At 43.9% G+C, this 60,349-nt stretch overlaps 1 protein-coding gene across 2 annotated transcripts; it reads left to right on the top strand.

Moving 5' to 3' along the window:
- The first annotated feature begins 17,071 nt into the window (after positions 1–17,071).
- Positions 17,072–59,424, top strand: TTF2 (transcription termination factor 2). 2 transcript variants are annotated; one of them, XM_047784911.1, is made up of 23 exons: positions 17,072–17,133; positions 17,385–17,487; positions 19,412–19,498; positions 29,111–29,177; positions 30,609–31,610; positions 31,920–32,034; positions 32,780–32,962; positions 36,065–36,192; positions 37,585–37,666; positions 39,269–39,388; positions 42,038–42,188; positions 43,066–43,171; positions 45,181–45,362; positions 46,083–46,236; positions 46,497–46,588; positions 47,971–48,053; positions 48,978–49,111; positions 50,615–50,785; positions 53,117–53,175; positions 54,416–54,566; positions 55,686–55,768; positions 57,473–57,547; positions 59,077–59,424. In XM_047784911.1, the coding sequence occupies exons 3-23, from the start codon at positions 19,446–19,448 to the stop codon at positions 59,219–59,221; spliced, it is 3,336 nt and encodes a 1,111-aa protein (XP_047640867.1). In that variant the 5' UTR covers positions 17,072–17,133; positions 17,385–17,487; positions 19,412–19,445; the 3' UTR covers positions 59,222–59,424. The 2 variants fall into 2 exon arrangements, with proteins under 2 accessions (XP_047640867.1, XP_047640866.1); XM_047784910.1 differs by lacking the exon at positions 17,072–17,133 and adding an exon at positions 17,239–17,305.
- Positions 59,425–60,349: the final 925 nt, after the last annotated feature.

Genomic DNA, 60,349 nt, shown 5'->3' with positions numbered 1-60,349 from the left:
AGCAGCTCCATGCAAAAGGGGTTACTAGTTCCTGTCCTGCAGGACCGGAAGAAACTGAAGCTCAGAGAGGTTGGGTTTATCCAAGATCACCCAGCCACCTGCAGAAGAGTGAGAGCTCAATATTAGGTCTGCTGAAAACAAGTCCAGAACTCTTTTCACAATAAACATTGTGCTTAAATCCATTGCTAGTGGAAAAATCTGGTGATGGTGGTATCTGCCTCATACGGTTGTTACGAGGGTCAAAACAGATACTTAGATGAAGATAAGTGTTAAACCATTTCAAGTCATAAATGAAAGTCATCATGACCCAAGTCTGTCCAGACCTTACCTGTCTGTGCACAAACGTGAAATTAAATCAACAATAACAATCCAAATTGTACTGGCTTTTGCCCCAGGCTTACTCAGAGTCTTGGTCATCTATAAAATGTTCTTCAACCATTTCTGGGGCTTCCCTAGGATACTGGGGATTCCTATGAGCTCACAAACTAGTCCCCTCCCGCATGGCTTCCTGCTGCTCTGCTCGGATCTATGGGCTCCCACTGCAGTGGTGATGCTGGAGCCCATGAGATGCCAAAACTGGATGGTGGTAAGCAAGGGAAAGTGCCTAACACTCATTCTGTCTTTGCTTTGTACTCTGTTCGTATTACGAACAAATCCAATCTCTAAAGATTCTCTTGTGAAGACAACTCCTTTATCTTTGGCTCAATATCTCCTTTCACCAGAGTCCAGACACAGCCAGTCGGAAACCAGTTTGGGAGACAGACTTTATGTTCCCCAGGAACCTCGGTGACATCTCCATCCCAGGCCTCCTGCTCCTGCAGGTGGGTCTTGCAAACGGTGCTTGTGGGCACCTCCCCCTCATCAAACAGGTCCAGAGAAGTCTGTATTCCCTGTAGGCTCGGCTTGGGTTTCTGTTACACTGGCTATTAATTTTTTACCCTCTAATGTGGTAAAGTGCTGTGAGCGTTGAGAAATCAGAGACAGTTTCACAAAGGAGATGTCATTTAAACTTTAAAATGTCAGAAAATATCTTGACAGGAGAAGCTGGAGTAAACAGTAGTCTGGGGACAGAGGTAGCTCCATATAAAGCATAATATGCAGAAGAGCTTTGGTTTGATTTACGCATCAGATTTCTGGAGGCGAGCAATGGGAGATAAACATGGAAATGTAGTTAATGAGAACTACGGGTGGTGTGGGGCAGGAACAGAGATCACAAACATGTAAGAATCTGGACTTTCTAGGAGTTCCCGTCATGGCGCAGTAGTTAACGAATCCGGCTAGGAACCATGAAGTTGCAGGTTCGATCCCTGGCCTTGCTCAGTGGCTTAAGGATGTGGTGTTGCCGTGAGCTGTGGTGTAGGTTGCAGACGCGGCTCGGATCCTGCGTTGCTGTGGCTCTGGCGTAGGCCTATGGCTATGGCTCCGATTCGACCCCTAACCTGGGAACCTCCATGTGCTGCAGGGGCGGCCCAAGAAATGGCAAAAAGACAAAAAAAAAAGAATCTGGACTTTCTTTGGCGGACAGGATGAACCACTGAATGTTATCTAGTAGGGAAAGAACAGTTGACCTTTAGGAGAACTGAAAAAGCAGCAGCACTGATGATGGATGAAGGTTGGGGTGAGGGCTTTTGTTGTACTAAGGCAAAGCCAGGTAGCCATCCTCAGCAAACTATCTCTGCTTTCCTAAGTTGCACAATGGAGATCAAACCAATTCTGTGAGGTTTTGAGAACAAAGTAGAATTATCAGAAACTTTCTAGTATTATATCAAGTTCATAGAGGTAGCCAATATGTATCTGTTAAATACAATGACACATATTATGAGATTCTTCTTCTGTTTAATATGTATTTGTTAACTGAAATTTCCTCCTGAGAAGCATAGAATTAACTTACTTTCTGTTTATCTTTTTGATACTTGCTTTTATGTTTAAGTTACTTGTTAGACATTTGGTGTTGCTGGGAATTACCTTGGTGGCTCAGTTGTTAATGAATCCAACTAGGATCCATGAGGATGCGGGCTGGATCCCTGGCTTTGCTCAGTGGGTTAAGGATCTGGCATTGCTGTGAGCTGTGGTGTAGGTTGCACACTCGACTCAGATCCCACGTTGCTATGGCTCCGGCTCGATCCCTAACCTGGGAACTTCTTTATGCTGCAGGTGTGGCCCTAAAAAGAAAAAAAAAAAAGGAATTTGTAGTTCTTCCATGTCATCTCTGAATCCAAGGCTTCTTCTGCACCAGCCCTGAGTGCCACATAGAGATGTTTTGACTGGAGACATTTTTATTACGTTAAACCATTTGCTGAGATGGAAAACCACACAGGATAAGGAATTGTTAATAATTTCATGTGTGGTAAATAACCAGTAAATGGAAACACAAATTCATTATGGCTAAAATTGAAGAGACTGACACTATCAAACGCTTGTAGGAATTTGGAGCCACTGGAATTCAGTACATTGCTGAGGGTAATGTGAATCTGTTCAACTATTTTGTGAAATAGTTTGGTAGCTTCTAATAAAAAGTAAATATACACTGACCCTATGACCTATCAATTCCACTCCTTGCATTCAGCCACTGCAAAGGATGGAATGCCTGTGTGCACCAAAGGACGTACACAAGAATATTTATAGCTTTATTCATCCTTGCTAAAAGCTGGAAACAAACCCATTGTCTATCAATAGGCAAGTGGATAAATTGCAGTTTATATATACCATGGAATAGGGTACAGTGAGAAAAATGAGCTGCTGACATTCATGACAATATGGATGAGCCTCACAGTATTGTTGAGTGAAAGAATCCAGATACAAAAGGATACGTACTAGGGGATTCTACTTATTTGAAGTTCAATAGTGAGCAAAACGAATCTATGGTGACAGAAGTCAGAATAATGATTTCCTCTGGCAGGGACAGTATTGATGGGAGGTGGCATGAAGGAAATTTCTAAAGCAACTGAAATGCTTTTTATCTTTAATTAGATGGTAGTTCCATGAGTGTAGGCATATGTAAAAATTCACTGAGCTGTCTTAAGATTGAGTACTTCACTGTATGTAAATAACTGAACTTAATAATACATAGCTTAATAAGTATACAAATATTATAAGAATACATAACTTAATAAGCAGCTTACTTATGTAAATAATTCAAACCTGAGTATTTTTAAAAAGCATCTTTCCTTCAAAAAGTGTTTGAGAACCAGCCAGGTAACCAACACAGAGAGAGGGATTTCATCTCTGTTTTTTCTTTTTGTGGCTGCACCTGTGGCATATGGACATTCCCAGGTTATGCCACAGCCAGGGCAACACCAGATCTGAGCCGACCTTGCCGCAACACCAGATCCTTAACCCATGGAGCCAGGCCAGGGACTGAACCCGCATCCTCACAGAGACAACGTCATGTCCTTAACCTGCCGAGGCACAACGGGAACTCAGGGATTTTAATATACAAGAGAAATAAGATTTCTTTATTCCACAAGTCACTTCACATATTTAACAGGTGCCAAGACATACACGAGGAGGTAGGCATGCAGAAATAACTGACACCACCCATTTCCTCAAAGAGGAAAAGAGTTACGGAATCATGAGGATTGGATCTTTGTGACAAACCTGTGAAGAAACTACAATCCAGGAAAAAACAGTTAAGTCCCATGCCTCGGGTCACTGAGCATGTGGGAACATTGCCTCCATCCCCCATCACAGGGTGTCCGCTCCCTCTAGGACAGGTTCTGCCATCTCACGATGAGCAAAGAGCCGTATGCACAAGGTAACAAGAGGGTCATCGGAACAGAAAATAATGCCAGGTGCTGGGTTTGTCACATGCTCTCTAGGTGCCTGTTGGCCCTACGAAGGAGAGAAGGATTTGGACTGGAGGTGCAGGGAACTGCTTTGCATTCTGTGCCCTAGCTTCCACAGATTTCCAGTCAGCTCAATGCATGTTGATTGCATGGCGACTCTGTGCTGCCTTACGATGCTGTTCACATAGACAGTCAAGAGCATGTTTTTGTTATAGTCTCCCGTGACCGAAGGCAGAGGCTCTGAGTTCTTAAGTTTGTCTTTAGGGAATCTGTGTGTTGTTTAATAGTGTGTTGACAGCAGCTCTTTGTACCATCTTACCGGCAGCGGGAAATTGTTTGAAGATTCTTCTGTTCTTGATACCCAAGATATGACCAGCTCAATAAAAGGATGTGAGTGTCAGAATGGTCTTTCCTCCCTGTGTGTGGGCCTTAAAACTGACAAATGGGGGAGTTCCTGTTGTGGTGCAGCGGAAACAAATCCCACTAATATCCATAAGGATGCGGGTTTGATCCCTGGCGTCACTCAGTGGGTCGGGGATCCGGCATTGCCCTGAGCTGTGGTGTAGGTCGCAGATGCGGCTCAGATCCCGTTGCGGTAGCTGAGGTGGAGGCCGGCAGCTATAGCTCTGATTTGACTCCTAGCCTGGGCATTTCCATATGCTGTGGATGTGGGCTTAAAAAGAAAAAAAAAATTGACAAATGGGAATGCATGTGTAAGAAGCATCACTATTGCAGCAAAAAAAAAAAAAAAAATTTTTTTTTGAGCGGTGTTACAGAGGTGGCTGTGGGCTTGGCCTTGGCTTCCATATTGAATAAGGGTTACTGGCTGTATTTAGTGTCAGCTCCTAATACACATGTCTAAATTCCTCGCGTGATTGAAGGAGGGTATTTATTCAGTGTCGCATGAAATATACATCATTCAAATGCAGTAAATCAGGAGAGGTCCCACCTGGCAACAGAAGGCTAAATGGTAATTGCAATGTTTAGTAACACTTCCACACAAAAGAAATAGTCAACAGATACCTCCTCACAAGGAGTAAGCTGCAGGGAGATGAAATTGAGGCTGCTAACTACTCCCTCTTAGGATCTTCCAGTTTGCCTTTTTGGTCTTTTTAGACTGTATGCTCGGTGAACCCTTCTGGTCATTTCGTAGTCAGAAATATGAGCTCTGGATTTAGATGTTAGGTTCAAATCCTAATGACATTACTCACTGGCTGTGTAATCTTTGGCAGTTAATCTCTTTGCCTCCCTTCCTTCATCTGTAAAATGGAAGGAATATCCATTACTTCATAGACTTGGTTGTAAGGGTTAAATGAGATATGCATGTGAAGAAATGAGAACTCGGAAATGTTAGATAGCAGCATTATCATCCCTGACAAGCCGACCATTTTAATCCTTTCTGCTCCTGAACCGGAAATGAGTACCTGCAACTTGCTTCTCCTAATTTTTAGCACACTAGTGGAGAGATGGGGTATGGGAAGGAAATGCAAGCATGAGCTTTGCTACAAAATGGGACCACTGCCTGGGTCCACAGTTCAAGGGGCTAATTTAGGGAAAGATACGTGTAAAGTTTCAGGAAAGCATCCGGATATCAAGGTAATGTGGACAGGGGGCATTTAGATAAAATTGTCTGAGTGCTTTGCAGTTAAATGAGAAGCCAGCGTCGTTTAATCCAGGAGTTCCAAGTGAAGATATATAAATATATGGGAATTAATGGGAAATGAAATCACCAGAGACTCCTATCCTGAGGTACTTTATACCTGTATTAATTAGCTAATTCAATTTACATGTAGATTTGAGTGCAAATGGCACATTGAGAAAACAAATGTTGTGGCAGGTAGCAAAGAATTAGCCTGGGGATTTGTGTTAGTTAGTCTGCTCTGGCTGCCATAACAAAATACCATAAACTGGGTGGCTTAAACAATGGAAATTTATTTTCTCACAGTTCTGGAGGCTGGGAAGTCCCAGATCAAGATGCCAGCTGACTGGCGAGGGCCCTCTTCCTGGCTTGTAGACTGCTGACTTCTCACTGTGTCCTCACCTGACATGGAGAGAGAGAAGGAGGGAGAAAGAGAAAGGCAGGAGACACAGGCAGAGAGAAAAGCTCTGGTCGTGAGGACACTCATGCCATCTGAGGGCCCCATCCTCCTGACCTCATCTAAACCTAATTACATTCCAATGGCCCCACCTCCAAATACCATCACATGGGAAAGTAGAGCCTTGTCATATGAACTGGCGGGGGGGGGGGGGGAACCACAATTCAGTCCATAGAAGAAGTGACAGTGTAATGAATGAGTCAAACTGTCGTTTGCCCTGTACCTGGGCTCTTCATGCCTGTTTACAGGATTCAGATGGAGTAAGTTCTTTGAGCGCTACAGGTTTGGTCTTTTTTTGGTGCACAAACACCCATTTGAGTAGGGTGTACAACTTAAAAGCAAAACCACTCAAGTATGCAGAATTTCCCCACCTACCACTTAACTGTGCTTTAGCTCTTCCACCAGAAACAGGTGATTACTGGAGTGGCAGAAATGTGTCATCATGAAAAAAGTCTAAGGATGAAGAGGGATTGCTTAACGCAGTGCTCTGGGTGGGAATACAAAGAACCTGGAAAGGCATCCTCTATGGCCAGTCATGAGTATAGCTTTGGTCTCTCCTGGACCCCAGGAGAAGTGCTGAGAGTTGGAGGGAGGGGTCAGAGGGGAAAACAGGTGAAAAAGAGGAATGGGAGAGAAGAAATGGATAATTACCACATATGAGTGAGAAAGTAGAAATAAAAGCCACAAACCACAGAAAGAAGAACCTCTCAGCCCCCGCCCCACTCAGGCTCTTCTCTGGGGCTCAGGTGGGTCTCGCTGATGCCCTGCACCTGGTGCCAGCAGCTTCTGAAGGAAGAAGGCTGCAAGCTTGCAGGACGAAACCTTTCCGATGCCAGGGGAGGCAGCAAGCCCCATGGCATGGAGGGTGAGGCTGGCCATCTCTCCAGAAGAGCTGAGCAAGTGAGTTGCGGTGACTATGTGTGGAAACAGGTCTGCCAACCTAGAGTAAGTGGAAGTCAGTCCAGGAAAGGGTGGGTGAGAAAGTACTAAAGGAGAACTGAAGAGCTCGGGGGAGCTGGCTCTTTTGAAGGGGCTGTCCTGGGCTACCCAGGAAGGCTGCCTCAGATCTTCATCAAAAGAGTTAATAACTATTCTTCTTCTCATCGTTGGACCTTTGCAAATCCCTCCCTTAGAACTTCCTAGCCTTCATTCAAATGTGTCTAAAGCTCCAGAGAGGACCAAGAGGGAGAGGAAGAGAGTGGCGGGTTAGATAAGAAGTGAGAAGTGACAGAGGCTCTGAGGCAAATTCATGAGGCAGGAGATAGTGTGACTGAATCTATCACTAGCCCAGCGCAAGGCAAGAGCTGGCGACGTCCTGAAGAACCACACATCCCCCCTGTGGCTTCTCGGCTGCTTCCTGTGCTGCTCACCAAGGAGAAAAAAATGGCCAGGTTGACCTCACTTCCTTTTCTGCTAGGCTTTGCAGGCTGGGACATCAAGGGACAGCCATAGATAGAGCATGCATGAGCTGCAGCGAGGCATGAATGAGATCTCGCACCTGACCGAAGGACCAGCCCCGAAGCCTGAGGACTAAGGTGCTGACCTGGCGGAGCTCTCTCCAGGTGGTGCTAATGGGTCTGCCTTGGTCAGCATTTTTCCTGGCGACGTGAGCGAAGCCAAATCAAGCAGGCTTGACGAGTGTTCATCTGACACAGAGTCAGGAGCTAGTCCTAATAAGTCAGGTGACAGGAACAAGATTCAAAGAGATCTAGACAGGTTGAAATGATGGAACCAGACTACCGAGCTGAGAGTGAGAATCCATAGGGCAGTGCAAGCAATTAGATGCACCAGGTAAGGGAGACTTCAGTTCACGTGTGAGAGATGAAAGCACTGGTTTCAGGTGATTGCACGCTTGATAGAAATGACGAGCATGGCCTATTTGTGAGAAAAGAGAGAGAAAAAGATTTTGCAGCTCTACACTTCATACAGGAAGGCCTATGCAAAATAAAGGAGATAATTATCCCATAGTATTCATATTGAATCCTATTCGAGATGCCTCAAATTAAGCAAACATTCTTTGAAAAATGCTGGTGAGGGGGTCTGGCGAGAAGTCACTGAAGCCATTGGAGCAGTTTCTCTGAGGAATGAGAAGACATGTGGAGTGTGGAGAGGATGAGATAGGCATCTTCAAATATTTGAAAGTGACATTGAAAGGAATTAAGTGTATGGTGCGTAGCTCCAGATGACAAGTGGAACTTTCAGACAGAAAGACAGATTTCCACTCCATGTGCATTAGAATTAATTGACATTTGAGATACCCAAATAGAGAACTTGCTGTGACCAGATGTTTCTATGCTGACTCCACTAGGGATGACGTGGAAGAGGCTGGGCGGACACACCAGGTGACTTTAGGGTCTGTTCCACTCTGTGGTTTAATTTATTTCTCTTAAAAGGTATGTCTTGCACTTTGGTGCACCAGGTATACAGAGAGTGGTGAGCAAGACAGAAACTGCTCCCTTGGCATCTGTGGATGTAATTGATGGAGGAGACAGACAATCAACAGGCAAGGAGACGACTTCCTGGAAACTACATGTTATGTGGAGAGTAAACAGGGTGCTGAGATAGAGAATGATCAGGAAGGCCCTTCGTAGACCACGGGGTCCGGGAAAGTCTCACTGAGGGGATACTTAAGTGAGACCTAGAGATTGAGGCGTTGGGCTTTTAAAAAACCAGGGACGGCAGCTCAGGGTGTCGCAACGCCAGATCCTTAACGGAGCAAGGCCCGGGATCAAACCCACATCTTCATGGAGACTACATCAGGTCCTTGACCCACTGAGCCACAATGGGAGCAACTCGTGAGTTTTTAAGACTGCCTTAGTACTGAAAATTACCAGAAAACAGAGGCTGTTCTGTTCCAACCCCTGGGTTAATGCAGAAGGGAAATGTAGGGAGAACTAGATGGAATTCTGTTAGATTTTCCTCCGTCTCTAAGAGCTGAGCCTCTAGGGAGGCTCAGATCATCATGGCAGAAAGCTCTGGAGCACTGGGCCGTGTATTCATCCTCAACTTGAGACCCTGGACTCTACCCCAGCGTCACTTGTTGCCTTCCAGAAGAAACACAGCTTGGGGTGACTGCCAGCAAACACGTACAGAGCCGCAAGAGGCCTTGAGATTCCAGCGTGTCTGCAGTTTCTAGAGAGGCAAGGGTTTTAGAAAACAGTGAGATGTGTCCTTGCTTTCTAGTAATGTCTGGAACTGGAGTTGAGGATAAGGTTAGAATGAAGCCACGTAACTAGAATACAGTTCAGGGAAAACAGATCTTGCTGTCAACCTGAAATTAGATACCAAAAAGGAAATGGGAGGAATTAAGAAAATGAAAGAAAGGATTACTTACGGGAAGGTCAGGATTAAATAGCTCGATTAAAAAGCGAGTTGAAGAGGTGCTGTGGTGAGGTGTGGAGATGAGGGTCCATCACTGCTTTATCTGACGTTTAATAGTATTTCATGCTATGTAGAAACATGGGGAAAAAGAAAAAAGCTACCAATAATCCTACCACCTTAAATAAGCATTAATTGTTTTGGTGGCATTTATTCCATTATTTTTCCTATGTGTCTCTGCTTTTAATGGTCTTTATTCATTTTTTTTCCCTCTCAAGTCATGAAAGCAATACATGTGAGTTGTAGAAAATGAAAACTGGACCCATCGTCCAACCTAAATGGAATATAGTCTTAAAAGTTAATAGTTTGTTAAAAGAAGTGAAAAGAAGGTGTGGTGTATATATACAAACGCTAGACCACTACTCAGCCATAAAAAGGATGAAATTTTGCCATTTGCACCAACAGGGTTGGATTTGGAGGGCATAATGCTAAGTAAAATAAGTCAGAGAAAAACACTGTATGGTCTCACTTATATGTAGACTCTTGAAAAAAGCCTTTCAAGACCTTTAAAAAAGAGGAAGATGATGGCTAATAAGCACATGAAAAGCAGTTCAACATCTATCATTATCAGGAAATGCATATTAAAACCAAGATGAGATACCCCTTCACAGATGCTAGAATGACTATAATAAAAAAGACAGTAAAATATAACAAACGAGTGAATATAACAAAAAAGAAGCAGACACAGGTATAGAAAACAAACTAGCAGTTAGTTACCAGTGGGGAGAGGAAAAGGGTGAGAGGAAATATAGGGTGGGATATTAAGAGGTACAAACTATTAGGTTTAAAATAAGCTATAAAAGAGTTCCCGTCGTGGCGCAGTGGTTAACGAATCTGACTAGGAACCATGAGAATGCAGGTTCGATCCCTGGCCTGGCTCAATGGGTTAAGGATCTGGCGTTGCCATGAGCTGTGGTATAGGTTGCAGACGCACCTCAGATCCTGTGTCGCTGTGACTGTGGTGTAGGTCAGCAGCTACAGCTCCATTTCGACTCCTGGCCTGGGAACCTCCATATGCCACAGGTGCGGTCCTAAAAATATTAAAAAAAAAAAAGAAAGAAAAAGGGAAAAAAAAGGAAAAAGCCTTTCAAGACCATTAAAAAAGAGAGAGGAAGATGATGGCTAGTAAGCACATGAAAAGAAGTTCAACGTCTATCATCATCAGAAAATGCATATTAAGGAGTTCCCGTCGTGGCGCAGTGGTTAACGAATCCAACTAGGAACCATGAGGTGGCGGGTTCGGTCCCTGCCCTTGCTCAGTGGGTTAACGATCCGGTGTTGCTGTGAGCTGTGGTGTAGGTTGCAGACGCGGCTCGGATCCCGCGTTGCTGTGGCTCTGGTGTAGGCCGGTGGCTACAGCTCCGATTCAACCCCTAGCCTGGGAACCTCCACATGCTGCGGGAGCGGCCCAAGAAATAGCAACAACAACAACAACAAAAAAAGACAAAAAGACAAAAAAAAAAGAAAATGCATATGAAAACCGAGATGAGATACCCCTTCACAGATGCCAGGATGACTATAATAAGTTGGTAAGGATGTGGAGCACCTGGAACTTTCACACCTTGCTCTTGGGAATACAAAATGGTACAGTCACTTTGGAAAACAGCCTGGTAATTCTTTAAGTTACACATAAACTTAGCCAAGAAGAATGAAAATGAATGTGTACATACAGATTTGTTGATGTTTATAACAATGTTATTCCTAATAAACCCAAAGGGACATCAATCCAAATGTTTATCAACTGGCGATGAATATGATGGAATACTACTCAGCAATAAAAAGAGTGAAACACTGATGCACGTTATAGCTTGGATGAAACTCAAGAACATGCTAAACGAAAGAAGACTGAGGCAAGGGACTACATATCCCGTACTTTGCTTATAAGAAATGCCCAGAAAAGGTAAATTTATAAATACAGAAAACAGATCAGTGGTAGCCTTGGTGCAATTGACCCCACACAGATTTGAGACAAGTTTCGGGAGTGATGAAAATGTGCTAAAACTAGACTGTGGTGAAGGTTACAAAACTTTATAAATTTGCTAAAAAGGTACTGAATTGTACACTTACCAAAAAATAAAAGTTGGTGAAGGAGGGCCTGCTTTAAACCATTTGAAGTCATATATATATATATATATATATATATATATATATATATATATATATATATATTTTTTTTTTTTTTGGTCAAGCCCATGGCATGTGAAAGTTCCTTGGCCAGGGATCGAACCTGCACCACTGCAGTAACCTGAGCCACAGCAGTGACAATGCTGGATCCTTAATTTCTAGGCCACTAGGGAACTCCTTGGGGATAGTATTTTAAGGCCAGTGAAATTTGGTACCTAATACAAAATACTAGTACAACAAAGGAATTTGTAAAGTCTCTTCACTTTTCCAGGTATAACCAAATTTGCCCTTATTATAGTTTCATCCTGACTGTGCCTTTATCAAAGGGCAAGTTTAGAATGATCATATATTTGAAAGGCACAAAATAAGATGTGATCGAAGTAGTACCACTACATATTGTTAAATGAAAAGAATGAAAACGGCAGAAGAGGCCTTGTGGTTTGTTTTTATGTTAAAATGCTGCTACCTAGTGATCATTTATAAAATGGCAGGACTTGGTTTTTGTTTTTGTTTTTTGTTTTTTATCTTGGATTTTTTGAGCACGTCTACAGGATATAAATATCAGAACACTTGGCTATGTATAGATTTAATCTTTGAAGGAATCACTGAATAATTTATGCTTCAGAAAAATACTGTGGTGGCAAGATGGCTTTGGGTCTTGATCTGTGTGGTGTCAGCTTTGTGACTTTAGCGGGAGGGGGGTGGGGAGTGGGCGGAAGAGTCACCTTTTATTTCCAAAGACAGGCTCCAAGGAAGTGGCTAATAGCATGGCCTTGGGGCAAGCCCCTTAACTACTCTAAACTTTGGTATCCTATTCTTTAAAATGGGGCTAAAGGAACAGCCACCGCCTGGGTAGCTGTGAGAACTGCATGGAAGAATGCTTATAAAAGCACTTTTCTCAAAAGATACCTCAGAAGTTAGGTTACAATGATGTTTCCCTATGGTGATAACATGCCTCACGGGGAAAAAAATATACTTTACTATTTAAAATTAGTTACGCCTCCCAAACACAGGCCAAAGCAATGAACAAAAACCCAGAGGGATCTCATTCAGAAGTATACTTAGATTATCAGCTAATTGGAAAAACATAGCTGGACAATTTTATATTTATTTATTTATTTTTGCTTTTTAGGGCTGCACCCACGGCATATAGAAGTTCCCAGGCTAGGGGTCAAGTTGGAATTACAGCTGCCAGCCTACACCACAGCCACAGCAATGGGGGATCCGAGCCACATCTGCAACCTACACCACAGCTCACAGCAATGTCGGATCCCCAACCCACTGAGCGAGGCCAGGGATTGAACCTGCATCCTCATGGATATTAGTTGGGTTCATTACCGCTGAGCCACAACAGGAACTCTGACAATTTAATTTTTAAAATAATGAGTAAACATTAAGGTTGCCTAGAAATTGGGATTTTTAAAAAATTTTTATTTTATTATTTATTTTTATTTTTATTTTTATTTTTTTGCCTTTTCTAGGGCCACTCCCGCAGCATGTGGAGCTTTCCAGGCTAGGGGTCGAATTGGAGCTGTAGCCACCAGCCTACACCAGAGCCACAGCAACGTGGGATCTGAGCCACGTCTGTGACCTACAGCACGGCTTAAGGCAACGCTGGATTCTCAACCTGCTGAGCAAGGCCAGGGATCAAACCTACAACCTCATGGTTCCTAGTCAGATTCGTTAACCACTGCGCCACGATGGGAACTCCAGAACTTGGGATTTTACACATAACTTGATATTTGGAATTGTTGATTATTTCAAAACACGTACAGTGACAGCGACGTCAACGGGTGAGTGTTTTAGCTGATACTCTCACCACCCGATATCTCATAGATGTCTGTTCTGTTTCTTATGTGCCAGCCAGTACAAGGCTGGCCTTATAAAATACAACTCTTTCATTACCCCAAGAATTAACACGGGAGTTCCATGGTGGCTCAGCAGGTTAAGAGTCCGTGAGAATGTGGGTTCGATCCCTGGCCTCACTCAGTGGGCTAACCATCCAGCATTGCTGGCAACTGCAGTATAGGCTGCAAATGCAGCTCAGATCCAGCATTGCTGTGGCTGTGACATAGGCTGGAAACTGCAGCTTCAATTCAACCCCTAGCCTGGGAACTTTCATATGCCATAGGTGTGACCCAAAGAAAAACAAAGAATTAAAGTGAGTCTTTACACTTCGGATTTTATTCCACAGGTCAGAGAACCAGGCTGATTAATACCACGTAAAACTAAAGAGTTTCCTCGATTGAGCTTTTAATTTTCTTAAGATGTCAAAACATCCAGGTGATTAATCTTAGATTTTATTTTCCATGCAGGTGTTTTGGTGTTGCTTATACATTGCAGCTTTGTGTTCAACAGCTTTATTGAAGGATAACTTAGCAGAGAATTCACCTATTTAAAGGGTGCCGTTCCCTGAGACTAAATGTATGCCTGTGGTGGCCATTACCACAATCCAGTTTTAGAACAATTCCATCACATGCTCTACGTTTGACCAGCCCATGGAGAAAGAATTTATTGGCTCATTACCTGTGGATTTAGACTGTATAGCTCTAGGACCTAGCCTAGGCATTCATTTTGACTTATTCAAGTTTTAAAGAAAAACAAACTCAAACTCAACTTTACTCAGAATAGAGGTCCACAAGGCACATTCACCAAAGGGCTCGCCAAGAGTCTACAGATGAATTAAGGCTATAAATTATGCATAAGTCAATATAAAGAGTTTTCTGGTGACTTAGCAGTTAAGGATTCCACATCGTTACTGCTTGTGGCTCGGGTTTGATCCCTGGCCTGTGAACTTTTTTTCTGCCTGTTGTGGGCATAGCTCACGCCCTCAAAAAAAAGTTAAAATACACACACTCATGTATGTATATATATATATATATTTTTTTTTTTTTTGGAGGGGGGCATGCCCGCTGCATGTAGAATTTCCTGGGCCAGGGATCAAACCTGCTGTCAAAGTTGCAATCTGTGCCACAACTGTGGCAACTCGGGATCCTTAACTTGCTGTGCCACATTCCTACTGCATGTATTTTGAAAAAAGTGTATATTGTATAATTCACTGTAATTTATGCTGATGTTACGGCCACCTTAAAAAAAAACCTATTCGTATTTTCACTTTTTTTTTTTTTTTTTTTTTTTTTTTTTTTTAGTGGCTACACCTCTGGCATACGGAAGTTCTCAGGCTAGGGGTTGAATCGGAGTGTCAGCTGAGGCCTACACCAGAGCCACAGCAGCACCAGATCTTAGCCACATTTGCTTGCTGCAACATGGGATCCATAACCCACCGAGTGGGGCCAGGGATAAACCTGCATCGTTACAGACGCTATGTTGGGTTATTAAAGGGTTCCCAAGCCACAATGGGAACTCCATGTATTTTCACTTTTATAAATATGATTAGATGGGATAAACTTTCCAGATCTTAAATATTTTGTTCTAGCAAATCCCAAATTTATGGAAGAAATATTCCCCCTCTCTGTGATTTGGCTCTGCATACTTTCATGGAGTTGGACCTGACGTACTGGATTAAAATACTTGCAGAGGAAGAGTTTCTTCCTTAACAGGATATTTAAGAGGCTCCTATTTTGTTTTTGTTTCAAACATTTATTATTCAAGAGATAATTATCATGCCCCTTGTCCTGGAATGACAGTATTCATGGTCTACTTCTCCTAATACAACATATATTAAATATGTTCATAAAAATCTTTCAGTTTAAGGATTTTTGTTTGTTTGTGTTTGCTTTTTTAGGGCCGTACTTGTGGCATATGGAGGTTCCCAGGTTAGGGTTTGAATTAGAGCTACAACTGCCAGTCTATGCCACCACCAGAGCAATGCAGAATCTAAGCCTTGTCTGTGACCTACACCACAGCTCATGGCAACGATCCTTAACCCACTGATCAAGGCCCCATATCGAACCCAGATCCTCATGGATCCTAGTCGGGTTTGTTAACCGCTGAGCCACGAAGGGAACTCCTTCCATGCAAGGATTATAATCTGGGAATAATGAAAATGCCTGTTTTTTTGTTCCTTTTTTATCTCTGCATTTATAAGTGTTACAGAGGAGATAGTTATGTATAAACTAATTCCACTTTGCTTCCAGACATATCTTTATCTAGTCCTATGGAGTTTACTGCTAACCCCAGTCATCTTGACATTTAAATACTATTTTAGGAGTTCCCCTCCTGGTGCAACAGAAATGAATCTGACTAGGAACCATGAGGTTGCAGGTTCGATCCCTGGCCTCACTCAGTGGGTTACGGATCCCATGTTGCGGTGAACTGTGGTATAGGCCAGCAGCTGTAGTTCTGATTTGATCCCTAGCCTGGAAACCTCCATATGCCGTGGGCGCAGCCCTAAAAAGGCAAAAAGGCAAATAATACTATTTTACACTGTTATTTAAGTGTCAGTATGTACTAGTTCAGTCTCCAAATACTGAGAAAACTCTGTGATTAGAATAGTTTTCTTAAACTTTGTGTATGAATAAATGAATTTTATATTTCTCAAGCACCTAGTGTCCACCCACACTGGACACACAAAAAACTATTTAATAAGTACTTGTTTAATTAAAAAATGACACCTCAGGTTTGTCTTCCCTCCTCTGGATTCCCTATGACATTTACATCTATCATATAGCCCAGATTTCCTAGAACTTGCAGAATTTCTGTCCTACTGTCTCCATAAGTACAGCTGCACATGCCACACCATATGTCAGGACATATGGTCCAAAGAGTTGTAAGATGAAGCCATCTCTATTGCAATAAGTGTCTGATGTCTGTTTCTTTTTGTTGCCTAAGAGATCCGATTACATTTTCAAACAGCCCCCTTTCTTTTAACTTATCCTCGGTTTTTAATATTACAAAAGCCTACTGGTAGAAAAAGTCTGATAATACAAAATGTACCAAATTAAATTCCCTTTCACCAAAGGTCATCTATTTCTCCCCTGTCGTTTCCACTGTGACACAACTCAGGTCTCCTACTGAGCGCCTAGAGAACATTCAGTACACACAGGAGGCAGCTGCGTGGTCCGCTGGCACCTGTCCGCAGACGGTCCACTCACTAATTCTCTGACCTGGGGTTAGTTACTCAGAGTTCTAGGAGTCTACGGGTCGGTAAAATGCCCATCTCACCAGGCTGTCGAGATCGAACCCAGATCTTCATGGATCCTAGTTGGGTTTGTTAACCTCTGAGCCACGGTCAAGACGTGTATGGGTAAGCATTTTGGGTTGTGGGGTCCTGGAAAAGTCTTTAAGCTTGCTCTGCCATAGTCCCGTCAGTTCACCATGTAGCTTTAAAGGATGCCCCCATCGACCCTCTCTCTCACCCCAGAGACCCAGCAAGAAGGCAGAGCGCCCACCAACCAAGGGCCCCAGCTCGCAGATGACTATGAAATTCCAGGCGCTCTTGGCCTTCGGGAGAAGGGAGTCTTCTTTGCAGAGCTCTTCTCTACAGTTTCTAACGCCTGCTTCCTTTAGGGCCGCCTCTAGGTCTTAAATAAATGTAAGCCAGAGTCTCCCCGTTGACAGTCCTGTTCTTTTCTCTTCCAGGACCTGCAAAGCAAAGCTTCCCTAAGCCCGGAAGCTTCGCCAGCCTCCAAAGCTCTTTCCAGCTTCGGCCACGCCCCATCAACCAAAGACCAGGTCCACCCTCCCCCTCGCCTCAGTTCGATTTCGGCGCGAGGCAAACCTGAGGGCGGCTGTGATTGGCTGGAGAGAAACAAACTACCGTCTGATTGGCTGATAATAGCCATCAGCGGGTAACTAAGGCCGCGGGGATGAATTATGGGGGTTAAGACTCGGGGAGGTGGGTGACGATTGGTTCCTGAATGAGGAGGGCGGAGTCAAAGGCGGAAGCACGCGTTGGGTTGGGGTAGCTTGGGGAAGGAGAAAGAAGGAGCAGGATGGAAGTGGTTAGGTGTCCGCAGCATGGTAGGAGGTCAGGGTCCCAGGGTCTTTCGGGATCTGTCAATGTAGTGTGGTCTAACTATTGTCGACCTTCTCTTCTCAGGCACTTTATGCTTTCTGAAGACCGGCGTCCGCGATGGCCCGAATAAAGGAAAGAGCTTCTACGTGTGCCCGGCGGACACATGCAACTTTCTGAGGGCTATTGAGTAGGTCTCGAGCTGGGCACGATTCCCTGCGACCGCGCGCCGCCTCCCCGGTGGGGTCGCGGACTCCCCTCTGGCCAGCGCCATTAGGACTGGGAGAGCTGGGACCCCTGGTCTGTGGAGCCATGGCCCTTTAATTAGTTGGTAATCTCAGGACAACTTGGCATGTTAGGGACACGCCCCGCTCTTGATTGCAGTGTGACCCAAGGCTGGTTACTTTGCCTCTCTGGGCAGCCAATTCCCTCATAACATGGAGGATCGACTACAGCTGGATCCTTCTGGTCCTTTCCAGTTCTCGGTTTCTTTTCGCCTGACAAGCCTTGATCACTCCCTTCTGATCAGACATTACCCCCTACTCCATTTAAAGTGAGGACATAGAGGCATAGCAGAAAATAACTGGCTCCAGCTTTACACTAGTAGTAGTCGGATTGACTGGCTCTTTTAAAAGTAGGGTTCTCTGCATTTAAGTGGTGAGATTGTTAATCTAAGGAAACAAGTTACTTTAGGGATTAAGGCTGAAAGAAACATCAGAAATCTGATTCGGCAGTCTGGTTTTTACAGAGCTGAAAGTGAAGCCCAGAAATATTAAGCTTCTTTTTGGAAGTGAGGAAAGTTAATACTGTTCTCATAAAATGTTGTTAATGTTTTCACAGTACCAAATGTTGGAAGTCTCTATGCGAAATTTTAAACTGTTATATCTTAACCATTTTTTTTCCTACTTTCTACTGAACTTGGTAGAGAAAAAGTATTTTTCTACATATCATGTAAGGCACATAATGGATATCAATATTGGAAAATAATATGTTTTTTTCAACACATACATTAACTTCTCGTTTCCCCCCCATGATTTAGATGATTTGTATTTTTGTTATGCTTTGAAACTAAGTGGGAGATTTTTGTCCTTTTTCAGATTTAGAAAATAAATTTTTAGTAAAATATTTTCTTTGCCTTCTGTAAGTTGTTTTTCCATTTGACAGAAATTACTAGGATCCAGTTTAATTAAATACAAAATGATTTTATTTAAATCAGTGTTAAATCTTAGAGAAGGGACCAAACCAAAAAAAAAAAAAAACACCTGATGCTATCAACACCATGTCATTATGTCAGGGTTTACTATTTATTTTTAGTTTCTATACATGGCTTCTTAGGTTCAGTACCTAGCTCAAGTTTCATGAGACACAAAAGCACATTCAGATTTATAAGAACTAAACATTAATGGAAGTGTAAGATTCTGTTTTAAATGAAAAGAAACATGCCTTTTTATAGAGTACTACTTATAAGAATGTTCTCCTGTACAAACTAGTACAATGGTATTTGACTGACTCAAAGATGATTGCTTGATAAATTTGACTTACTTGGAATGTCTGGTAACCAGAATATAAGCAAAAAGACAGAAAATGCCACAGGTCATGTGAGAGTATTTTAGACCGTCTCCTAAAACTATTTACTCTCAAATATTGTACATAAATTATCTTTCATAATAAGAAGTTGGAAGGGAGGAGTTAAACTTAGACCAACAAGCATGAAGAAAATCAGTAGAGTGTTTTGCCAGAATGGGTGTGTGACAAAGCTGAGTGACAGCTAATGGGTTATCAGAGGAAAGAGGATGGAAGAATCTGGGGGAAAATCCACAGCCTGGAGGTATCCCAGTATAGTGGTTATGTAGCACAGTATTGCTTCACACTTTTGAATCATCAGGAGAAATATAGATATATTTACTGTTCTGCTTTATTTGGGGGAGTGAAAGATGAGAGCTCGGCCCTTTCCCCAGAGGAATGCGCAATGTACATAAAAGTGTGAGATCTGCAAACCCAGTGGAGGTCAAACATGGGTCCTTAAGTTTAAAACCCATATTTTGGGTTTAATTTTAGGATATTGGCCTCTATGCTTTGCCTCCTAAAACACAATTTCAATTTTTTCCCCCTAGCATTCCTGTTTCTCACTGTTTATTGCATGAAGACATGGTGGTAGAGCTTCAGGGCCTGTTTCTACCACAGGGCAAGAAAGAATACAGGTAAGTGTTCGAAAAGAACATCTAAGTGTGTTTGGGGGTTTTTTTGTTTTTTGTTTTCCTTTGCCTGGAGGAGTCAAGGAGTTTCAGGATTGACTCTTCACAAACAGTATTTCTCTATGTATAGAGTATCTTCCGGGCTGTCACTCCCTAACTCCTGAGCTGCTGGTTGATCTGAGAAGCCTGACCTCTGGCTAATTTCTGGATGACCTGCTCCACCTCTCTCCCTCTCCAGCCCTTAAGTAGCTAATAACATCAGCCCACCAGCAGTCATTAAGTTGCACTAATTTAACTTTCTCATTCTGCTGGTAGAATGAAGTAATGTATAAAAATGTCTAATGTATGTTAACTCAATAAATGTTTTTTTCTCTTTTGATGAGAACTCAGAGAAAGGGCAGGGAGGTCTATATAGATGGCAGCTGATATTTGTCATGAGTAATGAAAAATAAGTAGGAATTCACTAGGGGCACAAAAGGGGACATATTTAACAGATCGATGTCCTGCATTAGTGTACAGAGGCATGAGATAATTGTAAGCATTTGGTTCGGGGATGGTTGAGCATATATTAAAGTGAAGACTTCAGAAGATAACACTGACCAGGAAGGCAGGGGCTGGATGTAATGCTTATTGTATGCTACTCTATGCACTTTGTTGTTGGTATATTCTAGATCGATCCCACCCCCAATATAGGCATTCAAGGACTATCTTCACACTTTTCACATAACTGAAAACTGTCTATACCACTGAATTAACTGTGTTAGGCATGTAATAGGATGCACAGTTCAACTGGTTGAGTTTTTGGGGTTTTTTAATCGGATGTAGTTGATTTACAATGTTGCGTTAGTTTTTGTACAGCAAAGTGATTCAGTTATACATATTATACATATGTATAAAAGAAGCCAGACACATGTACATACACTCGGAACTGGTAAGGAAAAGAATTTGAAGAAGAACATATGTATTTTGTATTCTTTTTCAAATTCTTTTCCCTACCAGTTGAGTTTTGAGAATAACCAAGATCCATCCTTATAACCAAGATCTCCATCAAAATATAAAATATTTATTTTCATTATCCCATTAGGTGCATTGTATCCCTTCTAGGTAATCTTCCCACCCATGTTAGCCAACCCCTGTTTTGATTTATACTGTATGTATGTATTCTTTTGTGTGTGGCTTCTTTTATGTAACAGTATCTGAGAGATTCATCCATGTGCTTGTGTGTATTGATAATTCATTTTTTATTATTGCCCATTTGCTTTCCGTGTTAGAAATACCACAGTTTGTTTCATGTGGGTTTTTTTTGCCATTTCTGTATATCTTTGATGATGTGTCTGTTTAAAAATTGTGGATTCGCAAACAGTTATCAGAAACAGTACAGAGAGATCCTCTGTAGACTATACCAAGTAGTAATGTTTTGCAGAATTTAGTATATCACAAGTAGGATATTGGTATTGGTATTGATGTAATCCACTGAACTCTTTTGTAAAGATAGTTTTACTTGCACTAATTTGTGTGTGTGTGTGCATATACATTTAGTTCTATACAATGCTATCTATCACATGTAGTTTTGTGCAGCAATCATGATATTGAACAGTTCCATGACTACAAGATCCCTCTTGTTGCTCTTTTATAACCACACCCACCTTCCTCCTGTTTGCCTCTGTTCACCCCTGACAATGGCAAATCTGATCTCCATCTCTAAAATTGTGTCATTTCAAAATGTTACTTATGGAGTTCACATCATGGCTCAGCAGTAACGAACCCGACTAGGGTCCAGGAGGATTCAGGTTCGATCTCTGGCCTCGCTTCGTGGGTTAAAGGATCTGGAGGTGCCACAAGCCGTGGTGTAGGTCATAGACCCAGCTCGGACCTGACGTTGCTATGACTGTGGCATAGGCCAGCAGCCGTAGCTCCAATTTGACCCCCTAGCCTGCGAACCTCCATATGCCGCACCTGTGGCCCTAAAAAAAAAAGTTACCTGCACGGAATCATACAGTGTAACTTTGGGGGATTTTTGCCTATTTTTGAAGTTGCATTGTCATTTGTTATTAATTGGAAGCGTTCCTTATGTATTCTCTGTACAAGTCCTTTGGCAGAGACGTGTATTGTGAATGTCTTCTCCCAGTCTGTGGTTTTCTTTTTCTTAACTCTTTCGAAGAGCAGAGGCTTTTCATTTTTATGAAGTCCAATTTATCATTTTTTATTGGTTTATGCTTTTTGTCTTCTCTTAGAAATCTTTGCCTACCTCAGGATCATAAATTTCTCCAATGATTTCTTCTAGAAGTTTTATATTTTTTTTTTCATTGTTTTTTTTGCTTAGTCTGTGCTCTACCTCAAATGATTTTAGGTTACCTTATGAGATAGGAGTTCATTTATTTTTCTGGATAGTATGGAATGAATGTTTGTTTCAGCACCCTTTTTTTGTGTTTGTATCAGACAATTTCAATTTTATTATATATCAACTTCAATCCTTCCAGTCTTTGAAAACGCTCATTTCTATAAGTTGAAGGGGAAAGAAAGGACCTGTCTAATATAAATTAAAGTATTAGTTAACATCAAAATACCAAACACATCCACTAAACCCAAAAGCTTATGTTAACCTGTACTCAGAATTCTTTGCCATTCAGGTTGGCTAGATGTTTGCTTATATTTAGGTCTATTGAAAATTTAGGAGTTCCCGTTGTGGCGCAGCGGAAACGAATCTGATTGGGAACCGTGATGTTGTGGGTTGGATCCCTGGCCTTGCTCAGTGGGTTAAGGATCCGGTGTTGCCGTGAGCTGTGGTGCAGGTCGCAGACATGGCTCAGATCAGGCATTGCTGTGGCTGTGGTGTAGGACAGTGGCTGTAGCTCCGATTTGACCCCTAGCCTAGGAACCTCCATAGGCCGCCTGTGCGGCCCGAAAAAGCAAAAAAAGGAAATTTAGCAGGCCCGTTGCTATGGCCAATGTACAGATCCAACTTGAGCTTGTTCACGTCTCTGCCAGCACCCTTTTCTGAAGACTTGCCTTTCCCCATGGAAATGCTTGGCACCTTTGTGAAAAATCAGCTGACTGCCATGTGTGGATCTATCCTGGACTTGCTCGTCTCTTCCATTGGTCTCTTTGCCTGTCCAGACACAGTCAGATAAGATCGTGTTTGTCTCCCAACTTTGCTTTTCACGATGGGCTGTTCTAGGTCCTTGACAGTTCCATGTAACGTGTAGAATTGACTTTTAAAATTTTCTCAGAAAACCCTTTTGGGATTCTACTGAATCTACATAGATCAAGGTGGGGAGAGCTGACATCAGTATTGATCTTCAGTCTACGAGCATGGTGTATTTATGACTTTTCAAATTTCCGCATTGTCGAATCATTCTTATCATAGAGTACCATACCCTTTTAGTTAAATTTACTCCTCAGTGTTTATGTTTTTTGAGACTCTGATAAATGGAATTTTTAACAACTTCACTTTCCCATTGTTTTCTGCCAGTACAAGGGGGCCAGTAGGCCTTTGTGCATGAAGTTAGGAAGGTCTAACACGTAAAACCGTTTGCAAACTACTGGGAGCCCTGTATTGTATAGAAATATCTTTCTGCGTGGTAGGAAGCCACTGAAGAGTATTTGGTCCAATTTACATTCGAAGAAGAACCATGGAAGTTAGATTAGAAAGGGAAGCTGGAGTTCCTGTCGTGGCGCAGTGGTTAACGAATCCGACTAGGAACCATGAGGTTGCGGGTTCGATCCCTGCCCTTGCTCAGTGGGTTAAGGATCCGCCGTTGCCATTGCCGTGAGCTGTGGTGTAGGTTGCAGACGCGGCTTGGATCCCGCGTTGCTGTGGCTCTGGCGTAGGCCAGTGGCTACAGCTCCGATTTGACCCCTAGCCTGGGAACCTCCATATGCCGGGGGAGCGGCCCAAAGAAATAGCAAAAAGACAAAAAAAAAAAAAAAGAAAGAAAGTGAAGCTGGTGGAGGCAAGGAGCCCGCTGAAATAATAGCTACTCTTGAATGTCTACTACATGGCATATTCATCACCTCTTATGTTCACAGAATCTGCTCCAATAGGTTTCACTATCCCTGTTTTACACACAGATGAGAAAACATTTGGTGAGGTTAGAACAGGAATGTGGTCCCATGGTTATGATGTGGCATTGCTGGGCTTTGAACTTCGGTCAAACTGATTCCAGGTGCACCCACTTTCTCTAAGCAAAGATGGGTTTGGATTGAGGCCATGGCCGTGGAGTTGGGTGCACTTAGACTGGAGGACGCTTGCTGAAAGAGCACAGCTACGGCATGTTTCCTGGGGGGGCATGTTAGCATATTCTTTCCTCCGTTTATCAACTGGGGTGGTGGTCGTGGTAGCCCCGACTTCCCTGGGTTGTGAGGGTTCAGTGGCGTCACATGTACAATGAGTTTAGGTCAGTGTTTGGCACACGGTCAGTGCTCAAGAAATGCCTGCCTTCTTGGGGTTGATGGATGGTGAGTTTACCATAAAGCGAGACCAGGAAGGAAAGGTAACATCATAGAGGGTTGGGTTGTGTGGCTTACACATACAGCTTTGGACTCACTGTGTCCTGTGTATGTGTGAAACCAGCTGGAAAAGTGGGTGTGCAGCTCAGAGGGAAGATCTAGGCTGAAGAGACACTTTTGAGAATCTGTCTTTAATATTTTTCACCCTAGGTAGATGAGGCTGAGGGTGGGGGGGGGTGAACTTAATTTTGAAGTAGAGAAAGGATGCCAAATGTATTTCTTTTAGCTCAAATCTAGAACAGTTATTGGGAGGTACTTACTAGAGCTTTAATAAGGTTGTTTTAGGACAAATAAAATATAGTGCTACCATACACACCAAATTAAAAACAAACAAACAAAACCCCCAGCAAGTACCCTGATAGGTGGTACAGGCTGGAAGTTTAAACAGAAATAGGCTGTGTTTCTATGGGTGATGACTTCCTTAGCAGACAGGAAGGCATCTAACCAGAACCCCTGTGCTCTGGAGAGGGACAGAATGTCAGGGAGCACAGCCTTTCTTTCCCCCAAACCAGGTTTTCTCTTTGAGAACTTAAAGTGCTTCGCATCCTTGAATTAATACCATCATGTTTAACGTTCAACCTCGCTGGGAGACAGGTGCAGCAGAGTGATGGAGGGACGGTATAAACCCAAGTAAGACTGAGATGCCCATGTTTCTTCCCTTGGACTGAAGCTGCTTTTGTGTGTAGTTCTCTAACTGCAACACCAGATGGTACCACTCCCCAGCATTTGACTGACCCTTCTGCTGTGACCCTCTGTGCACCATAAAGGAAAGTCTGATAGTTGCTCAGTAGCACCAGGGGGAAGAACGCTTGTCCAGGTGTGAGTGGTGAGGCACACCTGGATATACGGATGCGGGACGTGGTCATCCAGCTCCTGAGTTGTGTTCTCTCTTCTCGCCTCTCTCTTAGCTTTTATTCTCAAGGATACGGAGGTCAAAGAAACACGTTTTTGTTCTTTAAATAACTGGTTGTAGTGGGATGTTCAAAATCCCTTACTTTTAAGAACACTTGACTCTTTGCACGTCCAGGAAACCCCTTGTGTGGTTGGTTACTGGGTAAAATCGGCGTGGCCGTCATCTAACCCAGTGACGATGATGTAGGCTCATGACAGGGAGGCATTTGGGTGTGAGCCAGACCCATGCAGAGGGATCTGAGGCCCCAGTAACTCATGAAGAACCCCCTTCAATGAAGCCAGCGCTTTCACGAGGTGCTATAGCGTATTATGCCTTGTGCTGGACAATAGAAGTCATCCTTGAATGGAGAGGATATTAGCCTTTTCTAATGTGTGAAGCAATGACTTTGCCCAGCTTGCTGTCTGTCTTATCATTTTTATCCACAGTATTTTTTTTTTACTATGTGCACTTTTAGTACTTTTATGTAGTCAAATTACTAAATCCTTCATCTCTCAGCTGCAGGGTTGTGTCATTCCCTTTTCACTTTAGGGTTGCAAAAATATTCGTCCCTTTTTTCCTATAGTTTCATTTTTTTACATTTCCATTTTTGTTCCATCCTGAAGCTTTGGGTGAAAGAACGAGGTGGAAATCCAGCTTTCTGTTTCTCCATTGGTGCATGTAAAGAAGTGCACTTATATTCCTAAGGGCCCTGTGACACAATTGGGATAAGAGTTGGACACACGGAGAGTGGCGAAGAGTTTGATGTGCAAGTTCAGATGCTAAATGGGAGGTGATTAAATGCCAGCTGCTTCTGTGACTGTGCGACCTGTACTAAGAGATAAAGGCTGATGAAGCTTTCTGAGAAAGTAGAGGAATTGACTTGAATTTGGTCTCGAATGACCTTTAGCTGATTTCATCATTATTGTTAATAATTTGTATCCTAGAAAATAATTGAATCCACTGTAGAAATTATGTTCTTTTCTCATAGAGGAATTTGCTTCCTCTTTGAGGATATATTTCCACTGCTTTCTCTGTTGATTTACAGTTTAGTAAACATAACAAGCTTTTTATCCTAAAGGCCGAGAAGCCCATCCAGACTGATTTTAACAGGAATGTAGGTAGGGGCATTTTTAGCACTGTGCCTGCCACATAGCTGATGCTCAGTGTGTGTTGTTTTCTTCCCTCTTTCTCCAAATCTTGCCCTTCTCCTGATAGTCCATGAGGCTCTTAATAAACTATTTATGATCCCCAGCCCAGCACAGTGGGTTAAAGGATCTGGCATTGTCGTGGCTGCAGCATAGGTCATTCAGATCTGATCCCTGGCCTGGAGACTCCATATACTTCGGGATGGCCAAAAAAGAAAAAAAATTAGATTAACTGTCTATAAACTGTACTTTCAGTAATGATTTCAAGGACTTTATATACTTTAAAGCTGCAGTTTGTTCTTATTTTCGTAAGTAGTGGTATTCCCTAGAAGGAGCTAGTACTTTGAATTTTTATTTTCTAGTACTTTGAATTTTTATTTTCTGGTACTTTGAATTTTTATGCATTCAAGCCATTTCAGAAATTTTCAGAACTCTACATTCAATATAGTATCCTACTGCAGTAAGAAAAGTTAAAGAGACCAATAAATGTTTTTAGAAATTGTGAGCTTCGGAGTCCCCCCTTGTGGCCCAGCAAGTTAAAGACCTGATGTCTCTGTGAGTATGCAGGTTCAATTCCTGGCCTGTCTTGAGGGTTAAGGATCCGGCATTGCCCTAGGCTATGGTGTAGGTCCCATGTGTTGCTTGGAGCTGGTGTTGCCATGGCTGTGGCATAGGCCACAGCTGCAGCTCTGATTCAACCCTTGGCTTGAGAATGCCCATATGCTGCAGGTATGGCTGTAAAAGAGAAAAGAAAAAAATTGTGAGCATGAATGGGAAAATGATGAGCTTGTATAAGAGGGGCTGGTCTTGTTTTCCTTCTAACTTGACTTTTATCGAAGTTGTCTTTTGGGGGCTGGTTATCTTTGCTTCTGTGTCCAAGTGAAGTAATGGTATTGAGGGGCCAAGACCTGCTCAGGATTTGTTTTGAGTTAGGACTCAGACTGTTAGGATTCGTATTGTGTGTCCCAGAACTAACTTAAGACATTAGAACAAAAACAAGAAATGAGATGGAGAGAAAGCAGAAGGAAGGAATTAATCAGGTAAAATTGACTTTAATGAGTTAGAAAGCAGCAAAAGGAGACTCGATGAATAAAATCTGGAAGCTAATGGATGAAGAAAAATAAAGAGGGCTCTAATACACAATATGAGATATAGAGGGTTGCCCCTTCTGTATTCGGATATATTGAAACACATGTAAAACGACATATACAGAAGGTTATTCATTGTGATAAATTGCTTTTAATGTGGAAGGATTGGAAACAACCAAACTCTCCATCAAGAGGGGTCCGATTAGTGGATAAACAATGAGATCCTGTTGTATAGCACAGGAACTGTATCTAGTCACTTGTGACATGACATGATGGAGAATAATGTGAGAAAAGAATGTGTATATTTATATGTGTGACTAGATCACTTTGCTGTACAGCAGAAATTGACAGAACATTGTAAATCAACTATACTAGAAAAAGTAAAAATCTTTAAAAAAAGAGGGGTCTGATTAAATAAATAATGGAACATCCTTATAGTGGAAAACTGCAACTGTGTAAAAAACTGTGCAGCCATAAAAAAAAAATAAGGAAATCCTTTCTGTATTTGTTTTTATGGAAAAATCTCCAAGACATATTCTTAAGTTAAAAATAAATCAAGCAAGGTATTTAGTAGTATGTATACTATGCTACCCATTTGAGTAGAAAAGAAAAAATAAGAAAGTATATTGTTTTGATATGCATTAAAAACATCTCTGATAAGGCAAACATAAAACTAATGGAAATGGTTACTTGGGAGATATGTGAACTGAACAGATAGGAGAGGGCGTTTTTCACTGCCATTTTATGCTTTTTGATTGCGTATATTTCCTATTTAAACAAGTAAATAAAATATGTATTTTGAAAGCTCTTATTTAACTGAGTAAAAGTTTTTGAGGAGTCATTTAGGGTAAGAGAAAAATGAGTTGGTTCTGTTTAATTCAGCAATGCTTAACTATTTGGTACAAGAGTCAAGGCATAGTCAGGAATGAAGAGATCGTATGTAGTTATCACCTTCTAGTTGCTGAAAATATAGTGGGGCAGACAAGTGTAATACAACCCAATACAACAAAAATACAGAAGCAGTGCAATGAATAAACGGGGCAGGGAATTGTGGGAAAATTTTGCAAAGGATTTATGTCTTGAACTGGGTGTAGCGGGACCTGTGGGACTTTGACAGCTGGTGATGGGGGAGCTGGTGGGCGAATAGGGATAAGGAGGACATCTTTGGATGGAGGGTAGTACACCTGCAAAGTCTGGTTGGATGGAGAGTACCTGGCTTGGTTTGGGAATGGAACAGTGTAGCCATTTCAGCGTAGCTGGAGTGTAGGGGGTGCTGTGTGAGCAAGGACTGCCTGGCACTAGGATGTAAGTCTAAAAAAAGTAGATGATTGAGAATATATATACAAAAGTAGATAGGATGGAATAATACAGCACATGAGCTTCGGTCACCAACTCATATATATACCCTACCTACTCCAACTCCCAATTCCTGCCAGATTTTAAAAAGATCCTAGATAATGTCATTCCTTCTGTAAATATTTCAATATGTAGCTCTAAAAGATACGGACTTTTTTTTTTAACCACTTGGAGTATGGATTTCCAGTAGATTCTTAAATGTTATAAGCAGTTTATTTCTTGGTTGTTTTTGTTCATTTGTTTACACAAGATCCAAATAAGGTCCACAAATTGCAGTTAATTGATAGGTTTATTAATTCTCTTAAGTAATTCCCCTAATTTTTTTTCTCCTCTGATTTGCTTGTTGAAGGAATCAAGTAGTTTGTCTTAGAGCATTTCCTGTTGTTGAGAGTTTGCAGATTACATCCGTGTGGTCTAGTTTTATGCTTCCTCTGTTTGTGTTTCCTGTAAATTGGTCGGTCATTGGAAACCAGGAGTTTGACCAGATTTGGGTTAGTTTTTGTTTGGTTTTGGCTTGTTTGTTTTTGTTGGTTTACTTTATAGGAGATGTTATGGATGAAAAACAAATTTATCTCTTGCTTTAGTGGATTCTCACAACCTTGATTATTTGTGTTTTTCGCTTCATCAGGCTATTGTTCCGATGCACTAGAAGTAAGGCAGAGGGGAAGCGGTGGTGTGGAAATATCCCATGGCAGGTAGGAATTATTCATCTCTTTTCAAACCTGATGGTGTTGAGACTATTTAATCCATCTATTTCAGGCATCACCTGAGAGGACCTTGAAGTCCAATATAAACCGGTTGGTCTTCATTATACTGTCTCTGAAAGACAGTTCTGTAAGCAGGGTAGACCCTGTTGGGACTTTTAATGTCAAAGGACTTTTAATTTCAAAGGATTCCAGTTATAGTCAAGAGTTAATTATTTGCCTCCCTTTTTTACTTAAATATTTTTCAAGGTCTTAAATATAGTCAGTATTCTCCTATTTTAGGGGAAAACTTAGATTTACTTGACTAACTTCAATATCTTTTTTATAGACTGATACCTCCTTGATGTTGGTATAAATTCAGTGTAAGTCATAAGCTTCTAGAATGTGAGAACTAGGAGCGACCCCACTGATATCCAGTACATGAGGAACTAGACAGGGAGGTCCTGAAACTTAGTTTGGTAGAGGCATGCTTTGAACTGAAGATTCTAGATTCCCACCGTGAAACCTTCCTAAAGCCCAAATCAAAGCAAGCATAGGATATTGATTAGGTTTTTTTATCTTTAATTTTTTCCTTTTTTTTGGGGGGGCCACATCCGCGGCATATGGAAGTTCCCAGGCTAGGGGTCAGATGGAGCTACAGTTACCAGCCTACACCACAGCAACGCAGGATCCAACCCGTGTCTGAGACCTACACTACAGCTCTCGGCAACGCCAGATCCTTAACCCAATGAGCGAGGCCAGGGATCGAACCCGCAACTTCACGGTTCCTAGTCGGATTTGTTTCCGCTGTGCCACGATGGGACCTCCGAAAAGTTCATCTTGAAAGAATAATTTTTTATGGAAAGTATACATCATGGCCGTTGCTATTATTAAAACGCCATGATTTGGTCACTACTTTTCCTTGAGGCCTGGAAAAGCAGTAATTATGGACAGAGAAGGAACCAAGCATCGAAAGCGCTGTTAAGAAACCAGTGTTTTGTGGACTTCCCATTGTGGCTCAGCAGGATCAGAATCTGACTAGTATCCATGAGGATGCAGGTTCATTCTCTGGCCTCACTCAGTGGGTTAGAGGATCTGGCATTGCCGCAAGCTGTGGCATAGGTTGCAGATACAGCTCAGATCTGGTGTTGCTGTGGTTGTGGCATAGGTCAGCAGCTGCAGCTCCAATTCTACGTCTAGTCTGGGAACTTTCATATGCCGCAGGTACAGCCCTAAAAAGAAAAGGAAAACCAAACAAAACAAAAAAAGAGCAACCAATACATTGTGAACTTGGCACAGAGTCTTTTCCAGAGGGAGAAGTAATCCTAGAAACATTCAGAAACATTAGACTGTTTTTACGGTGCTTCCTTTTCCTCTGAAAAAAGGCATTCTAGATGTGAAGGTTGCATTATTATATTTTAAGATTACTTTCTTTGTCTTTAGGATCCTAATTCCAAAGGATATTCTGTAACCAGTAAGTCTCAGCATGCATCTGAGCCCCCTCATTATCCTTTCAGCCAGCAGAGAAACCCATTCAAGGTACTTGACAAGAATCAAGAACCTTCCCTCTGGAAGCAGTTCATCAAGGGTGAAGATGAGGAAAAGACAGCCCATAAGAAGCAAAAGGAAAAGGGACATCCACTCCTGGATCAAGACAAGGTGCAGAAGCCTGAATCTAAGTGCTGGATGGAGAAGGATCTCTCATCTGGCCTGGTGGTAAAGGAAAAACCATCTGCAGTTCAAGAGAAGCAGCGAGGGGAGAAGACAGAGTTTCAGTGTGACACAAAGGAGCTTGAAGGGATGCACCAAAGAAAGCTGTTTGAGATAAAATCCAGACAGGTTCACAAGGATGAGCTGAGAGAACCTCCCGTGTCTCAGGAGACAGCAAATGGTGACAGTTACATCCGAAAAGAATCAGAACCTCCGAGGAAAGAGGAAACTAAGCCTTTGCCTCGAACTGTTCCCAGTCAACACCCAATAAACCAGCCCCAGAAAGGAGGCCACCTCAGCCAGGAGCACCCCCAGAGCTGGGAGGTGGGAGAAACAAAGACAGAGGATGACCCGAGCTGCTCGCAGACCCTCCAGAAGAGGCTGCTGCAGGGCCATTCTCACGCACAGTCGGAGACCCGTGATGTGTCTGCTCTGAAAGAACCAGCCGCTCAGCCTGCACCGCCGGCCACCCGGCATCCCCGGGGAGAGGGAGAAGATGTTGACACAAGCAGTGGTGACAGTGAGGAAGAGGACGTTGTTTTTGTTTCCTCCGAGCCAGGGAGCCCCTTACTCTTTGACCTGACTCCAGACTCACAGAAGAAGGAGAACCTTAAATTCCCTGGCCAAAGTGAGCAAAGAAAGATTTCTCCTGCCTCCGGTGTTTGCAAGAAAGGAGAACCTTTAGACCCAGCAGTCCAACGCGTGCACCTCACAGCACAACTGAAACAAAAGAAGGTAACTCCTGACCTGTGTTTTTATTATAAGGTTGGAACATTGTTTGTTGCCGACAGATAAGGGACTCCACAAACAAGTTAAATATATTCATGAGAAAGGTTTTATAGGTGGGCGAGGAGTTTCTACTTTTTGCTAGGTTTATACTTTGAGGATTGGTAAGTCAGCTGGCTTTAGAGAAGAGTTCTAGTTTTCACACATATGGTTAAAAGATGATGAGTTTAGAGTTTTAGCATTTTAGGCTATTTTAATCTGAAACTAGGATTTCTAACAGTGAGAGGAGCGACCCATGTTATAGCACCTGTTTTTCAGAGCACTCTGGCATCGGTGAACCTCCAGGCCCTTCCAGACAAGGGTCAGAAGTTGTTCAAGCAAATTCAGGAGCTGGAGGAAGCCCTCGGGGCCCTCGCCCTCTACCCAGAGCAAGGTAAATAAAAGGAGCTCTGCTCCAGAATCCTGGGTTGGCCTCAACTTCACGAGACATTCTAGAAGCCATTTGAATAAAGAGCATGTGGACTCATTCCCCTGTCCATTCTGTTATCTGTTTCTGAGCTTTCTCTTAAGTTATACCTGTGATTTAGAAAAATTCCCTCCTATTTTCTATGCACTCAAGTCTTTTCCCTATTGTTTAAGAAACAGTTGAAGGGAGTTCCCATCATGGCTCAGTGGAAACAAATCTGACTGGTATTCATGAGGACGCAGGTTCCAGCTCTGGCCTCACTCAGTGGGTTAAGGATCTGGCATTGCCATGAGCTATGGTGTAGGTTGCAGACATGGCTCAGATCTGTCCTTGCTGTGGCATAGGCCGGCAGCTACAGCTCCAATTTTTGACCTCCAGCCTAGGAACTTCCATATGCTGCAGGTACAGCCCTAAAAGACAAAAAAGAGCAAAAAAAAAAAAAATTTTTTTAAAGGAGCTCTCTGATGGCTCGGTGGGTTAAGGACCTGGTGTTGTCATTGCTGTGGCTTGGGTCGCTGCTGTGGCGTGGGTTTGATTCCTGGCCTGGAACTTCTGCATGCTATGGGCATGCCAAAAAAACGGTTTAAACGCTGTGGTGTCTAGACAGCCTCCCCCAGCTCGTGGCAATCCCATCTTCTCTCGACCTCACTTCTCACATAGAATTCTTCATTCGTTTGAACTTTGATGTGTTTCTCCCTTGTTTTCTGAGCAGATGCGAATGAGAAGAGGAACACCCAAGTACCACAACAGTGGAACTCCACCAAAACGAGCTCTGACCCACCCCACTTGGTGCCTCCCAGACCCCTGCAGGGCCAGGATCTGCAGCCTCTGGCTTCTCTGGGACTGAAGGCTGCCCGCCAGGAGATTGCTGGAGGGTCCGGCCAGTGCCGTGGAGGTGAGGACCAAGGGCCCGGGCCTGGTGGGAAAAGCTTCACCTTCGAGTTCAATGCTGCCTCGTAGCTGTCTTTCTGCCCATGAGAAGGGAGCAGCCATTCTGAGTTGCCGGTATGAGCACGTGCGGCTCAGCCAGGTTTTTCCTCCGTGTAATTTAGACGAGACTGTCTGCCCTGTTCACTGACCTTGTTCACGGTCCTTGATCAGTCAGCCTGGTGGCTGGCACATGGGAGTCATCCAGTAAATGTTTGTGAATGAAAACATGAACTCACATCGTGATGAAGGAGGCGGACCAGCAGATGCATTTGCATTCCTTCTGCGTGTGCTGCGGCAGAGCAGAGGAGTCTGTGACTGTGACCAGTAGACCCACAGAGAGTAGTAATGCCTTGTTTATTTTTTTATTTAATCGAAGTATAGTTGATTTACCATGTGGTATTAATTTCTGCTATATAGCAAAATGACTCAGTTTTATATATATATATATATATATATATGTATATATGTGTGTGTATATATATGTTCCTTTTTTAAATATTCTTTTCCATTGTGGTTCATCATAGGACAGTGACTATAGTTCTCTGTGCTATACAGCAGGACCTTGTTATTTTATCCCTTCCACTTGTAACAAAAACATCTGCTAACCCCAGCCTCCCACTCCATCTCTCTCACAACCCTCTCCCCCTTGGCAACCACAAGTCTGTTCCCCTTGCCTGCAGTCTGTTTCTATTTTTTAGATAGGTTCATTTGCATTATATTTTACATTCCACATATAAGTGATATATGTATTTGTCTTTCTCTCTCCGACTCACTGCACTTAGTATGATACCTCTAGGTCTATCCAAGTTACTGCAAATGGCATTGTTTTGTTCTTTTTTATGGCTGAGTAGTATTCCGTTGCATGTATGCATATGCCATTTTCTATACCCATTCATCTGTGGAAGGACATTTAGGTTGTTACCATGTCTTGGCTTTTGTGAGTAGTGCTGCTGTGAATATAGGGGTGTATGTATCCTTTCGAATTATAGTTTTGTCCAAATATATGCTCAGAAGTGGGATGGCTGGATTATATGGTAGCTCTATATTTAGTTTTCTGAGGAACTTCCATACTGTTTTCCATCCTGATCTCTGCAGAAAACAATAAATTCAGAAGTCACTGCAGAATAAAGATTCCAGGTAATGCCTCAAATACGTAATATGATTGGCTGGTTTGCTGAGCAGGAGACAGGCGCTCAGGTGGGCTGGCAGCAATGAGAAAAGCTAAAGCCAGTTTTCTCGCAACTGAGAAATGCTTGCGTTGTAGAAAGGGAAAAGGAGGGAAGAAAGGAAACAGAAGCAGGGGAGTGGAGAAGACTGAAGAGCAGTGTTTAGGAAGAGGGTGAGGGAGGGAGACCTTCACTGAGAGGGTGAAGGCAAAGGCCCCTCTCAAGTGCACAGAGAAACCTACTTATGTATATAAAATGGATGAAAAACAAGGGCCTACTGTCTAGCACAGGGAACTATGCTTGGTATCTTGTAATAACCTATAAGGGAAAAGAATCTGAAAAAGAATATGTACATATATGTCTAAGAATATGTCTATATGTATGTGTGTATATGACTGAATCACTTTGGTGTAACTTAAAACTAACACAACAACAGAGTTCCCGTCGTGGCGCAGTGGTTAACAAATCTAAGAACCATGAGGTTGCAGGTTCAATCCCTGGCCTTGCTCAGTGGGGTAAGGATCCGGCGTTACCATAAGCTGTGGTGTAGGTCACAGACACAGCTCGGATCCCATGTTGCTGTGGCTCTGGCGTAGGCTGGTGGCTACAGCTCCGATTCGACCCCTAGCCTGGGAACCTCCATATGCTGTGGGAGCGGCCCTAGAAATGGCAAAAAGACAAAAAAAAACAACAACAACAAAACAACAACAACAACAACAAAAAAAACTAACACAACATTGTAAATTAACTATGCTTCCATTAGTATAACAAGTATAAAAAAGCACTTGGTCCTGTGGCATAGCACAGCTGAGCCCCAGACTGTTCGAAGAACTTCTCCGTGTGACAGCATCCTTCAGTAATCACCATGGTGATAGAATCACCTAGAGAAATTAAATTATGGTAGATTATTAAGGTAAGAAGGTATGTCATATGTTTTGGAACAAATTCCATTAAAATGGCTCTTCATTTAAAAACGTTTTAACATGGAAGTGGTTAATTTTTGTCTAGAAACTGCTTATTTGGATACTTCATCTCTACACTTAGAACCTGCTAAGGTGCCTGTATTTATTAACGAACCTCAGTAGGCGTGATGTGAGTAGAATGAGTGAGCTCCAGCACTGATGTATTTATCCCCAGTGCAGGGGAGGCAGCTCAGGGCGTGCCCATTAGGGGGTGTCTCTCCCTGGCTGCCTGAACTTCAGCAGACTTCCTCTAGCTTGGCCTCTTCTATTGCTGGCTTTTGTTCTTTGCATCTGGCCCCAGGAATCTTTTCTTTCTTTCTTTCTTTCTTTTTTTTTTTTGTTTGTGTGTTTTTGCTATTTCTTGGGCTGCTCCCATGGCATATGGAGGTTCCCAGGCTAGGGGTTGAATCGGAGCTGTAGCCACGGGTCTACGCCAGAGCCACAGCAACTTGGGATCCGAGCCGCGTCTTCGACCTGCACCACAGCTCATGGCAACGCCGGATCGTTAACCCACTGAGCAAGGGCAGGGACCGAACCCGCAACCTCATGGTTCCTAGTCGGATTCGTTAACCACTGCGCCACAACGGGAACTCCAAGGAATCTTTTCTTCTCAAAAATCTGATGGCATCACCTTCTTCTCTCCTACCTCTTCAAAGCTGGGGGAAAAAAAAAAAATTCTGGGTTATCTTATTTTTTCATTATGCATTCTATTATTTTGTCCTTTATCAGAACACTTGTTCATGTGATTCCACAAACAAAACAAAATAAAATAGACAAACAGAGAATGGGGATAAGGGAGGCTGTGAGTGTCTAGGAGACTCGGGTGGCAAGAGTTTTTAGTCTACACAGATCCATTATCCGGCAAATAAGGAATTGCCTTTTTGCAGCTCTGGCCAGGATATAATGCTGGCTACACCTGTAACCCTGATTTCTGTGCAGGCCCTACAAGCCAAGATCGGCTTCACTTAGTGTGGAAAGTGACAAGTGAAGCCATTGACGAGCTGCACCGATCACTCGAGTCACGTCCTGATGAGACAGTTGTGGCAGAGGATCCAGTTGGGTTGAAGGTGAGCCGGGAAGGCCCCCAGGGCACAGTGTCCTAGGACAGTGTCCCAGCGCCCACGACGAGGAGGGGCAGCCACTATGAAAGTGCCCACCCGAGTGCCATTCTGACATAGCTTTTCTACAGATAACACTTGAATGGCTTCCCTTGCAGTATTTTCTTTTTTTTCTGTTTAGCAGTGAGAAGAAAAAAGACACTTTTTTTTTTCCTTGAGGTTGTAAAGTTATGTCTGTCTTATAGCAGTAACAGATCCATTTGTTACGTCTTGATTGGTGCCACAAGGATACAAAGGAATTGCTGCTCTTTTTTGGTTGTTGTTGTTTTGCCACACCTGTGGCATGCAGAAGTTCCTGGGCCAGGAACCGAACCCATGCCATGGCTGTAACCGAGCCACAACAGTAAAACACCAGATCTTCGACCCAGTGAGCCATGAGGGGACTCTAGGAATTGCTGCTCTTAATGAATTAGTTGGGGGTGAAAGTGCATGTACAACATAAGACAATTAGACAGTAACCTGAAGACAGACAATGTGCATTGTCATATTCTCTGGATTGTAGGCAAAGTACAGAGAGATTCAAAATAAAGGAAAAGTTACTCTAGGTCCGCAGTTATTTGTGGTGTAAAGAAACTGCAGGCCTAGAGATGGGATAGAAACCACATATTCCAGTTAGAGGGAGTGGTGGTCAGAGGGAAGATACAGCGATTGTATTGAATAAGTGATGATCAGGTGACCTCAGCCTGAGCTGGGAGCAGCAGGTGACATTCCTGAGCGGGAGGAGTCCCTCCTTGTAGAGTCTGGCTTTGGCGAAGGAACTTAGATTGGAGCAACTCAAGGGATGTTATGGAATCACTATAGAGTTTTGAGCAGGGGTGTTTTGGGAATGTTATTTAGGTCACAGAGCACAAGATACACTGGGGGAAGGAGAGACTAGAAGAGAGCACCCCAGTTAAAGGGCTACTGAAATTTATGTCTAGCAATGTAGGCTGGGGCATTGTCCACAGCGAGGAGAGACACATTTAAGAGATAATGAGAAAAAGGCGGCAGAGTGGCTGGTGAGAGTAGGGTGACCAGTCAGAGGTCTTGACCACAAGCAGTAGAAACTGCTGATGAAGCAGACAAAGCAGGGCTCTCACTTGAGAGTGAGAGAGGCGGCTCTTGGTAGCCATGCCGGGTAGTCGGCATAAATGACAGGACATTTATGTCCTCAACCGGGACATGCGGTTGAGGGTGGAATTCAGAACTTCAAGGTGAAACAGCAGCTTATCTGACAAGTAGCATAACAGGAGGATCACTTAAAGAAAATAAAAGTGTACCATATGGAGTCTCTGTATCCAGGCTTCAGCATAGCCCCTCATCAGGAATTTATCCTTGACTTCCGGTTTTTACCTTTGTCAGGTCCCTTTGCTGCTGCACCAGAAGCAGGCATTAGCCTGGTTGCTGTGGCGGGAAAGTCAGAAGCCACCAGGAGGAATTCTGGGTGAGTCTGACATTAGGATAAGAGCCAACACATGCATTGCTTTGTTCCGTCCCCTCAACACTGTGTGGGTAGATTTATTTTTTTCCCCCAACTTTTTCAAATTAAAGTATAGTTGAAATGGGTAGATGCTCTAACTCGCCATTTGACAGAATCTCTGGGAGGTGTGGCCAGGATGGAGGGCAAACTTCTAGGAGCAATGGCCAAAGCCAAGTTACCCATGGAGTGTCACGTGGGAGCCCTTATGGCTGCTTTGCGCCATCTAGCGGTAGAGGAAAGTACTGTCGCCCCAAAGTCAGACACTTCTGTCTCCACCCCTTCCTGCAGAAAGCATTTCACAGGGAGCCTCTTCATCTGAATTGAAGTCTAGTATGAATATAAGTGGTCTCTAGATCCAGGTCATGTTTCTGGTGCCTTAGCCGAAGAGGAGGTTAGAAGCAGGTTTTCCAGGCTCCAGACTGGGGACTCATCAAACTGAAATTTTCCAAGATGCTCAACTTCCAGAAAACATGACACATGTCCACCGTGGCTAGTAAGTTGCTGTGTTGTGTCCGCAAGACCAGCTGCACATTGGATGATTTGCTGTAATACACAGCATATAGTGGCTATAATTTATTACAGTAAAATAAAATGAATAATAATTGAGTTATTTTACTTTGATGGAAATCAAAAATCAGCAAAGGAAAGTGGCACATGGGGCAAAGTCCAGGGGAAACCAGGTTCCATTTCCAGAGGCCTTTCTGGGTAGAGCCACACAGTGTGTACCTAACTCTCCCAGCAGGAAGTTGTGACAACATGTGTACAATGTTGCCAAGCAGGGAAGCTTGTTAGAGAGTTGATGCCCAAGGCTTTTACTGGGGGGTTGGTCACACAGGCAGCTTTAGCCTGGCAGGAACTGAAGTTCCAGATTCCTAGAAGGAAGGCAGATATACAGCATAAACCATACTGTTGGAACAAGCAGTATAGGCATAGCGAGCCACTTGGGTCTGTTCTGAGAAGGGGGAACCATCCTGAAATCCGAGTTCTTAGATGCCCACCTTGTAAGCTGGCCTTTTGAAGGAGAGGGGTCAGCTGCTGCGCTAACTCTCTCTGCACAAAGGCAGAGCCAGAATTTGCACCAGAGCCCGTGCTGTGACATTTTACTTCTGCTCATTGGTGAGCTTCTTTGATGCGTGAGTGAGGGGCATGGAAGAGTGTCTTGAGCTAACGCTCGCTCTGGAAGTGCAGTGGTACAGGGGGTGGCAGACTATATCTCCTGGGCCTTTTCTGCCTTTGTGGGGTAAAAAGTAAAATGTCTAGAGAGCAGCATCAACCGCGATGGGTATCAGTGAATGCGCAGATAAGTGACAGCATAAGATGGAGCCTCGAATAAGACCAAAATAATAAGTTTTAAATATCACAAAATTCATAGTAAATATCTTGGACCTAGATCTCAAAAGAAACAGCAAGAAACAAAGTCTTCATTAGAGGCAAAGAACGGTGACCAGAATGGTGCCGACAGCAGAGGACACGGGCTGTTGTCTGCCCGTGGTTGCATCTCTTGAAGCTGATCAGATTCTTTGCCCTAAGTAATTACCTCTCCCTGTTTTTGTTTTTATTTTCCAGCGGATGATATGGGATTAGGGAAAACCTTGACAATGATTGCACTCATCCTGACCCAGAAGAATCAAGAGAAAAAGAAAGAAAAGGACAAAACCACGTCTTTGACTTGGCTTTCCAAAACTGGTATTGAAAAGTGCCTTGCAGACCTGTTGTTTCCTAAACCGTGCGAGCTGGTGGAGAGGAGGTTTTCAACTATGAAGGATGCCTTTGGTCATATTTAATTAATCTGTTGGAAAACAAATGTTAGACTCCTCTCCTGTGGTATCATGTCAATATGCTACCTAGAAGTCATCATTTTTTTCCTCTTTAATGTAAGCGTAGCCTAGCTTGACTTGTGTTTAGAAACAATTTTATGGAGAAAGCTAAGGCTCTAGGAAACTTACTTTAAGCCTATTGATTATTTTTGTTAATGTTGAGGATACACCTACAGGGTAGATACAAATTGGTTAATGTATTATTTTTCAAAGAAAGATCTGTCACAAATTCACATTTTAGCCATGACAGTGGACACTGTTGTCTGTGTTTTTGAAATCCCAGACATTTCCAGAGTCTAGACAATTTTTCTTATTTCAATCTGTTTTTATTTTTTTTTTAAATGAAAAAATTTTTTGGCCACACTCACAGTATGGGGAAGTTCTGGGAGCAGGAATCGAACCTGTGCCGTAGCAGGGACCCCAGCCACAGCAGTGACAATGCCAGATGCTTAACCCGTTGAGCCACCAGGGAACTCCTTCAACCTCTGTTTTTAAAATGTAATCACTGTATAAATACCTTAAAGGTCCGCTTGCCATGTACACGGTTATGTTTCTCAGTTGGTTAGGAAGTTAAAAAAAAATCTGGAGTTCCCACCATGGCGTAGCAGAAACAAATCCGACTAGGAACCATGAGGTTGCAGGTTCAATCCCTGGCCTCGCTCAGTGGGTTGAGGCTCTGGCGTTGCTATGAGCTGTGGTGTAGGTTGCATGCACGGCTCGGATCTGGCGTTTTTATGGCTGTGGCGTAGGCCGGTGGCTACAGCTCCAATTAGACTCCTAGCCTGGGAACCTCCATATGCCACAGGTGCGGCCCTAAAAAGACAAAAGACAAAAAAAAAATCTGTGGCTATCTGCTCTCAGGGCTTTTAGTGGCCCTGTTGCAGCTGGCTCCTGTGTCCCCATGTGGAGTAGCAGGACTTGTGTGTGTGTGTGTGTGCGTGCGCGCGCTCGCGCACACACACACACACACACACACACACACGATGGGGGGCAGCGATACAAGTACTCCATCAGGATCACTGACCAGTTCCAAAGTGATGATTGCTTGTCCCAGAGAGTTTTGTACTTAATCTTTAATGTGACTGTAACTAAGTTACGCTTTTCAGAGAAAAGTAATAATCCTCCCCCGGCAATGAATCAACTCACAAGTTAGGAAATGATCTAGCTTTTACCTTCTGGCCACTGTGAAAGTGCATTGGTGTTTTTTCTTTTCTTTTCTTTTCTTTTTTTTTTTTAAGACCGAAGTCATTTACAGCTCACTTTCTTCTCTTCGGCCTCTCTCTCGGACACATTTATAGGGGAAAATAAAGAAATAATTAAGGGATTTGAGTTAAAAGAACATCGCTTCCATTTCTTATTCTACTTCACGCATACCTCGTTTTATTGCATTTCACTTTATTGCACATCACAGACTTTTTTAACATATCGAGGGGTGGTGATAACCCTGTGTTGAGCGAGTTTATTGGTGCCATTTTTTTTTAATAGCATTGGTAATTCTCACAGTACTTCACATCCTCCACCAGTGGAAAGATTATGACTTGCTGAAGGCTCAGGTGATGGTTTGCATTTTTTAGCAATGGAGTATTTTTACATTGAGGAATGTGCCCTTTTTATTTCTATTTTTGTATTGAAGTATAGTTGATTTGCAATGTCATGTTAGTTTCAGGTGTCTAGCACAGTGATTCAGAGACATGTATATATGATCTTTTCCAGACTCTTTTCCCTTATAGGTTATTACAAAATAATGAGTATGGTTCCCTGTGCTATAGAGTAGGTCCTTGTCGATTATCATGTACCTCGTTTTTTAAGACGTAATGCTATGGCGTGCTTGGAGTTCCCTGGTGGCCTCGTGGTTAAGTGTCTGGCTTTGTCACTGCTGAGGCTCAGGTCGTTGCTGGGGTGCAAGTTCCATCCCTGGCCTGGGAACTTCCATATGCTTCAGGTGCAGCCGAAAAAAATGCTGTTGCACACTAATAGACAATCATATAATGTAAACATAATTTTATATGCACTGGGAAGACTGAAAGTTCATGTGACTTGCTTTTTTGTGATGTTCACTTTATTGCCAGGGTCTAGAACCAAACCTGTGATATCTCCGAGGTGTAAATGATGTGTAGAAATAAGAACAGGAAGTTCCCGTGATGGCTCAGGGGTTAATGAACTTGACTAGTATCCATGAGGATGCGGGTTTGATCCCTGGCCCCACTCAGTGGGTTAGGGATCCAGTGTTGCCGTGAGCTGTGGTGTAGGTCACAGATACAGCCCGGATCCTATATCACTGCGGCTGTGGCATAGGCTGGGAGCTGCAGCTCTGATTCAGCCCCTAGCCTGGGAACCTCCATATGCCTTGGGTGTGGCCCTAAAAAAAAGACAAAATAAATAAATAAGAACAGCAGTTGTTAAAAACATTGCGTGTTAAAAATAAACATCCGCTGGGAAAGAGGTCATGCCTTTAAGAAGTTAAAGCTATTTAATAAGGATAACTAGGTATTGATTTTTTTTTTTTTTCCCTCTCAAGACTCCTCTGAGTTCACTTCCCATCGAACACTCATCATCTGTCCCGCTTCCTTGATCCATCACTGGAAAAATGAGGTGCAGAAACGTGTGCGAAGCAACGAACTAAGAGTCTATCTCTATCATGGGCCAAACCGGGATCAAAATGCGAAAGTGTAAGTGCGGCGATTTTGCAGTCAGGTGGAGGTGCTCGGCATCTTCGTGTCAAGGGCCACAGAGACCTTACCTGCTGTCCCTGACATTGCATTTCATCAGGGCTGATGGTATTTGTGAAGACCAAAGGCATTCTCATCACCAAACAGCCTTCCCAGTGCTAAGAGAGGCCTCTTGAGAGAGAATGGTGTTCTGTTGCTCTATCCTGTCGCTCTGCTCAGCAGGCCGCCCTGTGGGTTAGCCTGAGATGCCTGAGTCGTCAGCCAGGTGCAAGGGGATGTGTCACAGCAATTCCATGATTGCCTATGCCACAGCCACACCAACGCCAGATCTGAGCTGCATCTGTGACCTACACCACAGCGCATGGCAATGCCGGATCCTTAACCCATTGGCCGAGGCCAGGGATCAAACCTGCGTCCTCATGGATGCTAGTCCGATTTGTTTCCATTGAGCCATGACAGACACTCCAAGATGGACTGTGCTTTAAGGGTGGCTTACTTTCTTGGGATTTTAGCATCACCTATGTCAAATCAGTACTAAATATTAACTCCCAACCCTACCTGACTTTCTGGTCTTGCCACATCACATCAAGCTTAACGTGATCCCAGAAGCGATCCTTGCTGACTTGGATCGGAAGAGGGAGGCTGTTTTAGGGACAGCAGGTAGACTGTAAAAATGACCAGGGGTAAGAGATAAAGGAGTCAGGCATGTAAAATTCACCTCTCCAGAGTCGTGTGTGTGAATTACGGACATGCATGAATTCTGCTGTCTGTCTTCCAGGTGCAGGCATTTTTATGACGGAATCAACTCTGCCTCTCGTCCTGGGTCTTGGTGGGCTTTCTTTTTTTTAACCATTTGGTTTCTGTTATATCTGTGCAGCCTCTCTACGTATGACATCGTAATCACTACCTACAGCCTTCTGGCCAAGGAGATTCCCACAAAGGAGCAGGAAAGAGAGGTCCCGGGCGCAGAGCTCAGCGTGCAGGTGAGGGGTGGGGGCTGCCAGGGAAGTAGAGTGGGAACCACAGATGGTTTAACAGGAGTCTTTTCACAGCATCAGAGATGGCAAAGGTACCCTCCTGGAAGGTCATAAATGCCCGAACTGGTCTACCTGGGGAAACACAGAAATCTTCCTTTTGTCCTTTGTCTTTCTTTTCCCCCGCACCTGTGGCATACAGACGTCCCGGGGCCAGAGATTGAACCCATGTCACAGCAGTGACCAGAGTCACACAGGTAACAATGTTGGGTCCTTAACTGCTAAGCCACCAGGGAACTCCTGTCTCTTTCTTTACTCTAGACAACCGCCTCAGTGATCCAGGTGGAGACTCGGTGGCTGTGTTTTTTAGAACTCGTGGTCACTGCCTGGCCGCCGTGGTGATCATTCTCACAGAAGAGAGGAAACCTCCCTTGTTGCGGTTTTCCTTTGAGAAGCTCGGGGGCGTACCCTCGGAATGTGTTTTATGTTTAGTCTTAGGACCAGTATTTTGATATCGAGCCATTATTCCTGCCTTCCTCCACCCGCTCCCCCAGGAAAAGGGGTTGCAAATAATAAGGCTACAGTGGGCCAGAGGCTAAATGATAACTGGGGGAAAAAAACCTGTCTGTTCGTTGCTGTGTCCAGGGTAGTCACAGATTTGAAGGCTTTGTGGCATAGTTATTATGGGCTTTTTTCCCCTGAAAGTACAGGGTTGTTCCAAGAATTACTCTTTGGAATATTCTTTTGTCCTTTGTGCAATGGGATAATCGCAGACTTGGGGAGCTCTCTAGAACCCTTCTCCATCTCATGACCAGCGCTGCCTCTTTGAGGATGATTAACTTTGCAGACTCCTTGATGGTTCCTGATAGGGCTCAGGCGAAAACCCTAATTCCTTTGAATGATATATTAGGCTTTTTACGGTCCTGCCCTACCTGAGTATCATCCCCTGCAGCCCAGCCCTCCCACTGCTCATTGGGCTCATGGGTACCATGGGCGGTGCGCTCCCCTCCACGCTCTCAGGCTGCTGTGCCTTTGTCCTCCCTCTGAATGGAGTGCTTTGCTTCCTTCATGGGTTAGATGTGTTTCCTAGACATTGTGCTTACTTATGTCGTGGTGCTCCATTAATTCTGCAAGTATCGAGTATCTCCTATGGGCCAGATGCTCTTCCAGGTTCAGCAGTGAACAAAGCTGACTAGATGCCTACTGTCCTGGATGAAATTATTCAGTGGGACTTGCTGTGTATAAATGAGTGTCATTATCTTGATATTTGTTTTGTTTTTTCCTCCTCCCGCTAAATTGTGAGCTCCTTGAGGGGAGGAACTGTCCTTTGTGTCTGGCTTAGTATTTTACCTGGAAAGGTAGACTTTAGTAAATTTTCAGTGGATTTTTGTAAGTTTAGGAAACATAGTAACTATTTTTGATTGAGTGGATTTGTAGACTCGACACCTAGTGTATCCCTGGCCTCTAGCCATTGCTCAAAAGTGGGTTGAAAGAATACAGAAAACTCAAATTAGGAAACATCGTACCCTTAAGCATCTTATGCTCAAGGCTCGGGCCCTCAAGGGGCTTGTTTTTTTGTTGTTGTTTTCTTTTCTTTTTTCCTTTTGTAGCTGCTCCTGCGACTTAAGGAAATTTCTGGGCTAGGGATCGAATTGGAGCTGTAGCTGCAGGCCTATGCCACAGCCGCAGCAATGCCGCTCCAAGCCGCATCTGTGACCGACAACACAGCTTGCAACAATGCTGGATCCTAAACCCACTGAGCAAGGCCACAGATCAAACCTGCATTCTCATGGACAGCATGTCAGGTTCTTAACCTGCTTAGCCCCAAGGGGAACTCCAGTGGACGTGCTATACCAGGAGAGTTCCCACTCTTGGTTTCTCAAGTTTAGTTCTTATTTCAGTTGTATGTCATCTGAGCCCTTGAACTTGAAGGTAGGAGTAGGTCTTCCGCACTTCTTATCGTCTCCCCTTCTCTGCTTGAAGACATGCACATTCTCCCGTTCTCTTGTCTGGTCCAGGGTACTGTCTCACCATTGCTTCGAATCGTCTGGGCTCGAGTCATCCTGGACGAAGCTCACACTGTTAAGAATCCCCGGGTGCAGACGTCCATGGCCGTGTGTAAGCTCCAGGCCCAAGCCCGTTGGGCTGTCACTGGAACCCCCATTCAAAACAACTTGCTGGACATGTATTCCCTGCTGAAGTGAGTAAACTCTTTGGGGGTTACATAAATGTGAACCCCGTCAGTGGCCCTTCATAATTATTTCATATCTCATGTTATGGCTCCGGTGTGTACCAGATTATCTCGTGTAGCAGATGGCAAGCCCGGCCACCTTTAAAGGACAGAGAAATTAATATTTATGAGAAAAGAATCTGTTGATTGACTGGCTGATATAGGATTTTGATTACATCCAGCCTCTAGAGCTGGAAAAATAAAGGGCCGATTACATTAAAGGAAACAAAAGTCATATGTCTTCAATCTAGGGAGTCTTTTGGGCTGCTTCTGCTTTAAAATATATGGCCTGGGGTCAGGACTACAATTTATTTGAAGCAAACAGAAAAAAATGCCAACTTTAAAATACTTGCTTTTATTCAGGTCAGCTCATAAGAGGGATATAGGATTTCTTTACTAGCCTTTGAAGTTGTAGGAATGAATTCTAGCAATTGGTTATATGTCCTCTTGTGACGATATAGACGTGGTAAATGGGAAAATTCACATTTTTATTAGGTGGTTTTATAATGCGGTTATTGGCTACGATTCTCTTGCTCTGTCTAGCAGAGCTGGGCTCTGAAATTGACTTTGAAAAATGATCGGAGGACAGGCGCCATCTGATTTGCTTTTCGTCTCATGTCTGTCTCTGGACCGCTCCTCCGTCCTCCCATGCTTCATTCCTGTTTTCCGTCCTCCTTCCTCAACAAAAAGGTTTCTCCGTTGTTCTCCATTTGATGAATTCAGTCTCTGGAAGAGTCAAGTTGACAATGGTTCAAAGAAAGGAGGAGAACGGTTAAATATTTTAACCAAGAGCCTTTTGCTGCGGAGAACCAAAGACCAGCTGGACTCCACCGGCAAACCCTTGGTAATCCCACCAACGCGTGTCCCCGGGGGAGGCTGGGAAGGCGGGTGACCAGCTGTCCACTTTGCTTCCAGAGCCTCCGAGGGTCCCTTTTCCCCGGGAGGAGGTCGTCAGGTTGCTGGCCTGCCCCTTGTGTCACAGCCATCCTGTTTTCAGGGGAGGGTGGGAGCTGCTGTCCACTGTCACCTTGGGGAATTTACTCCATAATAGTCAGCAAATCCGTGTAACTTCAGCCCAGCTGCTTTTTTCTTTTATTCTTCCAGGTGGAGCTGCCCCAGCGTCAATTTCAGGTGCACCGTTTAAAGCTTTCCGAAGATGAAGAGACTGTTTACAATGTTCTTTTTGCAAGATCAAGGTGTGTGCCGTGAAGTAGCACCTTCTCACATTTGTTGTTGTATTCTTATTTTTTCTTAGGAGTGGGTCAAGGGTCAAGTTTCCTCAAACCACACTTAATGGCATTATTGACAAATTGCATATCTGTGCCCTTTTATTAAAAATCTCCTTACCCCTTCCCCAGCTCATCTTTGTCTCATATACACATTAAACCTGTTCTCCATTGGCTTCCTTGCATCACAGGCCTAGGATATGCACGCTGTACACAAGGGCTTTCTGGTCCTCATGGGGCTTTATTAGGAAAGTACATCTCTTTGACTTTTGACCTGTCATCCAGCCTCTCATTGGAAATTTAAAAAAAAAACAAAAAACACTGCTCAGCAGTCCTTCTTATTATCTGTTCTTTGCATTTTCTCTAAAGCTTTTTTTTTTTTTTTTTTTTCCTTTTTAGGGCTGTATCTGCAGCATATGGAAGTTCCCAGGCTAGGGGTTGAGTTGGATTGCAGTTACCGGCCTACACCAGAGCCACAGCAGCTGGAGATCCGAACTGCATCTTTGACCTACGCTACAGCTCAGGGCAATGCCGGATCCTTAACCCACTGAGCAAAGCCAGGGATAGAACCCACCTCCTCAAGAATACTAGTTGGGTTCTTAACCTTCTGGGCCACGGTGGGAACTCTTCTAAAACTTTTATTTGTCCTTGAATTTCAAATTTACACTCTCCTACTTGATACTTTTCCCTTCTAATGGGAATAAGTCTTTCCTCTTTGTATATGGAATATTTTAATATTAATTAAATATGAATATTTAACTATTAACCAATACCAATTACTAATACATTATTGTGTTACATATTCCTCAATATTAAATTGATATTAAGTACAATACTAATATCATATGAACATATTTGTTAATGTTTAGTAATCATTTAAGAATGATTTGGGGAGTTCCCGTCATGGCTCAGTGGTTAACGAATCCAACTAGGAACCATGAGGTTGCGGGTTCGATCCCTGGCCTTGCCCAGTGGGTTAAGGATCCAGCATTGCCGTGAGCTGTGGTGTAGGTTGCAGACGCGGCTCAGATCCCACATTGCTGTGGCTCTGGCGTAGGCTGGCAGCTACAGTTCCGATTAGACCCCTAGCCTGAGAATCTCCATGTGCTGCGGGAGTGGCCCAAGAAATGGCAAAAAGACAAAAAAAAAAAAAAAAGAATGATTTGGCTTGTAAAGTAATTATTTTTTATTGCCTTTGGCCTGTGCTTGCTATGAGCCTGCCTTCATTTAGCAAGTCCTCTGTTATAATTTTTCACGGTCCTCCTGCAAAAAGAGTTAAGAAGTGACCACTGTAAACCCTGTTAGGCTTGGCGACCATTTGATGTGTTTTTTTCTTTTTTGACCTGATACAGGTCAGATTTGCAGTCTTATCTAAAAAGACATGAAACTGGGGACAGATCATCTGCAAGAAGCCCTGATAATCCATTCAATAAAGGTAAGCAATGAAAACTCATAAATGCAGGCAACTAGTGAAAATGTTGGTTGTGACGTGGTAAATTTACAGAAGTGGAGGCTTATGAATTCTTGATAACAGAGACTTGACCTTGGCTCAGACCTTAAACCAGAGTAAAATATATTGATCTGCAAGCACCAGACCTAGTGATCGAAACTTCTTTTTTGTTATTTTGAAATCTCCTTTATTAAAATACAAGTTGGTCTCTAAAGAAAACCAGTCCTTCATTTGGCTCAAGTGGTAGAGACATGAGTTGGAACTGTATTATTGAGTCTCACTCAGATCAAAGAAGTTTAAAACCACCTCATTTAGTTCACAAATTTTCCCCATATATCTGTTTGTGTTATTTATTTATTTATTTGTTTGTTTGTTTTTTTTGGCTTCTTAGGGCTGCACCCATGGCATATGGAGGTTCCCAGGCTAGGGGTCTAATCGGAGCTGTAGCCTCCAGCCTACACCAGAGCCACAGCAAGACGGGATCTGAGCTGCATCTGCGACCTACACCACAGCTCAGAGCAACGCCGGATTCTTAACCTACTGAGTGAGGCCAGGGATGGAACCCACAACCTCATGGTTCCTAGTTAGATTTGTTTCCGCTTCACCACGATGGGAACTCTGTGTTTTTAAGAAATTTATTTTATTGACGTAGAGTTGATTTACAGTGTTGTGTTAATTTCTGCTGTTCTGAGAAGTGACTCAATTACACACACACACACACACACACACACACATATATATTCTTTCTCATATTCTTTCCATTGTGGTCTATCACAGGGTATTGGATATAGTTCCCTTTGCTATACAGCAGGATCTTGTTATTTATCCATCCTATAAACACTGATTTGCATCCCTGCATTTCTGTTTTAACCCTGTGCTTTTTCCTGTGTCTGTTTTCCATCTTGGAAGTGGCCCAGGAGTTTGGGTCTGATGGGCCCAGACGCCCTGTGGCAGGAGACCTGCAGGGGTCCAGCACGGTCCACATACTGTCCCAGTTGCTGAGACTTCGCCAGTGCTGCTGTCACCTTTCTCTGCTGAAGTCGGTAAGCAAAGCCCCCCATGTGGGATCCTGGAGGGCCTGCGGACAAGTCCCCTCCAGTCTCCCGCAAATGAGATCCAGTCTGCTGCATGAAGGAAAATGGGACTTGGGGGTGTTTTTTTTTTATTTTGGCTGGGGCAGTAAGGAAGAGATGTTTATTTTACTTTATTTTATATTATCTGGAGATAATTCCCATGGTGTTGAGAAAAGTTTCTGTTATTTGCTTTGTTTTAAATAAGCTTTAGTTGGAGTTCCCGTCGTGGCACAGTGGAAATGAATCCGACTAGGAACCATGAGGTTGCGGGTTCGATCCCTGGCCTTGCTCAGTGGGCTAAGGATCCGGTGTTGCTGTGAGCTGTGGTGTAGGTTGCCACTGTGGCTCGATCCCATGTTGCTGTGTCTCTGGTGTAGGCTGGCAGCTGTAGCTCTGATTGGACCCCTAGCCTGGGAACCTCCATGTGATGTGGGTGCGGCCCTAAAAAAAAAAAAAAAAAAAAAAGGCAAATAAATAAATAAATAAAGCAGCTGTAATTTAGAACAGAAAATGGCATCTTGTTAAAAAGGAAATCATTTATGAATACTTTGGTATTTTAGGAGGTCATAAAGCTAATGTAGGCACTAGTATGAAATCTAGTTATGAAAACACCAGTATTTATACAGTTGGAAAAGTTGCCTTTCCATTAGATAGAGGCACATTCACAATTAACAGGAATATGTTATTCCTTTGTGTTTTCTTGGCAGTTAGCATGTATTTTCTCCTTGGTTATCAAGGATGCTTATTTTCTCTCTCCTTTCTCCGGAACTTTTCCAAATATTCTACAATGAGCATATGTTATTTTTATGAACAGAAAAAACTGCTCTTAGTATTTGAAAATTTTTATTTATTTATTTATTTTTTTTTTTTGTCTTTTTGCTATTTCTTGGGCCGCTGCCGCGGCATATGGAGGTTCCCAGGCTAGGGGTCGAATCGGAGCTGTAGCCGCCAGCCTACGCCAGAGCCACAGCAACGCGGGATCCGAGCCACGTCTGCAACCTACACCACAGCTCACGGCAACGCCGGATCTTAAACCCACTGAGCAAGGGCAGGGACCGAACCTGCAACCTCATTGTTCCTAGTTGGATTCGTTAACCACTGCGCCACGACGGGAACTCCCGAAAATTTTTTTTTTTACTGAAATAATTTTTTATTGAAGTATGTTATTCTTTGGAGGAGCTATAGTAATGTATCTTTTTTTGGTAGTAAGTTCTGTCTTGAGTTAGTAATAGCTTAATTAACTATGCTGTTCCAGCTGGGGATAATAGAATGCTCTTAAACACTGTCTGGCCCGTCTCTGTAAAGTTCCATCGTTTGACGTACTTATAATCCAGGGTTTCTCTGAGAAGATACTGATGGTTAATCTCAAGACATTTTGCTGGGTGCTGTGTTAAATGGTCAGCACTTCACTGGCACATTGCATGGCTCGCTGCCTCAACTACCCTCCTCTGTCCCTGTTCTGACTCTGCCCAGGCCCTGGATCCGACAGAGCTGAAGAGTGAAGGCCTGGTCCTTTCCCTGGAAGAGCAGCTCAGTGCCTTGACCTTGTCCGAACTCCATAGCTCAGAGTTGTCTGCTTCTGCGTCCCTTAATGGCACCTGCTTCAAGGTGGAGCTTTTTGACAGCATGAGGCAAAGCACCAAGGTACGTTGGTCACCTCTATTCTGGTAGAAAGACTTGGATGCCTCACACCTTTCGCCATGTTTGGAAGCCCCACGTTTGTCCAAGCAAGGATAGCCCTCGGATGGCAGAGCTGGAATGGTTAGATGTTCGCTGGTCAAACTCTCCCTTCAGTTTTAAATGCTAATTTCATTTCAAAAATAAAACTAAAGTCTTATTAGCTAGTGGGCTTTCAGAGTGGCTGGACGTGAGAGCAGATTTCTGGCATGGCTTCCTGAGGAAGGAACCTGTCAGGTTGATGCAGGCGACAGAACCCCAGAGAGTGAGCAGTTTGTTTGGGGAAAACGACAGAGGCTTGAGCCCTGAAGCTGTAGAACGTTTGAGCGCCAGTTGCTTTGCTTTGCTGAGAGGCTTCCGTCTGCAACTCTTGTTTCCTCCTCGCCTTCTGTCTTCGTTCATCCCTCTGTTCTGTTTCCCCTGAAGTGTTTGAAAGCTGAAGGGTTCTGTCCCTGGAAGGCTGAGGGTGTGTGACTCTGTCCCTCCGTTGGTCCCCTGGGAACGTGTCCCTTGTGCTTCGCGCCCTAGGAGGCTGGCTTCTCTCTGCAGTTTTCTGAAGCTGCCTCACCCTCTCTTCAAAGGCTTTAAAAATCTGTACCTAGAAAGGAGGTCACTGCCAAGGGAATGGCATTCACCTAAGAGTTACTTCTAACTGAGCTGTCAAAATGTTTACCTGGGTCTGCATCAGTAGGGATTGATAGGACCACACGAAGGGCACCGTATGTGGTCCGGCTCCAGGCCCCAGCACCCTTAGTTTTAAAACTGTGTTCCTGGGTGAAACTGCATTCCTCCTCATCTGTGCTCCTAACAACGTGTCTGATATTTGGGTCATAATTCACAAGGCTTCTTCACGTCAGCCCACTACTTGGAGTTCAAACCACTTAAGGTGGTTTCAGGTCGGGAGGGCAGTGTGTTCTTTGGTAGCGCAAACCTCAGCTCATCCAGAATGTGTCTGACATTTGACCCCAGCACATAGGCCTTGAATCTACTCTCCCCGCTGAAGTTTTTGCAAAGGACCCATTGCCAGCTTTTTCATGTGGCAATCAGCATTTTCTACAACCCCGAGGTGCCAAGACACACTGGGCACTTCACGTACCCGCTTTTTCTGTCCTTGCTTCTGCAGAGGGTACAGTCGTGGGGCTGTCTTCCTGTCCAGGCATCAGCGTGTTTGTTCAGTTAGGAGCGCTGCCTGGTCGCGGGGGGGCGCTGCAGGTTACCACCAATGCCACATCAGCCTGGCACGGAAGGGCTAAGCGCACCTCAGTTCGTCTGGCTCAGCTGCTTTGTACTGGCGAGGATGCTGAGCTCTTAACTGGGAGTTCTGAAGTGACACAGCCCCGTGATGGCTGAGTAAGGGCCCTCTTCTCTTGCCAATTCCTGGCCTGATCGTCTTCCTTCTCCCCAGTTCTCGAGAGGAACTGTAGGGCCCTTGGAGTCTTTTGAAAGGTATTCGCATGAGCAATCGGAAAAGAATAGAGCCAGCAGCTCTCCAGAGTCCTGTGCATGTGGTCTTACCACCTGGTCCGACATAGGCTCGAATGTGCCCCGAAGGGTTTCGGGAAATAGCCAGCGAGCTTGTTGGGAAGCTTTAGGGCGGGTCCCTCAGTCTGGACAGGTCCTTTCTTCAACACCGTCTGGAGCTGGCCTCAAACTGGGTCAAGCTCTTTGACCTTCTTCCATAAGTTTTAGGATTAATACCCCCTCTGGTCCAGCAATGCCCTGGGTGCTCGAGGCACAGAAGTGAATGCTGCCTCCATGGAGCATCTTAGGCCGTGAAAGCAAAAGATGATTAATATAAGCAATTACTAGTATGAAAAAGACCATGATACAAGAAAGAAAATGTGCTGTAGGAGCATTAGACCGACAGCGGGGACCAGGATGAAGTGGGGTTACGCTGACCATAAGGCCGTGCTAGGCAGAGGGAGCAGAATGGACAAAGAGGAGACAAAGCAGGGCTTAGTGGATGGAGAACGTCTGTATCACCGGAGCATCATTTGAAGAGGGCCTCCTGAGGGATGAAGGCGGAGCTGTGAGCAGAAGGTAGGGCAGCAGCAATTTGGGAGGTCACTGTAAGGAACCTGGGTTTATTCTCAGTGGGAAGCCACTGCAGGGGCTTTAGCCGAGGAGGAACATGAGAAACTGACATTCTGGAAATGGCCCTCTGGCTGCAGAGAGGAGAGGGGGGTAAACCCAGAAGCAGAGAGGCCGTGGGGGAGGCCGATTCCTTCATCAGGGGAGAGAAAATGGAGAAAAGCAAATGTGCTTAAAACTGCATGTGTTAATACCACCTTTCCCCAGATTTCATCGCTGTTGGCAGAACTGGAGGCAATCCGAAGAAATTCAGGGTCCCAAAAGAGGTAAATGCGTAATTTCATCATCCAAGTGTCGCTTGTAATTAAGCAAGAGCTATTTACTGGTTGCTGTTGTCGGTGGTTATAAATCTTAGCTTTTTATATCAAGAACCTTGAGTCACGCTCGGCAGAGCGCACTGAGGTTACATAGCATAAATTCCCTGTGATTTCTAATTAAAATATTTGTGGCACTGCTTGAAAAGGCAGTCCCTAGAGGATCAGAGAAAGCTGAGCATCCAAAGGAGTGTTTAAGAATAGAGAAGAAGCGGGGTCCCCTGGTGGTACAGTAGGCTAAGCTTCTGGCATTGTCACTGCAGTGGCTTGGGTCGCTGCTGGGATGTGGGTTCAGTTCCTGGCCCCCAAACTTCCAATTGCCGTAGGTGGGGCCAAAAAAAAAAAAAAAAAAGGTACAAATAGAGAAGAATGATCTCAAGAAAAGCTGGAGAGTAACACATGGGGAAGGGAGGGAGAGGCGTGTGATCAGACAGGGAGCCCCCAGGGGCTGGGAATGTTCTAAGCTGCATACTGCTTGTAAGAAGGTTCATTTGTTATTTGCTATACTTTACTGGGTGTTGTTCACGCATTTGTAAATAGAGGTATTTTGATCTAAAAACCTAAAACTCTGGGTAAGCAATGAGATCCTGCTGTGTAGCACTGGGAACTATATCTAGTCATTTGTGATGGAGCATGGAGGATAATGTGAGGAAAAAGATGTATATATGTGTGTGTGACTGGGTCACTTTGCTGTGCAGTAGAAAGTTGACAGAACACTGTAAACCAACTATAATGGAAAAAATAAAAATCATTTTAAAAAAATTTAAAAAATAAAAATAAAAACCTGAAACTTTAAGAGCCTGGGGGAGGAACAGAGAAGCCCTCGAAGCTTGTTGTTCTGACTGGCAAAGGGCAGGGCTTGTTCTCCTTTTCTTCAGGAACACAGACCCCCCTGGATGAGCACAGGACCCCCAGATAGTCGGAGGCTGCAGCCATTTCTTTAGTTTCGCCATCCCTTTATTCTGACTGCATTTAGCACTGGAGAGGCTGTGGACTGGATCTAGAAATAACCAGAAGCATTGTCATCTTATAATGTCACCCAAGTGTGGACCTTTCCCCTTAGGTGGCAGAAGGCCTTTCTTGGTCCATATTCAGTAACTGGATCTTACAAATAATGGGCATTAAAGCTCTGCAGATGAGTTTGCATCACCTCATTGGGGACACTGGGTTTCTGTTTTATCCTTCCTTCCAGTGTCATCGTCTCCCAGTGGACCAGCATGCTGGAGGTTGTAGCCTTGCACCTCAAGAGACACAGAGTGACTTATGCCACCATCAATGGCTCTGTCAACCCCAAACAGAGAATGGATTTGGTGGAGGCGTTTAACAGCTCTGGAGGCCCTCAGGTACCAGCTGATCATAGCAGAGCTATGGAGTTAGGAGCAAATCGCTCTCAGTTATACAGAGAAGATTTTAACATAGGAACCCAGTTCAACATTATTCATGACTTTGGGATTTCCCTTGTGACACCGCAGGTTATGGATCTGGCATTGTCACTGCTGTGGTGTGGGTTTGATCCCTGGCCTGGGAACTTCTGCATGCTAGGGGCATAGCCCAAAAAAATATCATAGCCTTGATCCCACTAGATGGTGTTTTTGTTTTTTGTTTTTTTTTGTCTTTTTAGGGCCACACCCTCGGCATATGGAGGTTCCCAGGCTAGGGGTCGAATCAGAGCTGTAGCTGCCGGCCTACGTCACAGCCACAAGCAACACCAGATCCGAGCCGCATCTGTGACCTACACCACAGCTCACGGCAACACGCGATCCTTAACCCACTGAGCGAGGCCAGAGATCAAATCTGTGTCCTCGTGGCTGCTAGTCAGATTCATTTCTGCTGAGCCACGACGGGAACTCTCCCACCAGGTGTTTTTAATTTCCTTGACATTTATTAGGGTACAAATCAAAGGGTGCAAATACCCTAAGAGAATAAATTACGAGGGCTAAAAGGAGAGTGAGAGCAGAACTGGTTAGGATCAGGAGAATCTTTGTGGAGGAGGCCAGCCTGGAAGGATGGGTGAGATTTTGACGTTGACATGAGGAAAGATGGAGGGAAGCGGAAGGACCAATGGTAGGAATTTGGAAGCACCCGTTGAGTGATGGGCAGGAGACTCATAGTGATGGTAGTGGTGGGGGGCAGGGCTGATGGAACAGACAGAATCTGATTAATGGAAAGTTCATTGAGCTGACCACCCCTCTAAGTGGTAGTATCCTTAGTTTTGACAGGCACGCACTTGATGTTTTGAGATTGACTCAGTCAAGAAAAGGGTACCTGAGAATTTTGTCAAAGCTGAGGCAGGGGAGATAGCCTCTCAGAGTTTCCAAACGGTGCATTTACCACAGCAGGAGGAAACGTGATAAGAGCGTCTTGCTTATTTGTGTGGACCTCGGGCTCGAACCTGAGCCAGAAAGCGAGGTGCTTCATGAGACCAAATCTGTGTAACGTTAATGATGTGCTTCCTTTTGAAGGTCATGCTGATCTCTCTCTTGGCTGGAGGGGTTGGTCTAAACCTGACTGGAGGAAACCATCTTTTTCTTCTGGACATGCACTGGTAATGATTCTGGATTTTTCTTGGGTTGTCACAGCATATCAGGGGAACCAGAGGGGCAGTAAGGCCTGCCTTTTTATCTTGAGCGTGCTCCGCTAGGATTGTGGAGATTCCTCTGTGCAAACGTGTGTATAGATACAGAGCAGAATGGTGTAGGGCTAGTTGACGGCCGTGATTTCCCGAGCAAGCGAGGCTTCAAATGATGATTTAAAATAGTCTTATTTACTTTACTGTGAAGCTAACATCTGTTTCCATGGAAACTGGGAGCAGGGCTTTTCTTCATGGCTAAGAGCTCCATCATCATCCAATGAAGAACTTTTTCCTCTTCAAAACACCGTATTTCAGACATACTTGTTGATGTTCAAGGAAATCTCACCATGGTGAAGAGGCAGAACTGTTACTCCAAAAGGGAAAAGCAAAAGAATTTTCTAGTGATGTTAGACACACACTTAACACACAGCCTTGGACTCTCTGCACATAGTGTCAACACCAGGAGTGCGGCAGTGTCCTTCCTAGATACGAGGTGAATGATTCATGCGTTGCTAGGAGGAAGTGTCCTAATTCACTCATCCCAGTTTTGATTTTCCAGTTACGCCCATCAGGGATTGCTGCTCCAGGCACTGTTGCCAGGGATTGTCACTTGTTAATCCTCCAGGCAGCCCAGAGGGGCACAAACAGGCCAACCTGTTATTATCTTCCTGGAGAATGTGTTTAGGTCTTACCTGGGACTCCCCCATACGTGAGAGTGAGGAAAGCCAAGTGGCAATTACACTGGTCTCTAAACTGGAGAAACATTAAGCAAGATTTTGAAGAGGTAAGATGAGAAACTAGTTTGGAGTTGATAATGAGAATCTATGAAGAAGGAAACAAATTGTCTCCTTAATTGAATCAGAACATATTAAAATTGGAAAACGTATGAGATCATTTGCCTGCCCTCATGTTTCCCAGTAGCCACCTGAAGCCCAGAGGGTTGAGGTTAGATGACTTACCCAAAGTCATCCAGCTAATGACTGACCAGATTTGAGCACTGGTGTTACTGTGTTACTTAGAGTTTTCAGCTGATGGTGGTGTGAAGCGTTACTATTAGCAATCTGACCCCAGTTTCTCCTGAGAAGGCAAGAAGGTTGTCTGGAGCTTTCCCAGGCCCATATAGACTAGAACGGAAATCTATAGACTTTTTCTGTAAGTATTTTAGGCCCAATATTAAGTACTTTAGGCTTCACCAGCCGTATAGGTCTCTGTCACATATTCTATATTGTAGGTGTTTGATTTTGACTTTTTACAAACCTTTAAAAATATAACAACCATTCTACAGAGTTCCTGTCGTGGCTCAGTGGTTAACGAATTCGACTAGGAACCATGAGGTTGTGGGTTCGATCCCTGGCCTTGCTCAGTGGGTTAAGGATCCGGCATTGCCATGAGCCGTGGTGTAGGTTGCAGACGTGGCTCGGGTCCCGCGTTGCTGTGGCTGTGGTCAGTGGCTACAGCTCCAGTTGGACCCCTAGCCTGGGAACCTCCATATGCTGCGGGAGCGGCCCTCAAAAGGCAAAAAGACAAGGAAAAAAAAAAATATATATATATATAAAACAACCATTCTTAGCTTGTGAACCATACAAAGACAAACTGTGGACTGGATCGGGTCCATGGTATTTGCCCACCCTTGGTCTGGGATGTCGGCACCTCTGAACTTCACTTTTCTCCCAACAGGAATCCATCACTTGAAGATCAAGCCTCTGACCGAATTTACCGGGTGGGGCAGCAGAAGGATGTTGTCATACACAGGTAAGTCACGGTCATCCAGAACCAAGCGCTGCCTGCGTGAAAATCTGCTTTGGGTCATATTTGGGTCATATTTTCCCAGTATCTAAAATATTTGATTGTCACCTTAGCAACAGTACCCATGGGTCCCATCCTCCTTGGTTCTCAGTCAGGGAGGGAACACAGGCAGTTTGGGGGTAACCTTGGAGTTGGTCCCAGCAGAAGAAGAGAAGCTTATGTACAGGGCGAGCCTCGTCTCAGTCGAGGCAGCCCACGAAATGACTCTTCTCTCCCTCTCGCTCTCCCCCTCTCTTTTTTTGCTTAACTTTCATTTTGACGTAATGTCAGACATATAGAAAAGAATGTAAGAATTATTACAAGAATACTGCACAGTTCTTGAATGCAAGAATAATACAAAAAAATTCCTGTACACTGTGACACGTGTGTGTGTGTGTGAGCTTTTTTCTGGACCATTTGACAGTAAGTTGCAGACCTGATGCTTCTTTCCTTCTAAATGCTAAAACAGGCATTTCCCTGAAAATGACATTTTCTTACATAACCATGAGAACATGACCAACACCAAGATGCTAACAATGACACAGTACTGTTATCTGATCTGTGGATCTTATTCAGCTTTGCCACTTGTCCAGGTGATGTCCTTTCCAGCAGAAGAAAGCTCTAGGTCCTGTGTAGCATTCAGTTGTGTTGACTCTTTCGTCCCCTTTAATCTGCAACGGTATCTCAGACGCTCTTTGTGTTTTAGGATAGTGACATTTTTAAAGTGCACAGGCCAGTTATTTTGGGGAATGTCCCTCCTGTCTTTAAAAACAATGACAACACTTCCCTTGACCATACAGTCCACCCTAGCCAGAGACCTTTTTCTCCCTTCCTTTTTGTTGCCAAGTTTCCTGAAGAGTTAGAAATCATCGTCTGTCTTTTCTTGCTTATTTCCGATTCATTCCTCACCCTTTACAAACTGGCTTTCATCCCTGTTGCTCCACGGAAGCTGCTCTTGCTGGGGGCGGGGTGGGGGGCATCCGTGAATTCCAGACTTTGCCAAGTAAGCAGTTATGTCAGTTGTTCCGTCTGTAGCTCTCAGCTCACTTTGTATGCACCTCTCTTAAGAATCCATCTACTGCAGTGAGTCCAAAATCTGTATTTTCCATTCTTAGGTCTCTTAAACTTCAGGCCTGCAAATCCACATCCCCATAAAATATCTGAACGTGGGAGTTCCCGTTGGCTCAGCGCTAACAAACCCAGCTAGTATCCATAAGGATGTGGGTTTGATTCCTGGCCCTGCTCCGTGGGTTAAGGATCTAGCATTGCCATGACCTGTGGCATAGGTTGAAGACGCAACTCAGATCTGGCGTTGCTGTGGCTGTGGCGTAGGCCAGCAGCTGCAGCTCTGATTCCACCCCTTAGCCCGGGAACTTCCATATGCTGCAGGTGCAACCCTAAAAAGAAAAGATCCCAAGCATAGGTAGACATTTGAGTATGTCATTGGATATTTTGCTTTGGGTTTTTGACTGTTGGCTTACATGTCTGTTTTTCAGATTTGTTTGTGAAGGAACAGTGGAAGAGAAAATCTTGCAGCTCCAGGAAAAAAAGAAAGATTTGGCCAAACAGATCCTATCAGGATCTGGAGAATTTGTTACCAAGCTCACCTTGGCAGACCTCAAAATCCTTTTTGGCATCTAACTTCATGTTTCTGGGGCTCAGAATAGTGCCACTGTTGGTTTGTATTAGGGTCTGGGCATAACAACTAAGAAGCTTTGAGCTCTCCTTGGCATTCCACTTCACTGGCAACTTACCCTGTTAACCAGTTGGGCGACCACTCATGTTAACGCATCAGCTTATTTAATGAGTGACATAGAAACCAATAAATTACTTCAGATAAAATGCTTTAGGGTTAGATAATTTGGAAAACAACTCTGGGAGAGGGGTACAGCACAGAGAGCCCTCTGTCGCCTCCCTCTTCCCAGCTGATGCGGGAGCCAGTGTTCCTGCCTTTTCTAACACAAGCTCCATCCCACCTCCATCTCTCCTGCCAACAAGTCTGCTCCAACCATTGCTACGGGCTGAGCCGAAGTGGGTCCCTGTGGCCATTCCTCTGTAGTAGTTTCCATCTAGGCAGTTCCTCCTCTCAGGCCTAAGGTCAAGGAGGCACTTGGTACATGATATATAGGTCATTGGTATTTGTATCATCGTATCATTTAGAATTTGCTCTCCTGTCATTTAGTGTTATTATATCATCTTGTATCACTATCATATCATGTAACATTTATGTCATATAATTTCCCTTGGGTATCATTTTTATAGTATTTGTATTTTTACAGATTTACAGTTAATCTGTAGCACTTGGCATCATTACTTCATTTAGTGTTCTTGTATCATTTAGCATTTGTACTGTCATTGGCATAATCCAGTAAACACGTGCAGCCAAGATAATGCTTCGTGTTCACTAACCTCCATTTCCCTTCCCTCCTGGCCACCAGAGCCCACATTTCCTAGTCTTCACTGCAGTTATCCAGGCCCATGTTCCTGAGTTCTAAGGCAGTGGGATATGGAGAGAAGGGAAGTAAGTCACTTCTTATCTGCCATCTACAACTTTGCAACTGACTCATGTTGCTGCTTCTGTGGCCCACTGCATGTGGAGGCCCTGGTGGAAGACGACAGGGCCCTAGAGAATTTGAAGCCACTACATCAGAGATTCTTCACCTGCTGTTGGCCATGGACCTTTGGTAGACTGGTAAGCCTCAGTTCCCGAATGAGAGCAGATCAAAGCCTGCCCTTCTCAACCCTATTGGACTCTGACATGACCAAGAA

The sequence above is a fragment of the Phacochoerus africanus genome, chromosome 6, assembly GCF_016906955.1.
Source record: "Phacochoerus africanus isolate WHEZ1 chromosome 6, ROS_Pafr_v1, whole genome shotgun sequence".
Classification (NCBI taxonomy): Eukaryota; Metazoa; Chordata; class Mammalia; order Artiodactyla; family Suidae; genus Phacochoerus; species Phacochoerus africanus.
This window is presented reverse-complemented; position numbering and strand designations above follow the sequence as displayed.

Excerpts from the sequence above, each read along its gene's own strand:
- TTF2 (XM_047784910.1), top strand. The coding sequence starts at position 17,278 with ATGGAAGTGGTTAGGTGTCCGCAGCATG. Across the intron at positions 29,178-30,608 it reads GTGGAAATATCCCATGGCAG|GATCCTAATTCCAAAGGATA; the intron begins GTAGGAATTATT and ends CTTTGTCTTTAG. Across the intron at positions 55,769-57,472 it reads TTTCTTCTGGACATGCACTG|GAATCCATCACTTGAAGATC; the intron begins GTAATGATTCTG and ends TTCTCCCAACAG.